We start from the raw sequence: 72089 nt of genomic DNA, 5'->3' as shown, positions 1-72089 counted from the left end.
AATATTTGAATTATTTTTTACCTGGGAGCTTTGGAATTTTTCCATAATATTCCTGCAATTTCATTTTGAGATCTCTTTCAGGAAGTAATGAGTTAATTTATTTTTAACATCTAGTTCTAGGATATTGAGCAATTTTTTTTTCTTGAAAATTTCTTGAAATATGATGTCTAAGCACTTTCTTTGATCATAGCTTTCAGATAATGTAAGAAATTTTAAATTATGTCTCTTCAATCTATTATCCAAGATAGTCATTTTCTCTATATTTTACATTTTCTTTCCCTCCCTCATTCTTTTGGCTTTGTTTTATTCTTTCTTGGTGTCTCCTTAAGTTATTGACTTCTACTCACCATATTCTAATATACTTTTAATTAATTTGATTTTTAAATTTAATTTAATAAATTAATTCAATTCTAATAATACTTTTCTTCAGTAAGTTTTGCATTTCTTTTTTTTTTTTTTTGTCCATTTCTGGTTATGGTGTTATTTTATCCAGTATTTGGGGGGGGGCGGCTTTTCTGATCAGACTATTAATTATATTTTCATAATTTCCTTTCTTTGCTTTAATCTCTTTACCTGTTTTTTCTACTTATTTCATTTGGTTTTTAAAATAATATTTATCTCTTCAAGGCATTCTTATTATACTTGTATCCAATTTCCATTTTTTTTTTTACTTTGTAGGTTTTGCTTGTAGCTGTTTTGATTTCTTTTCCCCTTTCTGACATTATATCTTGACCTCCCTTGTCACCATATTAGCTTTTTATTGTCAGGATCATTTTTGTTAATTGTTCATTTTCCCATCCTCTTATTTTATGTGGAACTTTATATTAATATTGGGCTTTGTTCTAGTGTGGCAGACTAAGAAGGCAGTCTCAAGCTTCAAGTATTTTTCACAATGATGTTTTTAAAGCTAGCTCTATGGGTTTGGAAGTTTTCAATGTTTTCGAGATGGTGTGATCTGAGGAGAGGTATGGTCATTGCTCTCCTGGTCTGCACTTTGGTCTTTACAAAGAAAGGTCATCTGAGTCTTTGGAATTAAAATAGATCCTGCTCATCAGGCCCTCTTTTCCTTGATACCTGAAATATTATTTCTCAGCATATCTGATTCCTTGAGACCAGAAGTAATATTATCCCTCAGAGCTTCCATTCCCTTTTTGAGAATTAAGTGCTTTTCTCTGTCTTTGAATTATGCCTCAGTTACCAGGTCCTCTTTTCATTAGTGACTTGGAAGGCCAAAGTAAGTCCCAATTCTGTTGTTACCCCCTACTTCCACCATCGGCCATCCTCTTGTGTCACAAATCTCTCCTTACTTTCTGAATTGTCTTGGGCTGGGAGAATGGTTTCCCGTGACCTTTTTTGGTTATTACATTCAAGAATTCTGTTTGAAGTATTTTTATTTCTAATTTGTTTGAATGGGGATGTTGGAAGAATTCAGATAAGTTTTTTTTTCTTTGTTTGTTTGTTTTTACTCTGCTGTCTTGGCTTTGCCTCCAGACTTCTAGATCCTTTATTTTAATCTAAAGGCAATCTCAGGATCCATAGAAGCTTCTTTATCAGAGTATTGACATGGCTATACTATGCTTTAGAAATATTAATTTAACAAATATGTAGAAGATAATTTGGAAAAGGGAGATACTAGATAAGGGAGACTAAAAGGGACATTATTATAGTTGTCTAAATGAGAAGTTTGATAACAAACCGAAATAGGGTAAGTATGGTCTGAGAAAGGGATTAATATCAAAGTTGTTGAGGAGGTGGAATTCATAAAACTTGGTAATAAGATACTGTGTTCAATGAAACTCAAGAGTTAAAGGTTAATGCATGGTTTGAACTTGAATGATGGAGAAAAAGGAAAAACCAGAAAGAAATAGGAATTCTAAGATAAAAGGTGAGTTTACTGGAAAAAATAATGAATTATTATTTTTTTAAATTTTTTTCTTTGAAGAGTCTATAGGCCATTCATCAAAATGGAAATGCTGGACCAAATAAAAATAAAAATAAAATGCTATTAAATGTAAGACATGATACCAAAAGATTGTTTATTATATTTAATTAATACTTACTTCAATAAAATAATTAGTGTTGGATATGACAAAAATATTATGATATCAAAAAAATTAGAAACATCTAGAAGAGTAACTCAGTTATTTTGTATCATTTGACCCATTGGGCAAATTGATAAAATCCATAAACGCTTACTCATAGTAATGTTTTTATAATGTACAAAATAAAATAAATGAATTATAAAAAGTAATGTGTCAAAACATAGTTAGCAAAGCATTTTTAAGTATATGTACTCCAGGTTAAAAAATTCTGACAGAGAAGAAGATATGCCATCCCAGTCTGATACTAAGGAGGTATTTATCAGTAGCATCAGTGGTCTTTTCCCATAGATATTGGAAAGTATACCTCTATGATCATATATAAATCAAAATATAAAATTACAATATTGCCTTTGTAAAAATCATCAAATTCAGGTTGATTTGAATCAGATCCAAATTTAAGGCACTGAATTATTTTTTTATTTAAAATATATTTTCTAAATCATTAAATGACTTTAGAAAGAAGAAAGGTGTTAAATTTTTTATAAATGATCCTAGATTGTTATAGAAATATTATGGGTTAAAGCTTGTATTTTTACTTAAATTTAAAGTTAATGAAAAATCTATTAAACTGCAATAATTTCATAATGAGAGCCATTTACTCCCTTTTCAATGGTTTTTATGTCCCTGGATATTGTGAGCAGTAACTAGGGTCCCTATTTTGCTTGGCCACATAGTCCAATGCAATTGTTAAAATGTGCTTTAGAAAATTGACTTCTTTTATTCTCTTCTTTGCCTTAAAATGTGTTGCTTTTTAAAAAGTTTTTCTGTATATTACTATGTTACAAAACACTGACAAACAAAAAGGAGACTGTTGGAATCTACTGGGTTTTAAAATAAAATCTAAGTAATTATAATGTACTAACAAAGCATCTATTAAGTGATTACTATGTCTTAAGCAAAGTCGTTGTGTGGCACAGTGGATAAAGTCAGAATATCATTAGAATAGGAAAAATTAAAGTAGCTACCTAGAAGCAAGGAGTGTCCACACAGTTGTCAATAGTTCTATATCAGAATACTCAGTGATTTCTGTAGAGACTATTTCCATGTTCAGGTAAATAAGCCACAGAAAATCCCACTTTACTGATTTAGGAAAAATACATTATATTTGAATTTGTTGCGGGACTATAAGCATCTGTTATAGGGGGATCTTATATAATGGATCCTTCACAAGCTCCTCTCAGTCTAAATAGTAAAAAATATCTTCTATCAATGTCTCTTTATGTTTTGTATCTAAATGTCTTTGGCATGCAGTAGCATCTCACCAAAGCAGAAAAAATGATGACACACTGTCGGACCATAATGTTAATTTTGTCCTTGAAAAGAGAGAAAGAGGAATAAAGAGAGTATTTGATGTTATCAATAAGGAGGTATTACTTTCAAAATCATTCATGACTAGAATCTTAGAGTCAAGAGACTAGTCTCTCATTCAATTCATGAAAGGGGAAAAGAAAGCCAGAAATAATGAAAGGTGGAATAAGACATCTAAGTGTGAGAAGTACTGAACAAAAGTCCTAAGAGACTCATAACATTTTTAAAATACCTATGCCTCTTCTTCCCCCTCCTCATCCTCTGTTCACATGGGAACTCATACCTCTTACATGCAGATTCTCTGTCCAAAGATATATAACTATTGATCACTTATGCTTCACAAGATATTTTGGTGTTTGGGCCCACATTTTTTTCATATATATATATATATATATGAAAAAAATGTGGGCCCAACTAACTACTGGAGACAAGAGTTGTCTTAGTTTTATATATGTGTGTGTGTGTGTGTGTGTGTATGTCACACACAGACATACATACACACACACACACATACACACATATATAAAACTAAGACAATTCTTGTCTCCAGTAGTTAGTTTTCATTTATGATTTCTTGAAATATAGCTCTGAAAAGTCAGGCTTTGATTAAAAATAAAAAAAAATTTTTTTGGGATTCAAAAGGAGAAATCTGATTATGCCTTTAAACCCAGATCACTCTGAATCTAGCTGACTGGCCAATAATGGGCCCAGGCTAAGCCTCACTTTTTCAATGTCTGTATTTTCTTTTGGAATTTCTGTTCTAGTTGGAAACTCAGATGATCTTCCCCTTCCTGTTAGATTCTTTTATGAAGACAAAGTAGGCCTTTTTTCCCTCAATTTGTCCCTAGTTTTTAACTACTGAATGGAATTTCCTCAGACAAACTAACATATAGGAAACATAAAAAGACCAAAGTCTCCCATTGTGTCTGGAACCATCACCATATGTCCTGATCTATTGTCTTGCCACTGGATTTAGATGACTCTGGAGGAGAGAATGAGGTTTGTGACTTTGCACAGGTCTGCCTCACTTAAATCCAATTCACTTGCAATTTAAGATATCACACTGATCCTTTTTGAGAATGAAGGACAAACAACAGAATACCTATTGTAATATGCAGGTAAGTTTAGAGATTGGTTTACAGGATTTAAAATTTAAGTCCGGTACTTAAACAATGGACAGTGTCACCTCTACATTTGCTTGGTAATTTACTTATTCTCTACATTTTTATCCCATGAGAGGCCTTACTTTCCAGGTTTCCCACTCAAAAAGAGTTATAATTGCATACAGAAGTGCAAAAAATGGCTCAAATTAAACCAGAATCCACTCTCCATTTCCTACTCCCAACACCTCCTTAAAAAAAAATAACAATTGTAATCACCAGAATCTAAATGCAAAATAAGTTTTAAATTAAATAATATAAAATATAATAGGAATAAATGAAATATTTCATGTTGGAATTCAAAATCTCAGCAGGCAGGTATATGAATTTGTTTTTGCCAAAAATATTTAGGCATTTCAATGGCCTACAAATTCATCTGGAGTCAATAGTCAGGTATGACAGTGAGTAAAGATAATGTTATCCTAAATTTCATTAGGACATGCATAGCACTCAGTTAAGAGAAAGAAATGATGTTATTATACTCTCTCTTGATCAAGCCACATTTATTGGTCTAGTTCAGGTCTGGTCACCAATTTAAACTATAGAAAGTATTACACAATGGATAGAGGGCTGGATGCCAAGAAAATCTGTGCTCAATTTTTTTTTTTAATTTTTAAATAGCTTTTTTATTTTCAAGTTATATGCATGGGTAATTTTACAGCATTGACAATTGCCAAACTTTTTGTTCCAATTTTTCCCCTCCATCCCCCCACCCCCTCCCCAGATGGCAGGATGACCAATACATGTTAAATATGTTAAAGTATAAATTAAATACAAAATAAGTATACATGACCAAACCATTATTTTGCTGTACAAAAAGAATCGGACTCTGAAATATTGTACAATTAGCCTGTGAAGGAAATCCAAAATGCACGCAGGCAAAAATGCAGGGATTGGGAATTCAATGTGATGGTTATTATCGTCTCCCAGAGTTCTTTCACTGGGCATAGCTGGTTCAGTTAATTATTGCTCCATTGGAACTGATTTGGTTCATCTCATTGCTGAAGATGGTCAGGTCCATCAGAATTGATCATCATAGAGTATTGTTGTTGAAGTATATAATGTTCTCCCGGCCTTGCTCATTTCACTCAACATCAGTTCGTGTAAGTCTCTCCAGGCCTTTCTGAAATCATCCTGTTGGTCATTTCTTATCAAACAATAATATTCCATAATATTCATATACCACAATTTATTCAGCCATTCTCCAATTGATGGGCATCTACTCAGGTTCCAGTTTCTGGCCACTACAAAGAGGGCTGCCACAAACATTTTGGCACCTACAGGTCCCTTTCCCTTCTTTAAGATCTCTTTGGGATATAAGCCCAGTAATAACACTGCTGGATCAAAGGGTATGCACAGTTTGATAACTTTTTGAGCATAGATCCAATTGCTTTCCAGAATGGTTCGATGTATTCACAATTTCACCAACAATGTATTAATGTCCCTATTTTCCCACAACCCCTCCAACACTCCACATTATCTTTCCCTGTCATTCTAGCCAGTCTGCCACATGTATAGTGGTATCTCAGAGTTGTCTTAATTTTGTGCTCAATTATTGATCAGGACTACATACATATGCAAAAATTCAATACACCACCACATACACAAACACACATACATACATATACACAAACTGGATAGGGTTCAGAAGAGGACAGGCAACATGTTGAAATGACCATACAACATGATTGTGCCATAGAAAAGTAAGTGAAAAGAACTGAAAGGAACAATGGAAGACTTGGGATATAGGGAGGAGCATAATAGCAATTTTTATGCATTTGAGGGGCTAACGTATCAGTGAGATTAGATTTTTCCTGTTTGTCCCCAGAGAGCAGAACTGGGAATGGTGAGTAGAGGTTGTGAATAGCCATCTAAAAAGTTATAAGGAACTACTTAATAATGTAAGCTTTTCAAAAATTGAATGAGCCCCTTTGTTGATGGTTGAAGAAAGTAATCATGTCCCAATTTGAGGTGGAGTAGACCTGGGCCTGAGATTCCTTCTAAATTTTTTAAAGAAATGACTATTTATAAGCTACAATTTGGGCAGATAAAGTTCCATGTTTTGCTAAAATTTTCATTTCCAAACTCAGTTTCTGAAGGACATTGATGATAATGAAAATGAATTAACTTTCTCCTCAATCTTGTTCATTTCCCCAATCATTGTATTCTATACAGGTTTGCATGGAGATAGTATTTTTTTTAATTTAAATTGCCCAAGACTGGGCAATGTAGAAATAAATTACATGATCAAAGTTACATTTCCCTAGTCTCTTATTAGAACAGGTTCATAATGTTCCTTCTCTCACATTATTTGTTAAACAATCATAGTTAATTGTCACTCTTAGGCACACTCACCTTCTAAGGGTTTGTAAGTTTTTGGTGGATTTCATGAGGTGTCATTGGTATTCAAGAATGTCACTGACCCATTTTATTGGTAAAATGTTAACAGTATTAATAAAATGCTTAATTATCCAGAAACTATGTCTCTTGAACTTTTGAAATGTCATCTTCTATAGCCTATGCCTCTGTGATTCTCTCACCTAGATCACTGGCTTTATTGTTCAGTCTTCCTTTTCTCTGTTTAGTGCTCCAAATTCTCCAAGAGCCTAATGTCTATTGAAATTTTTGAACTTTGGTACATCTATGTATCTGTAACTACACAGTGAAAGAGATCAGATCTTTATCATTATTTGTAATGTTTAATCATGTTTTCTCATTTATCTTCCAGAGAAACTATGCAGAAAGTCTTGTTGTTGCACTATTTCAGAAACACTAGTGCAGAGTTTGCTTCTTTTTCTCTCTCTTTGGACCAGCTTACCCTCTAATGATCACAAATATTCTTGATAATGTTTATGGATATTTCCTCTACATTACAAGTCATCATCAGTTACATACTGCATCTTACATCTTCTCATGGCCTTTTGATGATTTGCCACTCTTAAATCTTCCAAAATTGCAATTTGAAACATCACCAGAAGAATGCTCTATCAGTCTGTAATAGGGGATCACCAAAAGCTATATACAATTTCCAAAATGTCTTCATTTCCAATATCCTTCTTGTACTCTAATCAAGACCAGCTCTGTCCATCTGACATAACTGTTTAATATCAATATATATGGATGTGCTAACTTAGCTGCCTTTCTGTCCAGCTGGATAGCATAGTCTGGGCAATGTGTGTTTTTCAAACACTTTTGGGAGGATGCTGAAAATTTCAATGATGAGGCTTTGTAATATCCTCAGATTTATTTAAATGAATGGTACAATACAATCTGCAAATGAAAGTATTTAGGTAAGTTCACTATGAAGAACTTAAGACAATCTCTGACAGTATTTTCCAGTGGCTTTGAACTGATGTTTTATTAAAATAATGGGATCTCTTTTTCCTTATTCTAAGAGAGAGAAAGTTTATCACTAGAATAAATCTTGAGTATAGACATGTTATCATAATAATGTCAGCCAAAGGCATCCCATTTGCAAAAGAAATCATCAGCTCACCAGTGTGTTTTATATTAATAGAAACTTCTTTAATCTAGCACACTTATAGATAATGATGATGTTTTCCTCTCTAGAGCCTTAGAGTAAATATGTTCACTGAGAAAAAAGGTCCTCCTCTGATATAAATTTTGAGATTATTTTTGTCATCTACTAGATTTATATAGGAGAGAATCTGTGTAACACATATGAATTTCTTTCAGTGTTGTCATTTTGTTTTTTAATAAAAGTGCTGAGGATACAAAAATAACGCAAAAACATTCTCTTCTGTCTGGAAGCTTATATTTGAACTCGGAAGCCTACACACATGAATACATATAAATATATGCAAGTACATATCTCTATACATATATAAAAACATGTGTGTATATACATATATATAAGCATATATCAGAAAACACATCAGAAAATATCATCCTGGCTTCCAGGAAAATTTAGGATTAATTACTAATCAGCACACACGCATACACACACACACACACACACACACACACACACCCCTGCAACCACACACAGTTCAGCACACAAATACACAAATGATACAAGTTGCATAGGATTCATTAGATGGCAACCAAAATGGTGAAATGCCTATAGCAAAGAAATATCAGATAAGGAAACTGGAAATATTTAGAAAAGTTCTGACTTAGCATGGGGTAAGAACCCATAGTAGCATTTTTCAGTCATTTGAAAGACTAACTTGTATTAGAGAGTTTAGATTAATTATGTTTGTTCCCAATAGCAATAATTGGGTAGAAGCTATAAAGGGGCAGATACAGAGAGTTACAAGGAGTTACTTTTTAATAATTTGAACTGCTCAGAAATGCAGAATCTTAGATAGGATGATACTAGCAGCTGGAGGCAGAGGAAAAGATCCCCCGATGAAGACTGCAGTTGACTGAGGCTCATGAAACCAGAGATTCTAAAATGGGAGAGATAGAGGTACATTTCTGGCATGAGAAATATTCAAGATTAAGGACCAGATACAGAAGATGGAACATTGTGTGGAATGGCAAAAAACACTTTTACTATAACCCATACAGGTGGGAACCCTACAGGAGTAGTAGGAGATTAAGTTGTGAAATACTTTAAATGATAAACAAAAACCTTCCTATTTGCTATGAAGATAAGAGGGAGCTACTTAATTTATATATTTCTTCATGTTCCAATTTTGTTTGTTTTGTGTGTGTGAGAGAGACAAAGAGGGAGAGACAGAGAGATAGGGAGGGAGAGAAGGAGAGAGAGAGAGAGAGAGGGAGACAGAGAGTGGGTAAGTTAAAAAGTAGTTATACATTTTTTTTATATTTTGGTTGAGTTTATATAATAATTTTTACATAGGAGTTATTTGGTATATCTTCCTGGAAAGTAACTTATCTTACATATATGAATAGTACTTCCTTTTTGTATGGATTGCAATCTATCATCTACTCATGCTATGTAATTCTTGCCTATATAAATTATATAAATCTACCACAGACTAGTTGCTAAAACATTAGACACCTTCCTTAAGTCTTCTAACATTTTGGAAGTTATAAATGTAGTACTTGGGCTTTCTATTATTCATTTTTTCCACCTCTTGCAGGAAAGTCATTGTTGATAATATGTTCCAACCTACTTCAGCCCATTCTGTGGATATCTCTCTCGATCTTTGAGTAGCCTGCAATCTCTTCTACCCCTAAGCTCCCTAAATATGCTCCTTTGCTTTCTCCTTTCCATACCTTTTGTTTATGTTCTTACTTCTGTTTTATATTTTTGTAGTTAAGATAAGCCATAATATGTAGTTGAAATATGCTCCCTTTACTCGCTCTACCTGTTGAATTCCTATACATTTACCATGAATACTTTTTCAATGAAACATTTTTCTCATCCACTCTCCTAAACTGATTTCACTCAAAAGTCACAAAGTACTTTGGGAATCTATATAACATAATTGACTACCTTATATTATGTGTTTTGGTTATTTGTTTAATTTTATATTCTTTATTGGAATATAAACTCCATAAAAGCAGAAACAATGTATTATCTAAATTCCTCCCCATCCCACCACAAGCCAAATGCCAATTCTTAAAACAATAAAGGTTTAATCATCAATTGAATAAATAAGATGGGTGACTTTTGCTGAAATTGTATTTTATATTTCATTTATTTAAGTCATTTGTCTTATTGCTTCATTATGCTAAAATATTTTCATCTGTAAACATGAGTTTTCTCTTATTGTCATATTAATGTGGAACAATCTGATTTCTTTGGGAGAAATGAACAATTTCAGAATCTTCGCTTCCTTTGATAATATTTTAATGTCACTAGAGAAAAAAGTTCTTGTTCATTTCACTATGGCTAATCATTGGTACATTTAAAACCCATCCCCAGTCAGGGCTGGTTTTCCTTCTTGTATTACTCAGGGCTGGCATTTCTTATCATACAGATGGCTTTTTCTGAATGAATGCTCAAGGGAGAAATCTATGGGAGGAGAAGCTGCTACATAGAAAGCTGTGGGATGATAACAGAGAGCTTTAATTTGTAGATTCCTCTGAAATTAGCTCATTAGGAATTCTGACAGTAGTCCAAAATGGAGAGCAACAAATCATGAAAAGTTGCAAAACTTAGTAGATTGTGGCTAAAGGGAGATTAGGAAATTGAATTTACCTTATCCTTGAAATATTTCAATATTAGAATTTACTGTCATATAATCAATTCCCTACTTTGATGAGGGATAAGCATAATGTTGTTTTGGGTTAAAATGAAGTCTTTTTGCAGGAAAGGAAATAGCAGAGCTTGTTACACTATTTCCTACCTTTTTGGAATTTTCCTCAAGAACTTTTTTTGTTGCCTTGACAATTTTGTGTATTTTTAATCTATCTGCACAGGAAATCTTTCATAAAGTTATTGTTAAAGCTCTCTTCTTTTTAACCTTTGGCTTCATTATTAAGCCATTTTGTCCCTCAAATTTATATGTGCCCCTGAAAGCTCCTTATTAGATCTGGCAAATGTCATACTAGGTAGCAAAGGTGTAAGGAAGCAATTGGGTCTGACCTCTGACAATTTTTCTTTGCTTTTCTTTCTGGATCATTGTCAACCAAAATGATTTTTTCTTTCCTTGAACATATCTAGTCAATCTCAGTAATATGAAATTTAATGCCTATTTCTTTTTGTGATTATTTGAACTTACCTATAAGATTATAATAACTCAAAGTAGGAAGGTGTTTTCTTCTATATTGTAATCTAAGATAAAGAGCCTAGTACCTTGCAGAAAGAATATGCTCAATAAATTTCTTAAATAAATGAAAGATATCATGAAGCATTGTGGGACTTTGGTTGAAACCTGAAAGTACAGATGTGGAGATAAAAACAAAAAGAAATTTCCAAGCATGGTGAATAGCCACGAAATTGTCCTGAGTGGGGAAATGGAGTGTCTTTTATGAGGAATAGCAGAATTTGAAAAGAAGAAAGGTGTGTTTTTTTTTCTTTTAGAGAGTAAGACAATTCCAAGTCCCCATGACCAATAAGTTGGAAAGGGATAAGCAAAAGGAAAATCAGTTCTGTAAAGGGTAGCTGGCAAAATGGTCATGAAGATGAATCCATGTCTTAGTTTAAAATGAGAGTTTTTTTTTTCTTTAACCATAATTGGATAGTAATTATTATTATAGTTCCTTTTGATAGCATTTTTACTCTCTTCAAACATAAGGCAGAAGGGAATTTAGATATCACCTCACTCAACAGTTTACCAAAATACAATGCACTCTGCAAGATTTTGAACAAGAGGTCATCATACCTTTGCTTTTATGCTTCTATGATAATGAATTCTCTAATTAATTAGGCAGTTCATTCCTTTTGGGGACAGCTTTAACTGAAACTCTGTTCTTTCTTTTTATACCTGAATTTATTTCCCAATCATTTCTACTTACCTGTTCAAGCATTTTCTTTGCCTATGAATCAACATAGAATAAAATTATTATTTAAAATAATTCTATATAATAACCCTTTAAATATTTTAAAATTTGTATCTTAGATTTTGTATACTGATTTCTTGTTCATACTAGATGTTTCTGTTTCCTTCAACTGTTCCTGCTGTGGCATATTTTCAATTCCCTTTGCCCTGCTTGGTGCTGACCCTGGATGAATTCCAAGTTGCCATTATCTGTCTTATGGTGTGACACCTTCAACTGAGCTCAGTAGTCCATGTGAGGACTGACAAAGGCAGACTATAGTGGAAAGTATGATCTTTCCACATCATGCTAACTTGTGCTTAGTTTGAAGTTAAATGCTTTTGTTGCAGTTTTGTTGCTATTGTTGTTTTCACATTAGTTGTTTTCTATTAAGCCGATCTCCATTCTGCAAATATGCAGTTCATTATAAACAAAATATAAGACTTTCAATTTTCTATTACATTTTATCTTGATAGATTATACTTGTTTCAGCCTGTTGACAGCCTTAGGGTCCTGATCCTGCTATCCAGCATTTTATATCATCATATTTATTGTAACCATAATTATTAATTTATCATCCACAAACTTGATATGCACATTATACTCAGCTACATTGGAGTAACTGTTAAAACAATAACAACAACAACTTGAAAACCAAAAGGCCAAATGAAACATACTTCAATATGGAAATAATTTCTTTAATGCAAGTCTTTAACTAGATCATTCAATTAGCTTTTAATGCCCTTAGCTATTCAATTATTGTTCTCTCAACTTTTTATGTTTTATATAAAAACAGCATAAATGGTTTTATCAGAAAATCTGTTGAATTATATATATGGAAATACATTTAGAAGAAGTGAACATGTTATCAGATTGCTTGAGGAAGGAAGGAGAAACATTCAGAACAGAAGATTTTGCAAAAGTGAATGTTGAAAGCCATCTTTGCATATATTTGGAAAAATAAAATACTATTAAAAATGTAAAGAAAAAATCCTGCTGAAATCTAGATACCTTACATCTATAGAGTCTGACTTATTGACCACCAAAATGATCCTTTACAGAAAGAAAATAAAATTATTTGTATATTAATTTAGTGAAATCATATTGGCTTCTAGTGATTATGATTTTTCTTTCTAAGGACTTGTCGACTATCTTTAATAATGCTTTTAATTTTGTCAGATTTTATAATAAAGTTTATAGTTCTATTCTTCTCAGAATCTCCCTTTAACCTTTCTTCACTGTAGTGTAGTTCAATGGAAAGAATGCTGGTTTTGTAGTCAGAGGACCTGGGTTTACATTCCACCACTGCCATTTACAACTTTGATGCTCAGAAAGTACCTTAAATTCTATGGACCTCTTTTTCCTCATCTGCAAAATGGAGTTAGATGAAGTGACTCTGAAGGTCCCTTCCAGCCCAGATATATGATTTTTATCATTTCCTAGGACACCATTTATCCACCTCTAGCCTCTTTGTATAACTCCTAGCATCAACATTCCTCAAAAATTGACAAAAGACTGAATTTTTCACCTGCAAGTTGTTTTTGTTTTTGTTTTTATTTTGTTGTTATTGTTGTTGTTGTTTTTTAATTTTGGGGATATCATGTAGCTGAGGCAAGAAACAATTGTATTTGTATCACTGATTTCATTTAACTCTCTTATCCCTGTTTTGGCATAGTGGAAAGGACACAGAATGTGAAGACAGGCTACATGTGTTAGCTAAGTCATTTATCTAAATAGATTAAGTAAATAATCCATTTCTTTTCCTCACATTTAAAATGAGAATTCTACACCAAATGATCTCTAGTATTTAAATAATAGGAAAATCAATTAACTAATCTGTGGACTAGTCTAATTATTCACTTACTTTTGGAAACTTCATTTTAGGAAATATGTCAGTGGCAATCATGTTGACTCATTTCCTCTCTGAACTCCATCCTTCCTGACTCGTGAGACTTATTTTTCCATCCTCCCTCAACATGTGTATCATCTCTTCTCATTCTCTCCCTTTCAGCTTCCTTTTAAATGCTCACTCATCCATTCATGACAATGGCTAGCATTTATGCAGTGTTTTTAGATTTGCAAAGCCCTTGACTAGTTATTCCTTTGAATCCTCATAACACATCTCTGAATGAGTAGGTGTTTGGGGGGAGGAGAGAAGACGAGCTAGTGCTATTTTTATTCTCATTTAACAAATGAAAAAACTGAGTTACAGAAAAGTTGTGAATTGTCACTTAAGTATCCCATAGTCAATAAGGGTTTGAGGCCAGATTTGAATTCAGAATTTCTGATTTGAGGTCTGATTTTCTATCCATTTGGTAAATATAGCTGCTTATTATTCCCTTGAGGTCAAGGACTAATTTTCTTTAAGTTTTTATTTATATTTCCAGTCATCAATCTAATTCTTGACACATAATAAGCACTTAATAAGTGATTGTTAACTTGATTTGACATGGAGTGGAAATACTGTAGCTGTAAACAATAACCTTAATGACAGCACTTTTCTCCCTTGTCTTCAAAAGCTTCTTATAAACAAGATTATAAAAGCATAGGTAAAGAGGTATCTAAGAGGTTCCTGATTCTATCTTCATTGAATAGAGCTGTTTGTATTGTTATGATGGAGGTCCAACAATCCAGGTGAGACCAATGTGTCAGTATAAGTCTTATACGACATTTGGTTACCTAGAGCAAAACTTTGCCTTTGTGTCTACATTTATGTTCAGTTATGTTTTATGCAGAACATTGTACAGTGGGATATGAGGTAGGGCATGAGAACTGTTAAAGTAGCCCTTAACAAAGTGAGCAAAATTGACTATTATAAATACAGAAATTAAAAACAAAGGACATAGAAATGCTTTCAGCATCCAGAGAAAGAACTTATAAATAAATGTAAAGAAAAAATGGAAGTATATATTCCTATTTGTGTCTAATGGAAGCCATCTCTAGGGTGAGAGGAAGAGAAAGGACAAAAAAAAAAAAAGAAAAAAGTTTACATGATAATTATTGTATATTTGAAAAGAATGCAAATTGTACACAACACATTTGCAGTTTCATGTAAAATCATTGTTTTTATTCTTTGTTATGAAAATGTTTGTTTTGTTCCACCAACTGAAAATAAAAAAAGAAAAAAGAAAGAAACCATGACAGACAAGGTTTTTAAAGCCCTTTCTCCTTTTGAAAATAAGTACTAAAAAGATGTGTAATTATACAACATAGCTTTTATTTCCTACTCCCAAATGGCCTTCCAGCATTGCCCTGCAGGTATATCTTGCTTTAAGTAAGAATTTTGTTTTCTGTTTGGGTACTATAGAGAAATCCACTTTAAAAAGACATTTTCTCATAACAAACTTATTAGTTAAAACGAGACTCTGTTTAGTGTACCTAAGAGAATTCCTTTGAACACTGGAATCATGAAAATAAAAGTAGCAGTGGTGTGAATCTCATTTCTAACCATAAAATGCTTACTTGTCTGTATCATGTCTTTAAGTTGTCTTGACCAATAGCCGTGGGGGCCTATTCTACAGTGAAATCCCATAGCTGAACCTTAGCTTAAAAAAAAAAAAAAAAAGACTTCAGCATCCTATGTCCTCAGAGCTATCTGAAAATAGAATATGCTGGCAATGTATTTTAAGTTGTCACCATCCTCTCTACTTTCTAGGAAAATGTGTGTGTGTGTGTGTGTGTGTGTGTGTGTGTGTGTGTGTGTGTGTATACATAGAGTATGCACATTCAAACTCCCTTGGAGTGAAACTTGATGTAACATCCAACTTTAGTTTTATTATATTTTGAGCCCCATGGTGGTTCTTTATTGCTTCTTAAATTCAATTGAATCTCTATCCTACAGTCCCATTTCAGGTAACTAAATGGGTAATAGGGGAGATATATAGGTGAAGGAAATAAAGAGAGAAAAGAAATATTTTGAATCACATCACTGTTTTTATTTCCCACTCTTATTATTCCATTCTTTATACCTTCTATTTCTCATTGCTAAGGTTTGAATATCTTTTTAATAGAATATCTAAAAACTTATATGATAACGAAATAAGCATAAGGATAGGAGTGTGTGGCTTAAATAGATCTTTATTATTCAGAATAAAACTTAATTGACTAAATCAAAGTTTGTACTCTGGTTTTTCATTCCTCAGACTAAAAAGTTATAAGAATCTTAGTGTTTTGTTATTCAGTTGTTTCAGGCTTATCCAATTCTTCATATCCTCATTTGGGACATTCCTAACAAAGTTATTGGAATGGTTTGCCATTTCCTTCTCCAATTTATTTTTCTGAGAAGGAATTTGAGGCAAAAAGGGTTAAGTGACTTGCCCTGAGTCACCCACATAGTAATTATGTAAGGCCAGATATGAATTCAGGTTTTCCTAACCCAAATCAGCAGTCTCTCCTGTGTATCATCTAACTGCCCCTTCTTGGAACATTAGGTTTTTATTAAGACTCACTTCAATGTCCACTCTCTGGATTTTTCTGAGGCCCCACCCCACTTCACTCCAATTCCTAAGCTCATGTTTTTGTATATTTTGTACATACCTGGACTGAATATTTTCATTCATTTTGTAAATACTTTGCTTTTCTCATGAGGGAAGTATAGTTACATTCTTCCTGGATTCCCTTCTCTGATAATTCCATTTTGCCTACACAGCTGCCAGTCAAGATTGTTAGAAAATAAGCACCATCTCAAAATTTTCTTAGGGTTATAAGGGTAACATTGTTTTGGGAAAATATACTCCTTCTATTCACTGCTTTAGCTCTTTAGATGCCATCAAGGCTCTATTTACACAAAACCAACCACTCTCAAAGTCACTTTAATATCATAAATATGCCATTTACTTAGTAATGAGTCTAAATAAATAATACCATAGATAGTCATTTATTATATCAACTCTACAAACAATATATTATAATCCACACACAAACTTTGGTCACATTATATTCAATTTTCTCAGGATCTGTGGGATAGAATGACTATATAAAGAGACTAATCAAGGAGATTTACAAATGAAGCCAACAAATAGGATAAAGATAGTATTCTGGAACTGGAACTTTTGATGTCTTTTTCTTTCTTTCTTTCTTTCTTTCTTTCTTTCTTTCTTTCTTTTTTTCTTTCTTTCTTTCTTTCTTTCTTTCTTTCTTCTCTTTTTATTTTATTATTCAGAAATGGTCCAGGAAAGTTCTTGATGAATCTAACTCCTGTATTGAACAGAAATAAATAACCCAGCATGGCAACGGGAATATCTGTTCAATATATTCCTGTTGCCAAACTGGGTTATTTATTCAATGCTTGATTAACAAATCATTAGGCATGCAATTTCACCCAAAGTATTCGATCTGCTTTTTGACTACTTTGATTTCTTAGTTACAGTCTGTTTTTCTGTTTAACTAGATTTTCTTCAAAATAACAGATGTAGTATCCATCATGTCTGGCTTAGCTGATGCAGGTCTGAAATTTCTCATTTTATCTAGCTCTCTCTGCTTTTTTCTCTCCCTTTCAACTCTGAGTCCTCCCTGAAAATCTTAGGTTATAGTTAGTAACAAAATTCCCATTTTTGTTCTTTAATTTGTCTCATAATTACATGATAGTTTTGAAGATCATATTTGTTTTGCCATGTGACAATTTGTCACATTAAAAATAAGAGCAACAACTATCTCTAGACTGAGTAAGAATAACTATTTCTCTTAGAAATCTTATTAGATCTATGACAGACAAAAAAAAATAGCTATGGTAGACTTGAACTACCAACTATTACTTTTCTCAGTAACAGCTTTATGCCCTCTGGAAGTGAACTGTCCCTCCCTTTAAAGGAACATTCCCATCAGCTTAAAGATGTTAATATTTCCTCATAAGAAAATATGCTCCTCCAGGGAAGGGGTATTTTATTCCTTTGACAATATACTCCTAGCATCTAGTAAAATGCCTCCCCCACTCAAACATTGCTCTTTTAGTAGGTTTCTTCCATTATCCCCTCTCTCTACTCTTTACCTCTAAAGCACTATATTGTAGAAGCCCCCTAATTGGTTTTACAGCTTCTAGCTTCTTCTTTTTCCCATTAAGCTGTCATAATTTTCCATATTTATATTTTTGAGTACTTAGAACTAATATTACTCAACTCAATATTGCAGTTGTTCCTTATCTGTTCCATAAGAAAATATAAACTCCATTGTTCAGTATTTTAGGTACTTCCCAAGCTGGCTCCAACCCACATTAGCAACCTTATTTCATGGAAGTATTCATATACTATGTATTCAAGAAAACATTAGTAAATAATTCATATACTGTCTGTCTTTTAAGACCTCTGTAAATCCAGAGAGGTAGTCTCATGCCTGGAATGCATCCAGATTTTGTCTTGTCTGGTTCAACTGAATACTCTTCAGTACTTGTGATAAAAATTAAAATGGCAATTCTTTCCCATTAATGTTTCAAGAATAAGGATTCATTTAAGTAGCATAAAATGAAGGAAATAATGATAAGGGCAAAAAATAGAACTACATAACTACTCTAAGAAATACTTATAGTGGTGGGAAATCATGGAACACTATACAACTGGCTTGAGCAAATTTAGCCTTGAAGAAAAATGAGTATTCAGAAAGATAAGGATTATAGTATATCTCAGACATTGGGAATAGAAGAATCCTGTGTTAATAGAGAGATGGAATGTCACTTTTAGAGAATTGTTTGTTGAAATTCTTCTATAATACCCAATTTATTCATCATCTACTGAAAAGTCTTCCTACCACTTCTACTTACCTACTTACTCATTCCAACCTGTTGGGAGTAATCTAGCATCTATTTTTTCTGGATTTTACCTTCATCTTTAAAAAAAAAATTCCCAATGACGAAAAAGAAGAGTAAAATCTTGGTAAGCTTTGTCATCCAAGGGGAAGAGGATTGCACCAGATAAATTATAAATCTAGAAAGGAAATTTATCTGGTGCAATCCTCTTCCCCTTGGATGACAAAGCTAAAGTACAAGGAAGTATAGTGATTTGTGATGTAAATAATAGGGGTGTTTTTTGAAACCAAGTCATCTTACCACAGAGTCAATATTCTCCAACATACGTCATCAAACATATTGAATACTTTTGTACAGTTAGCTGAAAATTAATTCAGCACAGATAATCAGTGAAAGATCACTGAAACTACTCATTCTATAACTCATATGTGTCTGAACAGTATTGTTGCTGAACCAGAAATGGCCTGTCTTTTTCTAATAACTCTAATAAATCATTTGGACATGGTCCCATTGACCTTGACATCATATGTGAGAAGCACTTGCCACATCAATGTATCTCCCTAGACTTCAGCTTTCCTGCTAACAATAAACGTACAAGATAAAATAAATGTCTATCCAAGTGATTTTTATTTTAATTACATCTGTCATAGTAGAATAATTCCCGTTTTATTTTAAATTGCAATTATTAGATAACTAGGAAACACATGGAAATTAAGTTTTTTATTGTTTTTATTATTATCAAAGTCTTGTGAAATTCAGATTTCCTAAGAAGACAGGAAAAGAGTAATGAATGTTGGAGGGGATGTGGGGAAACTGGAACACTAATGCATTGTTGGTGGAGTTGTGAGCTAATCCAGCCATTTTGGAAATCAGTTTGGACCTATACCCAAAAGGCTATGAAACTACAAATCTTTTGAAAAGTGTGTGATTACTAGTAGTGTGATTACTGGATCTGTATCCCAAAGAAATCATAAAAGAAAAGTAAGGACCCACATGTGCAAAATATTTGTAGCAGCTCTTTCTGTGGTAACAAAAAATTGGAAAATGAATGGATACCCATCAACTGGGGAATGACTGAATAAGTTTTGGTATGGCTGATGCATTCAAATATTTGCTATAAATTGTCTTAAATTTTCCTTCTTTGGTAAATCATAAGTATGGATTCTAAAATGTTGCATTACTAGTTAAATGGAAATAAGAGATTAACTTATTTCTCACCAATATAATTTATAGAATACTAGATTTGTTTGATTATTGGCTAACCATTTTTCTTGAATGTTGTAAAATTGCTTAGAAGTAAACAGTTGGGTAAATATTGTCAGTTTTCAGAAAAGTTGTGGATTTTTATCAACTAAGAGAACTTTATCAAGTAAGGGAACTTTCCTCACTGGAAGCTTTCTACAGTCATGCAGCCACAAATCCCGCTGGAGGAAACAAAAATAATAATAATAAAGTAGAATTGGATGTTAAGCCTTGAAACAATCACAGTCCTTATCCAATCACAGCATGACAGGCCAATCAAAATGGAGGAGACCTCAGAAATCTTCTAGGCCTTGCAAGGCTTAACCTATTTTGTGTAATGGTCCCTTTTGCCACTCTGATAAAGTCTAAGGGTCCTTCTTAGGGTAATATTTTAAATGCATCAAATAAAATATACATGAGAACAAAAGAAACTAATTATATCAAAATATAATGAAGAAAAACAAGTCCAGGGAACCCCAGACAAAACCCCAGATTGATCATAATCTAACCCTTTAACTTTTTAATATAAAAGATGGATTTATGAATATAGAGGTATGAAAAATTCCTGGGAAAAGATGCTACTAACAATGTAACTTTAATTTTAGAGAGTTGCCTTCATTCATGACCTCTTTTCACTCAAGGTATGTTGGTATATAAAATGCGTGTGCAAATTAAACATTTACTTATTATAGTCATAATTTTGTGATTCCACAATCAGTTATGATTAGATATGTGATCCCACAATTAGACATATGTAGTTGTTACTGGCAATTTAAGAAACTGAGACCAAGAAAGAGAGTAAATTATTTTCTAAGGATCACATAACCTGTATATGCTAGATACCTTCTTTTTGTCCTAAGGTCTAAGTAACTTGAACAATGTAATACACCTAGTTAACAGTAGAGTTACTAGGACTCTGTGGCTTTTGACTTGAAATGTAATGAATCCTGCATGTCAAATATGTATCTGAAACTCTGCCTCTTTACTCCAGGCATTTTCATCTGTTGTCCACCATATTTTGAATGCACTCAGTTCTTACTTTTATCTGCTTTTTCCTTTGGCTTCCTTCAGGACTCAGCTAAAGACCCACTTTCTGCAGAAAATGTTCCCAATATTCTTTATTTTTAGTCCCTCCTTTTGTTAAATAGTTCCAATATATCCTGTTCACAGGTTGTTTGTGTTTCATTGTTTTCATATTTTTTCCCTCATTAGACAGTGAGCTCCTTGAGAGCAGAGTCTTAGCTTTCTGTGTATCTCCAGTGTGTCATACATTGTAAGTAATCGTTTATTGTTTATTGATTGATTCTGCATGCCATCAAGTCCTCTAATTGACTACTGTGTATTTTGACCTATTGTCAGTTTTTTCTTGTTTCTCTCTTTGTTCTCTACCCCATAGGAAAAAAAAAATGGCAAAAGAAAAAAAAAAAAGCTGCACAGATAATTTCCTTTATTCTTTCATTTGAAAGCACTAAATTTCCGAGGGCATTTCATTTCTCTCTCAAAAAATTTCTGAAAAGAAACCACAAAAATGTGAAAGCAAAAAATAGATGGGGACTATAAGATAACTCTTAAGAATGGAAGAGCAGTACAATGTACTGATAAGAAAATAAGTGTTGGCGTCAGAAGACCTAGGTTCAAGCCTCAGCTCTTCCATTTACTTTCTGTCTGAACTTGGGCAAATTACTTAATCCTTCAAAGTTTTAGTGCCTTCAGTCACAAAACTTTCTGAGGTCTTGAAAAGAATACCTGAGATACTTTGTAAACTAACTAGACAATGATGAGGAGTGAATTCCTCTTTAGAGTATAACTTTTGTTGGTATGTTCTATCAGGAAATATATGTGCTTATAGTCGTATTTGAATGCTAGGAAATTCCACTCCACTTTCTTGGTAAATCAACTTCTATTCTGTTACAGTAAAGACTCAAAGCATATAGTAGAAAAATAGCCCAGAGGGGAGCAAAATCTTTCAAATCTTGCCTAGGGCTCAGGAAAGCTTTTAGTTCTGTCAAAGTGTTTTGGGAAAGACTCACAAATTGTGGCAAATGATTCCTCTTAAATTATGTTCTGGGGTGGAATTACTGACTTTTTGAGGTGATAAAAGAAACTATGCAGGAAAAAAAATGTTACTAATATCGGAATACATTCTAAGCACCATATACTACTCTAAAGAGATTATGACCAATGTCTACTTTCTAGAACTGTGTATATGATATTGTGTTTTGAATGGAAGGTACTTGTTTTCACTCATATTAACCTTCTTTTTCCCTAGGATTTTTTTCTCTTTTTGATGATATGTGAATGTTGAGATAGAGGAAGAATAGCCCATATGCTTCAATCCCAATTAATTTAACTTAGAAGATGCTTTATGCAGTGATAACTTTAACAGGTGAAAATGTCTTAGAGTTTCTGATTCAATAAAAAGTATAAAATCTAGGTGTGAATTGAATGAAAGCAGATGGTTACACATAGGAAATATCTTGCGATTGGTTAGAGAGAATCAGTAACAACTTGGATAAAATAGTAAACCAGTTTGGAATAAAATATGCTAGTATCAGTCAACCTTGTTATGTAGATGCTCTAGGCCAGAGCTTCTTAAACTTTTTTCCATTTGTGGTCCCTTTTTGTCCCTGAAAATTTTACATGATCTTGGGTGTATAGGTATATAAAATAGGTACATAAATCAAACATTTACTGATAAGTCATAATTTTGCACATTCGGTTGCAAGACTCCATATGGGGTCGTGAAACACAGTTAAAGAGCCTGGGCTCTAGCCAACCCTCTCCAAATTGTTTTGTTAGATTTGGAGCTGGATAGAAAGAGAAGAAAATTCCACTTTCCCCCTGCCTTTTCCTTGACCAAAGAATAGTCTAGTACACTTCAAAGCCAAAATACTTGAACTTTTCACTGGTATTAGTAGCAAGGCCCATGGAAAAACTGGCAATGATACTGTATTTGTAAACTAGACACATCAAAGAAAAGTGGATTAAGGCTTCTGCAAGCATAGTGATTTTCAGAACTTACCATAGACAAAATATGATAAAGGAGGAACTTCACGAGGACTCCACAAACAACAACAACCAAGGAACTTGGAGAAACCAGGCCTGAATTATCTTGCTTTTTACAATGTGTGCTCTCTAAACTTGAACCAATTCTCCCCTAAGACCTTGCATGTTCAAAGGTAAAATGTGCCTAAGATTTGAGGAAGGTTGTTTCTACAACAATTATATTCCTTATAGGTATTTAGCAATTATATATATATATAGGTATTATTCTATTTAGCAAATATTCCTTTCTAACAATAATAAATTGTGGCTGGCTATTTAACAAGCAATGGAGAGAGAGGAAACAACCTGGATTTGGGGCACATGAGCATCCCTTATAACCCCTAGGAAAAAAAATAGTCCGCTAACATCTGGAAACTCTTCTTGCTAGTGTTTCCTAGCAGTTGGGAGAATTATCCTAGAAGGAATTTTATAAAGATAAATGCTTTTCTTTCAAAATAAACAACTAGAAGTATAATGCCTGTCAGTAAGAAAAATTATTCATTCAGACCCTCCCCAAATGAAAAACAAGCAAACATTATAGCTCTACTGTACATACGAATGAGGGAGAAGAATATGAAAGAGTAATGGCACTTTTATGTAGAGGGAAAGAGGACAATCAAGTCAAAGTCAGATAATTTCTAAATGATCCAAGTTCATGAGATACTAATTGCCTAAAAGGCTTTGTTGCTTAAATTTAGCTTTTTGTAGCTAAAAGTAGCTTTTTGTAGATTGTTGGAATACACGGGAGAGCTGTTGGAAAACAGAGGAGCCACTTGACAGTGACTGGTTCTCTTCTTGTGAAAGGATGATACAAGGAGACTGAGAGGCAGTTGCTGTTCTCTGACCTCTCTGATTGAGAAGCTGTTGCATTGTCTGATCTCTCACCTCTTCCCTCTGCCTCCAATTTATCTCATTCCCAGTCCCCAACACCTGTGTCAGCAAAGGCTGCCTTGCAACTCCTTCAGATGTTATGATCCACAGCTGTGGAGGCTCTTGGAGAATTGACCTGTCCCTTAACTGTACATGTTGCCAAATATTAATAGAATATCAAATTTTCAAGACATAATGTTGCTATTATTACTTCAATAGATGCCATCCTTAGGCATAACTACATAAATCTCTACTTTCTGTTTTCCCTGAGGCTCACTATAACCCACATTTCTAGGATTCTCATATTCTAACCTCCCCCTCCTTTTTATATGAAAACTGTAATTAAATCACTGCTGTCATTAAAACATTTGGAAAAGTACTTATGGACCATTCTATAATTCAACTGGCCATCTTTGGTATTCCCAGACTTTAACTTTTTTCCCTGCTATTAATCCCTTATATGTATTATCTCCCCCTAATTAGAATATAAGATTTATGAGTTTCAGAAACAGCTCACTTTTCTATTGATATGCTCAGTGCCTAAGCAACTGAATGGCATGTAGTAAATTTTTTAAATGGGTCTACTTTTCTTACAAGATGGATGTGCAATAGTTTCTGGTGGACTGAATCTCAGTACTTTCAAGCATGAGAATTTTGACCTGCTCATTTCTAACCTTGGCCAATTTATTCTTTCTTAGGCATCCTGATTATTTCCTCCATTCTTTCCAAGAGACTTGTTATATTGATGTCAAACTTAGTACTTACTTTGGATACCCATTCGGGTTTAGTCTACTGTATCACAGAACTTTTGAGCTCAATATATCCACCAACCTCAGTTTCCCCTCATATTAGAAAGTGTTCATTATGCTCAATCACATAGAAAACTCTTAAAATGCTGTTGCATTTATTCACTAGGTATTATACATGTGTACAAAAAAGAAAGCATCACTTATGTAACGAATGTCAAGTCATGTTTTAGCAATAATGTATTTGTTGGCAGTCTAGAACTTGCCCTAAATTTCTGTTGACTAATGAGAGCTTCAGCCTAATTTTTTTCTGTCTTCTTATATCACATTAGCTGTCCACCCCCTATCTTTTCATTTTTTCATTTAACAGTAAACAAATTAATATACTTACTGTTTCTAGAAAAAGTTGCCAAGAATCACACTATGGCTCTACTCACTGTCTTCATGATTTCGCCCTTTTGTGGTCACTTCTCTCTATATATATTTTTTTCTATAGGAATGTAAACTTCTTCTGGGTATAAAGTATCTTTTTTTTGTGTGTGATGAATGCCTGTAGGTACTAAAAGCTTAATAGATTCTTTTTGATGACTTGATGAAATATGGCACTAACCATGAAAGATTCAAATGCATTAAAACTTAGAAATATATTTGCTGCATCAAACATTTTTTATGTAGGAAAGAACTACTAGCATGAATTATCTATTATTGATTTCCTTTATGAAGGAAAAAAATAAAAAAATGGTAGCCAAACAAAAGACTACAATACAAAAAGGAAGATAAGTCAATCAAATTAGAAACACATATTTTATAATAATTCACAATTTTAAGTACTCAATTTCTTGACCTTCATTTAATATTAAATACCATACACATAACAAAAAACCTGCTTATGCCATGTCTCTGCAAACCTGAATATGAAAAATTGAATATATTTCTGCTACTGTCACTGAATAATTTGTGTTAGCTGTTTTTATAATGGATTCAGCTGATCTCTCATTGAGTAGTTCAATAAGAATACTCAGTCATCACTAGTTGTTTTTACAATGTAAAACAGGAATATCCAGGGTCTTTAGGATATCTTTTAGGAACTGAAATTTAATCTGAAGATATCCATATTATAATTCAATGATTAAATTCCTATGTAACAAAAAAAACCCAACATCTATGGGTTATTCTACTTAGTTTGCTCATCATCTACAAGCAAAAGGGTTTCAAGCAGTAAAAGAAATTTCTTGTGGATTATTCATTGATCATTCACTATATTGCCCTAATACCTATATAACAACAGCAGCAAGATCATCTAGATTTAATAGTAAAACTTATTCCTTCCCAGATACCTTCCAAAACAGAAGAGGGAAAGCATTACACTTTAAAATAGCAGGAGAACACTAACTATTTGCCAACATTAGTATTATCTTTGTTTTTGTTTGATAGAAGCAAGTAGATCAAAGACTAATTTAGCTTTTTCATGTCGATCATTGTTATCAAACTAACATATTTTTATCAATTAGCATAAAATAATTCTAATTCATGGATCAATCAAAAAGCAGTATTTAAAGAACTATGGTAGATTTTGGAGGAGGGGAAATAAAATGCAGTAAGAGATAGAAATTGTTTTTTTTTTTTTAATTTGGGAAGAAAATTAGGTAAAAGATAGAAAATAACTAGTAGAAAGTATGACCTTACCTGTCATTACCAATGAGGAGACAACTGAAAATATTTAAATGAGATCAAAAAGTGATTCTGATCCAGGGATGCCATCTGGGAAAAACTCTAAGCAACCAAATAGTTCTGATTTTATTCTAGCTTCAAATTAAGTTTTCTAAGGTGCTAATCACAGCCTAGCTCATTTGCCCTAAACTTCTTTCCTCCATTCCCCCATCAGTCTTCAAGAAAGACAAAAAGAAAGATTTAGGCCTTAGTGTATTCATCTAGGAAGGAAAACAGAAAATAAAGAATTTGCCTACCCAGATATGTAACTAACATCTGTATGGAAACCCTAATTTACTTTCCTCAAGCTAATATTCTTAGGTAGAGATCAAGGGATTTAGTTGTAATAAGGAGCTTTGACAAAAATTCAAGAGAAAAAAAAGAAGCTATATAATTACAAAGAGCCCAAGGAATCATTTTGTATTTTTGTCTTTGAACTGGTGAATAAATGCAAATCTGCTGTATCTAGGCAGCACAGACTAAACCAAATCACACCCACTACCACAGCCATCATGTAATCTATTTGTGTGTTGAGACCACCCCTCTTTTTTCTTCCAATACTTCCATGTCTTGTTCTAGAGGTCTCCATCTCTCTTTTTGGAAAGGACATTATCTATGGCTTTACTTGCCATCTCTATGTCTTGGCAAACCAAAACACATTTTCTTGCCTATATATTCTCTGGATTCACTGTCTTCCTTTTCTCTTGTATTTTCCTGCAACCCCAACCCCATGCCCACCCTATTGGACTGTCAATCTCTTGAGCATAGGCATACTCCCCCCTTTACATTTCTAATTCCTGGCAATTAGTACAGTTCCTACCTTATAAGAAGTAATTACTAAATTCTCATGTATGTGTGTGTGTGTGTGTGTGTGTGTGTGTGTGTGTGTGTATAAGAATAAATCTGGAGGAGAAAATCCTAAAACATGATTTAAAAAAGTGTTCTCTATGATCAATACTTTTGCTGTACAGGTTTATAGTTTATTTTATAGATATATCTCAGTTGATCTGCTTATCTTCATGTTCTGAAATGTGACAGATATACACAATTATTATTGCATTCACTCTACTTTTCTAACTTATGATAGGATAAAACAAGATTGTTTAATGGTAAAATAACAGAAACAACTAAGCAGCTGCAGATGAGAAATGATTTGGAAAAGTCTGATAGAGACTGGACCTTTTAGAACAGGTAGGATTTTGCTGGATAGAAAGAAGATCATTTCAATAAAAAAAAACCCATAAAAGTTCAAAATGGAAATGATCTTAGAAAATATTATTTAGTAGTTTCAGTCATATCTGACTGTGAGATGACATGCGAAGTCTAGGGATCATTTGACACTGATGAAAGTACCATTTCTTTTAAAGATTCAACCAAAAATAATATTCTGGATAAAATGGGGAAACAATGATTCTACATAGAATAAACTTTAACTTATACTTAAAAAGGAGAAATGGAGCATAGAAATACTTGATAGATAGATATTAGAATGATTTTTATATGGTGGTGGTGCTAGGCTGCAGTGGTTTTGTTTAATATTTTTCTCTAAAATATAATCTTCTCTGGGAGCAGGTTTCTTGGGAGGCTTGTGTCATTTATTTATTTTTAGCATTCCTTTTTAAGTAAAAATATTAAATTCCTCCCTTCTGCTCTCCCCCCTACTCATTGAGAAGGCAGGAAATGTTATATCAATTGTGTATGTGAAATCATGAAAAACATTTCTTCATTAGCATCTTAGAAAGAAAGAAAGAAAGAAAATAGGCCTCAATTTTCATTGTAAATTGTTTAGAATTGCCTTGATTATTTTATCAATTACAGTAGTGGTTATCATTTTCAGCTGATCATCATATAATATTGCTGTTACTGTACACAATGTTTCTGTTCACTTCATTTTGCATCAGTTCATATAAGTCTTTCTATCAGTTCTTAAATGAATCTGCTTGTCATTTCTCATGGCATAATAGCATTCCATCACAATCTTATACCACAATTTGTTCAGCTAGTCAAATTGATGCTTTATAATGAATCCTCAGGAATTGTGGTTACTCATTGTGTTTATCAGATATCCAAAGTGTGTGTGTGTGTGTGTGTGTGTGTGTGTGTGTGTGTGTATGTAAACATAGAGAAAAAATAGAGAATTAAAGCTAGATATATAATTTTAATCAGTCAAGTTTACCTTCTAACCCATCCATCTTCATTATACGCAAATATAGTCAATTAAAATGAATTGCCGTGTTAGCCATATCCTAAAACAAATTTGTCCCCCAGAAGGATATGTGTGTATGTGTGTAATATATGTGTATATACACACAGAGACATAAATATAAATAGATAACTATAATCATTCATACAACACAAAAATTCTTTTAATATCTTTCCAAGTCTTTCCATATTTTTTCTAAATCCATAAAATTATCATGTTCTACATCATGGCAATGTTTCATCCTTATACTATTTAGCTAGTTTAAATAGTCTAAAACATTGTTCAATATGGCTGACATATAGTGTAGTTTCTCTATTTTTTCTATTGATTAAATGTATTTGAGCTTTAATTTTCAGATTGATGATTACTAACCCCTGATTTTTTAACATAATAAATTCTACTCCTGATCTTTATTATTATTGTTGTATGTATTTCTTTTTTTCTTATCCCTCCTGACTTTTCTGCTTTACCTGCTACATTGCCTTCCTTTTACTTAACCTACCTTCCCTCCAAGGACTCCTCCTTTTTCTCCCTTGCCACTCTTTCCCTTCCTCTTTATCCCATTCCCCATTCATTCATTTATTCTTTAATATAAGGCCTATATTCTATTCTCTTTACTCTTATTTCTTTCTAAATTTAGAAGACTTTTATTCCCTTATATATGATATATATACTATTCTCTCTTTAACCCAGATCTGATATATATAAGGAGACCTCTAAAAATCCCTTCTTTATCCTCTTCCCCGTCCCTGTCACCTTGCTGTCTTATTACTTTCTGAATTTAGACTTTTTATAACCTTCCATATGTGTGTGTGTATAATATATATATATGCATACACTTATATACATACATAATGTTTATGAATGAATATATGTATAGACATACATATATATACATAATAGTGTATGATTGTATGTTTGTATACACACCATGCATGCATTATGTATGTATTTTACCCCATTACCTCTTTACCCTATTCCCAAGGAGAATAGGGATCCAGAAGTATTAGCCCTCTTCCTCTATTTAATTCCTTTGTGTCAGTTCTTCCTCTCATTAATCATTTATTTAAGATAATTACTATTTTACCTTTTCCTACACAGTTTTGATTTTTAGAATCACATCATACTGATCTCTTTCTCCATTTTGCCAATTTTATTTTTTAGAGAGCTATTTTCTTTTTCCAATTCACTAATTATGTTTTCCTTGGAATTGTTTACCTTTTCCAATTCAACTAATTCTGTTTTTTAAGGATTTGATTTCTATATATATATAAAATATTTTATATTTTATATATATATATATATTTGATAGGGGCATTTCCTTATTTTTTAAATAACTTTTTATTGATAGAACCCATGCCAGGGTAATTTTTTACAGCATTATCCCTTGCACTCACTTCTATTCCGATTTTTTTCCCTCCCTCCCTCCATCCTCTCCCTCAGATGGCAAGCAGTCCTTTACATGTTAAATAGGTTACCGTATATCCTAAATACAATATATGTGTGCAAAACCGAACAGTTCTCTTGTTGCACAGGGAGAATTGGATTCAGAAGGTAAAAATAACCCGGGAAGAAAAACAAAAATGCAAGCAGTTTATATTCATTTCCCAGTGATCTTTCTTTGGGTGTAGCTGCTTCTGTCCATCCTTGATCAATTGAAACTGAATTAGCTCTGTTTATTGAAGAGATCCACTTCCATCAGAATACATCCTCATAAGTATCGTTGTTGAGTATATAATGATCTCCTGGTTCTGCTCATTTCACTTAGCATCAGTTCATGTAAGTCTCGCCACTCCTCTGTGTATTCATCCTGCTGGTCATTTCTTACAGAACAATAATATTCCATAACGTTCATATACCACAATTTACTCAACCATTCTCCAGTGGATGGGCATCCATTCATTTTCCAGCTTCTAGCCACTACAAACAGGGCTGCCACAAACATTTTGGCACATACAGATCCCTTTCCCTTCTTTAGTATCTCTTTGGGGTATAAGCCCAGTAGAAACACTGCTGGATCAAAGGGTATGCACAGTTTGATAACTTTTTGAACATAGCTCCAAATTGCTCTCTAGAATGTCCAGATGTGTTCACAATTTCACCAACAATGTATCAGTGTCCCTGTTTTCCCACATCCCCTCCAACATTCCGTATTACCTTTCCCTGTCATTCTGGCCAATCTGACAGATGTGTAGTGGTATCTCAGAGTTGTCTTAATTTGCATTTCTCTGATTAATAATGATTTGGAGGATATTTTCGTATGGCTATAAATAGTTTTAATTTTTTTGTCTGAGAATTGTCTGTTCATATCCTTTGACCATTTATCAATTGGAGAATGGCTTGATTTCTTATAAATTAGAGTCAATTCTCTATATATTTTGGAAATGAGGCTTTTATCAGAACCTTTGACCGTAAAAATGTTTCCCAGTTTATTGTTTCCCTTCTAATCTTGTCTGCATTAGTTTTGTTTGTACAAAAACTTTTCAATTTGATACAATCAAAATTTTCTATTTTGTGGTCAATAGTGATCTCTAGTTCTTCTTTGATCATAAATTCCTCCCTCTTCCACAGGTCTGAGAGGTAAACTATCCTATGCTCTTCCAATTTATTTATAATCTCAGTCTTTATGCCTAGGTCATGAACCCATTTTGACCTTATCTTGGTGTATGGTGTTAAGTGTGGGTCAATGCCTAGTTTCTGCCATACTAATGTCTAATTTTTTTTAGCAATTTTTGTCAAATAATGCTTATCCCAAAAACTGGGGTCTTTGGGTTTGTCAAACACTAGATTATTAAAGTTATTGGCTGTTTTGTCCTTTGAATCTAACCTATTCCATTGATCAACTAGTCTATTTCTTAGCCAATACCAGATGGTTTTAGTAACTGCTGCTTTATAATATAATTTTAGATCTGGTATAGCTAGGCCACCTTAATTTGACTTTTTTTTTCATTAATTCCCTTGATATTCTTGACCTTTTGTTTTTCCATATGAACTTTGTTGTTATTTTTTCTAGGTCATCAAAATAGTTTTTTGGGAGTCTGATTGGTATAGCACTAATAAATAGATTAGGTAGTATTGTCATCTTTATTATATTTGCTCACCCAATCCAAGAGCATTTAATATTTTTCCAGTTGGTTAGATCAGACTTAATTTGTGTGGAAAGTGTTTTGTTGTTTTGCTCATAAAGTTTCTGATTTTCCCTAGGCAGATAGATTCCTAAATATTTTATACAATCAGTAGTTACTTTAAATGGAATTTCTCTTTGTAACTCTAACTGTTGGGTTTTGTTAATGATATATAAGAATGATGATGACTTATGTGGGTTTATTTTGTATCCTACAACTTTGCTAAAGGTGTGGATTATTTCTTATAACTTTTAGTGGACTCTCTGAGGTTCTCTAAGTATACCATCATAACATCAGCAAAGAGTGATAATTTGGTTCCTCATTGCCTATTCTTATTCCTTTAATCTCTTTCTCAACTCTTATTGCCAAAGCTAGCAATTCTAATATAATATTAAATAGTAACGGTGATAGTGGGCAACCTTGTTTTACTCCTGATCTTATTGGGAATGGTTGAAGTTTGTCCTCATTACATATGATGCTTACTGCTAGTTTTAAATAGATGCTACTGATTATTTTAAGGAAAAGACCATTTATTCCTATACTCTCAAAAGTTTTTAATAGGAATGGATGTTGGATTTTATCAAATGCTTTTTCTGCATCTATTGAGATGATCATATGGCTGTTGTTAATTTGATTATTAATATGGCCAATTATACTTATAGTTTTCCTAATATTGAACTGGCCCTGCATTCCTGGTATAAATCCTACTTGATTGTGGTGTATTATCCTGGGGATGATTTTCTGTAGTCTTTTTGCTAATAGTGAAGGTTTTGGCATTTCTTTAGAGTACCCTCTGTTTTAGGCTTTACTTTTTCTGCCAGTTTACTACTTTGTAGTCAAGGCAGGGCAGTTAGCCTATAGCAGAGTCATCTCTATAACTTCTCTAGTCATAGAGATCACCCCTGCCCCTGGCCTGCTCAGGACACTAGCCTCTTGCTGCCTGTGCTAGTTTGTTCCTGGTCCCTCAGGACAAACCTTTCCTGGTAATCTTCCAGACAGACATCTGCTGGTAAGTTGTAGTGCTTCCTATCTTCATGAATTTAAGCAGTGAAGAGCTATTTTTGAGGCTGAATTAAATAGTTGGTTATGAGGGGAATGAGAGGAGCTTAGAGTGTTGTGTGTGCCTTCTCTGCCACCTTGGCTCTGCCCCCAGAAGTCCAAGGATTTGATTTCTTTATTCACTCTATCTTTAAATGAGTGTGATGACTTATCCAGACCCTTTTGCCAAGGTTCTCTTAACTTTCCCCATTTTTCCTTCTAGCTCTCTTGTGAGAGCCTTTTTAATTTCTTCTATGAGTGTCTTGTGTGTTGGGGACCAGATCAAATCCCACTTTGGGGATTCATCTGAGGACAATCTGTTTTTAGTCTCCTCAGGGTTTAAAGTCTGCTCTCTATCCGTATAGAAGCTCTCTATTGTTAGAGTCAGCTTTAATATTTTGCTTATTTTGTCAAAGAAAAATCAAAGAAAACAAACTAACAAAAAAGCAAATGCAGTCTGCTGGATGGTATTACCAAGCTTCCTCTACAAACTGCAGGAGGTGGTAGTGAGGCACCAGCAGGGCAGCAATGGCTGTCCTGCATCTATTCTCTGAGACTCTGAGGGTGTGCTGAGTCATTCCTGGTGTTAGGTGGGTATGGCCAGGTCCCAAGAGACCCTAGCTTTTTGAGGTTATAGTCTTTACCCCCTGTAGTTATAGCTTCTCTGCTGATCTACTGGCTTGTTGCCAGGGTAATGTAGCCCCACTGTGGTAAAGTTCTCCCCGTAGAAACGGCTAAGATCACACCCCACCCCACTCTAGTCTGCTCAGTGTGAGCTGCCTTCCATGCTCTCACTGCCTGCCTACAGTCTGTACCTGATCTAACCATCCCCACCCAAAAACAAAAACAGGCCTTTTCTGGCGAATTTTGAGGATATCTTCTGTTGGTAATGTATTCGTGTTTTTCTTCAGTCAAGCACTAATTCTGAGGCCTAGTCATGAGAAAAAAGTATTTTGAGGGCAAGAAGGAGCTTAGATAAATGTATGTGTCCTCTCTGCTATCTTGACCAAAGTCTCCTGATTTCTTTCTCAATCTTTATTTTGAACTATCCAATTACCAATGACAATTTTAGAAATACAATTTACATGGTCATATTTGGACAAATTGTTTATCTTTACTGAGTCCTGTGAAATTAATTTTTAATGTTCATTTTATATTTCTCTTAGATTTTATAGGTCAAATTTTCTATTAAGCTGAAGTCTTTTGCAACAAAATCCTGAAGTCTGGCAATTCATTAAATATCCATTTGGGGGCTATTCAAGATTATGCTTAACTTTGCTGGATATGATATTTTTAGCCACACTCCATTTCTTTCACTCTGCTATATATAGTGTTGCAAGATCTGTGGTCTTTTAATGTAGTGGCTGCTAGGTCTTGTGGAATTCTAATTCTGGCTCTGGAATATTTTAATTATTATTTTTTTTATTGTTAATAATATTTCCGACATGACCTTAGGGTTTGGATATTTGACTATGATGTTCCTGGAAATTTTCCTCATAGAATTTCTTTATTTAGTAGATTTTTTCTATTTCAATTTTGCCCCTTTGTTCTAATTCTTTAGAATAATGTTCTTTAACTATTTCTTGTATTAATATGTCAAAATTCAGGTACTCCAATTAATTTTTCTGTTTTGTGTTCTTGATCTGTTCTTCAGATGTCTCACATTCTATTGTTTTCATTCTTTATATTTAGTTTTATTATTTCTTGATCTCATAACTTGCTGGCTTCCCCTTGTTTTTTCAAAGATTCATTTTTTTCCTTAAGACTCCAGATTTACTTTTCTATTTCTTAATTATGCACAGAAACAATAAGATAATTGATCTGTTGTCATTGAACTTTGGAAACTCATTAATTACTGGAGTACTAATGGGATGATAGTAAATATTTTATTTTAAAAGGGAGGAAAGAATGAACTTTTTGAAACCTTGATTCTATGAGCTTAACTTTAATTCTTGGCAATAATTGTATGAAACTTCATTAAAAGAGTGTTTTATGTTTTTTTTTTTTATTTTTAAGAAAGGAATAAAATCATAAAGAATGAACTTTGACTTGTTTGCGGGCAAGTGATTTCTTTTTTTTCTCTCTTTCTTTTTTCTTTCTTTCTTTCTTTCTTTCTTTCTTTCTTTCTTTCTTTCTTTCTTTCTTTCTTTCTTTCTTTCTTTTTTTTTTTTTTTGAGGCAATTGGGGTTAAGTGACTTGCCTGCGGTCACATAGCTAGGAACTAGGAAGTAGTAAGTATCTGAGGCTAGATTTGAACTCCTGACTTTAGGACTGGTTCTCTATCCACTGCATCATCAAGTTGCTCCAAGTGCAAGTAATTTCAAGGTAAATTAATCACACTTTTTTATAGAATTATGACACATGGATATATGCTCATTTTGAAGAAGGATCTAAAAGTCCCTCTGCATTGATAGCTCAGCTGACTTTCTATCATTTGCCAAAATGTCTCTCACAGATACTTATACCTTACCTGTTCCTTTTTAGTTCTTTTATATACTGTCTTCCCCTGTGAGAATGTAATTCCTTATGATGGTATACCTAGAGAACCCCAGAGATTCTACTAAAAAGCTACTAGAAATAATTCATAATTTTAGCAAAGTAGCAGGATACAAAATAAATCCCCATAAATCCTCAGCATTTTTATACATCACCAACAAAATCCAACAGCAAGAGATACAAATATAGAAATTCCATTCAAAATAGCTGTTGATAGCATAAAATATTTGGGAATCTATCTACCAAAGGAAAGTCAGGAATTATATGAGCAAAATTACAAAAAAGTTTCCACACAAATAAAGTCAGACTTAAATAATTGGAAAAATATTAAGTGCTCTTGGATAGGCCAAGTGAATATAATAAAGATGACAATACTCCCTAAACTAATCTATTTATTTAGTGCTATACCAATCAGACTTCCAAGAAAATATTTTAATGATCTAGAAAAAATAACAACAAAATTCATATGGAACAATAAAAAGTCGAGAATCTCAAGGGAATTAATGACAAAAAAATCAAATGAAGGCGGCCTAGCTGTACCTGATCTAAAATTATATTATAAAGCAGCAGTCACCAAAACCATTTGGTATTGGCTAAGAAATAGATTAGTGGATCAGTGGAAAAGGTTAGGTTCACAAGACAGAATAGTCAACTATAGCAATCTAGTGTTTGACAAACCCAAAGATCCTAACTTTTGGAATAAGAATTCATTATTTGATAAAAATTGCTGGGATAACTGGAAATTAGTATGGCAGAAATTAGGCAGAAACCCACACTTAACACCATATACCAAAATAAGATCAAAATGGGTCCATGACCTAGGCATAAAGAACAAGATTATAAATAAATTGGAGGAACATAGGATAATTTATCTCTCAGACTTGTGGAGGAGAAAGAAATTTGTGACCAAAGATGAACTAGAGACCATTACTGATCACAAAATAGAAAATTTTGATTACATCAAAATAAAAAGCCTTTGTACAAACAAAACTAATGCAAACAAGATTACAAGGTAAACAACAAACTGGGAAAACATCTTCACAGTTAAAGGTTCTGATAAAAGCGTCATTTCCAAAATATATAGAGAACTGATTCTAATTTATAAGAAATCAAGCCATTCTCCAATTGATAAATGGTCAAAGGATATGAACAGACAATTTTCAGATGATGAAATTGAAACTATTACCACTCATATGAAAGAGTGTTCCAAATCACTATTGATCAGAGAAATGCAAATTAAGACAACTCTGAGATACCACTATACACCTGTCAGATTGGTTAAGATGATAAGAAAAAATAATGATGAATGTTGGAGGGGATGCGGGAAAACTGGGACACTGATGCATTGTTGGTGGAGTTGAGAATGAATCCAACCATTCTGGAGAGCAATCTGGAATTATACTCAAAAAGTTATCAAACTGTGCATACCCTTTGATCCAGCAGTGCTACTACTGGGCTTATACCCCAAAGAGATACTAAGAAGGGAAAGGGGCCTGTATGTGCCAAAATGTTTGTGGCAGCCCTTTTTGTAGTGGCTAGAAACTGGAAATTGAATGGATGCTCATCAATTGGAAAATGGCTGGGTAAATTGTGGTATATGAATGTTATGGAATATTATTGTTCTGTAAGGAATGACCAGCAGGATGAATACAGAGAGGCTTGGAGAGACTTACATGAACTGATGCTAAGTGAAATGAGCAGAACCAGGAGATCATTATCACACTTTGACAACGATATTGTATGAGGATGTATTCTGATGGAAGTGGATTTCTTTGACAAAGAGACCTAACTCAGTTTCAATTGATAAATGATGGACAGAAGCAGCTACACCCAAAGAAAGAACATTGGGAAACGAATGTGAACTATTTGCATTTTTGTTTTTCTTCCTGGGTTATTTTTACCTTCTGAATCCAATTCTCCCTGTCCAAGAAGAGAACTGTTCAGTTCTGCAAACATATATTGTATCTAGGATATACTGCAACATATCTAACATATATAGGATTGCTTGCCATCTAAGGAAGGGGGTGGAGGGAGGGAGGGGAAAAATTGGAACAGAAGCGAGTGCAAGGGATAATGTTGTAAAAAAATTACCCTGGCATGGATTCTGTCAATATAAAATTATTATAAAATAAAATAAAATAAAACATATAAAAAAAAGAATGTAATTCTTTGAGGGAAGTAACTGTCTTTGATTTTACTTTTTCTTTGTATTGCCTAGATAGCACAATACCTGACACACTCTGAAATTTTATTATTTTATATTATTAATCAATCAGACCACTTTCCCATACAGGGAAAAGAAAAAAAAGCGATTTAACAAATATCTACTATGTGTCAGGCAATGGGCTAAACATTTTATAAAAGGTTCTAATAAATTATGTAAGCTAATTCATATAGAGAGATGATGGAATCAAGGTACAACTTTACACATTTTTTTATATGAGCAGGGTATGAAGTCAATTGACTCACTGTCTTTTACTTGAAGTAAAGTGATTATGTAATGGGCTGAGGCTCGAGTTGATGCACTGAGATCCCAAGCATGTGAGGCTAAATAGTAATTGGACCGTACTCTATTAATATATATGCTTGGAGAAAGAATGGCCCCCGCCCACTCTTTGTGCAAGTCCTGATGTGTCGTATAAGAAATGACGATTTTGGTGGGTGGAGGCAGGGGGGCGGGGAAGGAAGCAGAAGGAGAGACTGCTGGCTGGCGTCTTGTCACAGCTGCTCACATTGCTAATCCCTCTGCCCCTTTGATCCCCCTTCACCTCTGATTCCCCTTCACCTTTGATCCTTCTTCACCTCTACTAAGAATAAAGATCGACAATTTTCCCCTAACTGAATTCCTGACTCCGGCTGATTTTAAACTATGTGGTCATCACATGATTGTAGCAATGTATCCAAAGAATTATATACTATGACCAGGTAGAATTTAAGTTGGTTCAATATTAGGAAAACTATCAACATAATTTACTGTATTAATAAAAAATAATAGATTCTGAAAAAATTTTTGACAAAATACAGCACCCATTTCTATTGAAAATCATTAGACAAGATAGTAAGAAATTGAATTGTTTTTAAAATGATAAGCAGTACCCATCTAAAATGATCAGCAGATATTTTAAATAATGAAGATAAGCTAGAAGTCTTCTCAGTATGATCAAGGGTGAAGCAAATGTGCCCATTTTTATCTCTATTATTCAATAATAGTATAAGAAATTTTAACTTTAGCAATGAGAAATCAAAGGAATTATAGTAAATGAGGAAACAAAACTATCACTCTTTGCAGATGATATGATGATATATTTAGAGAACCCATGAGAATCAACTAATAACTTACTTGAAAAGTTGCAAGATATAACATAAAATCCACACGAATATTCAGCATTCCTATATATGAAGCCCAACAACAAGTGATAGAGAAATTCCATTTAAAATAACTGTGAATATAAAATATTTGGGAATCTGTCTGCCAAGACAAACCCAGAAACTATATGAACCCAAATACAAAATACTGCTTTTTCCTTCAGATTTTTTTTATTATATAGCTTTTAATTTACAAGATATATGCATGGGTAATTTTTCAGTGTTGACAGTTGCAAAACCTTTTGTTCCAACTTTCCCCCTCCTTCCCCCTCTCCTCTCCCCCAATGGTGGGTTGACCAATACATACATATTAACTATGTTAAAGTATAAGTCAAATACAATATATGTATACATGTCCATACAGTTATTTTGGTGTACAAAAAGAATTGTACTTTGAAATAGTGTACAATTAGCTTGTGAAGGAGATCAAAAATGCAGGCAGACAAAAATAGAGGGATTGGGAATTCTATGTAGTGGTTCATAGTCATCTCCCAGAGTTCTTTCGCTGGGTGAAGCTAGTTCAATTCATTACTGCTCTATTGTAACTGATATACAAAATAATTTTTACAAGAATAAAATCAGATCTAAACAATGGGATAATATCAATTGCTCAGGCATAGACCAAGTCAATATAATAAAAATAACAATTCTGCCAAACTGTATCCTCTTTGATTCAGCAATAATATTATTAGGATTGTATCCCAAAGAAATCCTAAAAAAGAAGAAAGGATCTACATGTGAAAAAAAATATTTTTTCCTGGTGGCAAATCATTAGAAATGAGGGGATACCTATCAATGGAATGGGAAATAACTAAAAAAGACATGGCATATTAATGTAATGGAATACTACCAGGCAATAAGAAATGATGAAAAGATTTCAGAAAAACCTGAACCAAGGCAAAGTGAAATGATCAGAACCAGAAAACATTGTGTACCATAGCAGCAATATTATGTCATGATTAATTATGATTGACTCAGCTCTTCTCAGGATCACACTGACCCAAGACAAGTACAGAGAAATCATGAAGGAAAATGTTATCCACATGCAGATTAAAAAGAAAAGAAAAGACTAGAAACTGATGGATTCGAAATATACTTTTTTTTTTACTTTCTTGATTTTTGGGAGCTTTCCCTCTTATTGATCTGTTTTCCCCACATCTATAACTAATATGGAAATACACATTTTAGCACGTGTATAAATTATATCAAATTGCCCACCATTTTTGGAAAAGGGGAGAGGAGGGGAATTGAGAGATGGAAGGGACAAAAAAATTTAACTAAATAAAAAATTAAAACCATTTTTTTCTTTTCACAGTTTAGCAAAAACCAGAAAAGGAAATGTGCTGGTACCATACATTTTGATAGAATCCTACTTTATAGTCCCTTTCCAATTGGCAGAGAATGTTTCCTCTCTCAAAGGAAATGATAACTCTCCTGCTTTCAAGTATTTAAATGCTAGGTAATTTTGTTTTTTAATCATTTTCAGTTAAGTCTGACTCTTTGTGACCCTTTTGGGAGTTTTCTTGGGAAAAATACCAGAATGATTTGCCCTTTCCTTCTCTGGTCTGTTTTACAAAGAGCATTAAGTGACTTAAGTTCATACAGCTAGTAAGTGTCTGAAATAGGATTTGAAGTCGGGACTCCAGGCAAAGTGCTCTATATTCTGCAGTCTGTAACTTCCACTTCAACTAAATGTGATAGATTACCTTTTAGCAAAATGCTTCCAAAGTGCCAGGATAGACAAATGCATTAATTTGTTCATCTATAAAACTTTCACTACCAAAGATATCTATTTCTTAAAACATATGCTTATGCCCACTCTTCTTTGTCTCTCTTTTCTGCCAATCCCTATATGCACATTGGCCTTTCTGTATGACTTCTATTCTTCACCATTTTATCCTATGAGATTTAGGGTTTGGGCTGCTGACTGTAGTACTGAAAATAGATAATTTACTATTCTGGTTGGCTGCCAAATATCATCTGATTTTTAAATGGTCCATTTTCCTATTTTAGAACATTGAAAAACACATTTGAACAAAACAGGATTCAGATAACTTTGAATTAGCAATCATTCTTGACAAGCTTACTCACCTTTTGCGTCTCTACCTCAAAACAACCTTTTTTTTTCATTCCCTCCTGATCAACTCATACTTTTAAAAAATTTATCCATTCTCCCCTTCTTGCATCTCAAAAGAAGAGATATCCTTCCTCTTTTTAAATCAGTGCACATTTGTTAAAGGCTTATTATGTCAAAAAAAAAATTGTACTAGTTATGGGGATACGAACAATATGTCCTGAAGAAACTTTTAGTCTATTTCTGTACTATACCACGAAAACATATAAGTAACTGTTAAGGACCATGCCTAAGTGAAGGGGCAGGTCAATTCTCTGAGAGCCTCCACAGCTGTGGATCATAACATCTGAAGGAGTTGCAAAGCAACCTTTACTGACACAGGTGTTGCTTACGGACTGGGAATGAAATAAATTGGAGACAGAGGGAGAAGGAAGGAGGTCAGATAATGCAACTGCCTCTCTGTCAAGAGATCAGAGAATAGCAATTGCCTCTCAATCTTTTTGTATCATTGTCATCATTCTGTTACATTAAGAGATCCATTCTACAGGTCTGAGTTAGACCTCCAGCAGCCACTGGCAGGTAGCATCCGTATCACAACAAGTAATTATAAGAATATTTGAGAAGTAGATAGCATTAACAGATTATGGAATCAAAGATGAATTTTCAAAATGGATAAAGCTGAACCTTAAAGAAGATAAGAATTGAGACTCCAACATGAGGAAGAGGAAAAAGAAGGAATCCTAAAAGAATGATCCAGGAGATAGCAAGAACTCAACTTTGAAGTTTTGTTTTGATTCTAAATAGGGAAACACTATGTTCATACTAATAGTTTAAGCATATCATTTGAAATACATGTGTAGGATGCATTATATAGAAGAAAGACTTGAAGAAGAAAGACTAATTGGAAGTATTATACTTTTAAGGAGAGGAGATAAAGACCTAGACTAGAGTAGTATATTTGTGAGTAGAGAGAAAAGAAGATTTAATAGAGATTGATGTGATTTCTGTAAGACTTTACAACTAATTAAATATTAGGAGTTTAGTAGAGGTATCAGTTAAAAGTTCCTAGACTGGTTGAGTAGAATGCTATTTGTACTGTCCACAAATATAAGGAAAATTTGAGGAAAGAATGTAGGGATGTGTGTGTGTGTGTGTGTGTGTGTGTGTGTGTGTGTGTAGATATTAGAAATAACTTTAAATTGTTCATAGTGAATTTGATATATGTATTCATGGTGGCAATGTATAGTAGGAAGCCTACAATTCTTATCTGAAGGTCAGGGGTAAAGGGATATCACATCTATAGATATAAATTCAGGAATTATTTGAAGATGTGATAAGGACTAGGTGAACTGAATACAGTGCCATAGAAGAGAGAAAACAACTATAGGGGAAGGACTAAACTAGATTTTTGAGGCATCCATATTTCTTGGGCAGAAAATTGATGATATTCTAGTTAATGAAGTTGAGTTGAAATGGTCACACAAGTAAGAAGCTAAGGGAAAAAAGATTATATTGCAGGAGAGATTATTTGAAAGTATTAAAAAGATTCAGTGAGAAGTAAATATTAGCAGTGAGGAAAATTTCATAATACTTGTCAGTTAATATAATTTTAGTAAATTTTGAGAAAGCAGTTAGCACAAAAGTAAAACTGGAAGCCATATTGTTGTGTTGAAAAATTATTGGAAAATGAGGAAGTAGAATCAATTGATAAACATTTTTAAGCACCTATTATATGGGAGTTATAAATTTGTTTGTGAAAAGGAGAAGAGATGGAATGACAAGATCAATTGAATGTTTTTGTATTTTAAGGATAAGGGAGGCCTGAGCATTTTTATTGGAAGTTAAGAGACTAATAGGGGAGACATTGAAAATGAGAGAGAGAGAGAGAGAGAGAGAGAGAGAGAGAGAGAGAGAGAGAGAGAGAGAGAGAGAGAGAGAGATGTTGAATAGATGTAGAATAGCTAAAGACAACAGGAAGGGAGAAAATGGGGAAGGGTAGAATAGAACTTATCTTAGCAAAATGAAGAACTCAGAGACTAAATCAAGGAAGGATAAAAATAAGGCAAATTGTGGTTAATATTTAAAGTAGAGCAAAGAATAGGTGGGAACTTGTAATTTGATAATCTGACTTGTAATAAAGTCATAATGCTCTGGCTAATGGACTACAAGACGCATGAATCAACAATATGACATAGCAGACAAAAATGTAATGATTTCCCAGGTTATATTAAGAGAAAAGTGAAGGAAGTAATAATTTTGCTGCATATTATTCAAATGAATTTGCATCCATGGTATTTGTTTTGCTCTGAGCATCACATTTTAAGGAAAATATAAATTAACTAGAGTTTCCAGAAAATAGAGATGGATCATTAGAGAACAAGAAGACATGGTATATAAAAAAGAAATCAAAAAGTTTATTGTGAAGGGAAGAAATTTTAAAAGAAAACTTGAATTCTGTCTTTAATATTTGAAAGCCTTCCATATAGAAAATTTGCAACATAGGGTTTTGCAAAACTAAATGTGAAAACTCTCTTTGCGTGTATTTGTAAAAAAAATAAAAGAGATTTTAAAATCTCTTTAAATCATTAAAAGAGTTTCAAGAAAGGCATTATGGACCATAGGCATGTTATGTGAATTAAATTTTAATAATTTCCTCTTCAAAAGATAGGGATATTTAAAAAGTGAGTATATTAGAAAAAAAAAAGTCGTGTCAGTAAATGGTATTTGGATTTCTGGTAAAAGGCTTAAAATAAAGGCATAACAATTTCCTATCTACAAATGGAATGCTCTTTATGAGACTGACTGATGGAATATATATTTATTTTGAGTTCAACAAATATATCCCAAAGACCTTCAAACTGTTCAGAAAACATGAGTGAGAAAATTGTCCAGCAAGCTAAATACTTCAAAAAAGGTAAAATACAAGAAGATAAATAGCAGATACAGAATTTCTAAGGGACTCAAGAGTTCATAAAAAGACATTAAAAAAATAAAACTTATAACACTAAAATACCTGGCCTTCAAAATTATGAACAAATGCATAAAGTAGAAGCAAAATAAACTAGAACTATTTAATGGACCAAAGAAAAGAAAATGATCTTTCATATATCACTAATATTTAGTAGGACGATATCCAAGAACTGAATATGACATTTAAAAAAGGATACCTTATTCACCTGGAGTAAAATAAGTAAAAATTGGGCTGAAAGACTAAAATATATATTAAGAATATACATGTGAGTGAATCCTGAAAGCAGAAGAGGAAACATGGCGAATATGTTATTGCTTCCTGAAAGAAAAAGTAATTAAGAAAATTTTAGATATAAATGTCTAATTTCCAATCACTATACAATCTCTTTATAGATAATTTAAACATAGAACAAGGCCATTTTTGATGAAAATATGAGAAAAGACTAAGCACATATTCACAAATAAATCTGTACTGTAACACTATTCTATAAAACTTACAGAATACAAAATGCTATGTATTCAAACTCTGCTTCTCCAAGAATTTATAATTTATTCATAATTTATAAAATTGATATTTCTAAAAATTTCTTCTGATCATCCTATACTCTATGGCAAAAACTCCAGTGGATCCCCATAATCCCTCAAATGAAATATAAAATATTAATTTAAATTCTCTTATACTATGGCTCAAGTCTTTCTTTAGCATCCCTGCCCCCCCCATAATAACTAAATAAATTAGACTTCTTTTTTGTTTTTCAGACTTCCAATCTACTTGTTTACTTTAGATCTGATATTAAGGCTGTACTCTGCCACAATTCTGGTGAAAGAGTTTGGGCTGGTCCAATTTTTACTTTCTTTGGATATTAAGTGTTCTGTTATTTAAAGTTGTCAGGACAGGCTGAAGAAAGACAAGCTTTTATTTTTCCCAGAGTGGTCCTATCCAGTTCAAAGTCTGCATCTTGCCCTATACTTATTTTCTTCAGAGCTCTGTAAGAGCTTTGTGTAAGAGCAGAATGATGCTGAACTCCATCCCTCCTAGCCAGCTGAAAAGCTTTTTTGGTTCAGAGTGACAAAATTGAGGCCCGCTTTGGTCTGCAATTGTGCCTTAGTTATTATTCCTCTGTAGGCTGGGCTGGATGTTTGAAGTGAAACTCTGCTCTGAGCTTAAAGTTGAGTCACATCACTGCTGCTCCTTTCTTTTCCTCTATACATATCCCAAAGCCACCCTCACTCCATATACAGGTCTTTCTTACACTCTGCCCTGTATTTGTGACATAATTCTGAGAGACTAAATTACCAGTCTATATCTATCACTGTTGCGGTGCCTTGGTATGGCTCTTAGGATGCTTCCGAAAAGGTCTGGAATCTTTTCTTGGTCAGGTGCATATTCTATCCCTGGATTCTAAAGTGCTTTTTTAGAGCATTTCCCTGGTGTAATCAAGTCCTCAATATCCACAAATTTTCTTGTCTATCTCCCTATGTCAAGTTGGGCTGGACAGATGATCCCATGGGGCATTTTCTGAGTTTCCCCATTATGGTACAACACTCTCTAGATCTATTTGGAAGGGATTGTGGAAGAGAGATTACCTCACTGCTTCTTACATTCCCCCTCTTTGCTATCTAACCTTTGCAAGATTATATTCATAATTCTCTTTCCTACTCATTCTCTATTTTAGTCAAATGGGACAATTTGTTGTTTGTTACACATACTTACCATTTCTCACCTCTATGTCTTTTCACAGGCCATATACTATGCCTAAATTACTCCCTCCTCAACTCTGACCAATAGAATCTCTGAATTCTCTCAATACCTGAAAGAGGTAGACTTGTCTTTGTGATGATTTTTGCCAAAAAGGAGGGATTCTATGAGGCCACAATGAAAAAGATGTATTCCAGGCATCCATTGAAATGAAAGATACATAGCACAAAATTCAAATTGTAGAGGGTTTTCCTGGAGATGGAAATGTCCTCCCAAGGTTCTTATCTGTCTATATGATTATACTAGTACGAAGCCCTGAAATATTGCAGATAATTGTTTATTCAAAGATTTAATTTTACTATCTATATAGGAAAAAATCAAAACTATAAAACATTTCTATTGTTCAAACCATAATATTCAATTGGATGAGCAACCCAAATATCTATTGTATAAGCATATATATTTTTGGCATTAATGAAATGGACTAGAATTAAATGAGTGTTTTTATTGCACAGTTTTTTTTATTGAAACCCAAATTCTTTAAAACAAGTGTTTTAAACACAAATAATCTTCTAGTAATAGAATATAGCTGCCAAACCTGGAATATTATAGACTTCAAAGCATTAGTGATGAAGAATACCCAAAGGACTATGAAGAAATGCATTGTGAGGACAGCTAGGTGACAAAGTGGATAGAGCACCAGTCCTGAAGTCAGGAGGACCTGAGTTCAAATTTGGTCTCAGACACTTAACAAGTTCTTGCTGTGTGACCCTTGGCAAGTCTCTTAACCCCAGTTGTCTCAGAAAAAAAAAAGAAAGAAAAGAAAAGAAAAGAAAAGAAAAGAAAAGAAAAGAAAAGAAAAGAAAAGAAAAGAAAAGAAAAGAAAAGAAAAGAAAAGAAAAGAAAGGAAAGGAAAAGAAAAGAAAAGAAAAGAAAAAGAAATGCATTGTGAGTGCAATTAGGCAAAAAAGCACCTTATCTGTGAAAAAATAGCCCAAAAAAAGCCATTACAAAAGAAATATGTGACTGAAAAGGGGGATTGGATCAGTATATAGCTAGAGCAAAAAATATGCTGTCTTGGTTATCAACATGTTGTTAAAAGATGTATAGGATGGTTGCTGGTCTATTATCAGACCTTTCTTTATAGGGAAAAACAGATAGGTGGCTTGTGATCTATATGTTTGGAAGAAGAGCCCACATTGATGAGATCATAGATTCATTCAATCACTCAAAGGAGAGGTCAGATAACATAGAGTCAATTCTATGGTTAGAGTTAGCTCAAAAGTAATAAAATTGTACATGGAAAAGGCTAAAACAGTTCTTGTATAAATGAAAACAGTCATCTATAGATATCAATGAACAGGAAATATATTAAATAATACAGATTTTTAAAGCACATGTACATATGAAGTAAATAGGGTTAGGTAAGGTAATAGAAAAAGAAGTCTGGTATACTATTTGAAAAATAATTTTAAGGAATCAGAAAGTTATAATTAATTCAAGTTTTCCTGAAAGTTATGGTCAATAAATTCTACCTCCATAATGAGTGAAAAATGTCAAAGTGATATGGTAGCCAGAAAAAAAAAATGGAGGAATAGTATGAATTAACCATCTATTTCTCCAGTTCATTTTGCAGATGTGTTACTATCACCATGGAGCTAACATTCTTTGTTTGTTTGTTTTCATTTATATAATAAAACAATCATTTCATTAAAAAGCCAATTGCACATGAAATTGTAAACCCTCCATGCACAACTTGTCATTCATTTCAAATATTCAAAATATGACATAAATACCCCTTTTTTCTATCTTTCCTCCACTCTAAAGATGGGAATCATTAGACATAAATAGGGTGTTTGTGTGTGTGTATGTGTGTATACACATCCAGGTATGTGTAAAATTGTTCTTTACATACTTCCTATCAGTTTTCTCTAGTTGCTGATAGCTTTCTTCATATGTCTTCTTTAGTTAATGAATATTTGTAATAGTGAAAATGACTTATTTGCTCAAAATCATTCTTCTATATATTATTTTCTTCAGTTTTCTTTTTAAGCTCCTTTTGTATTTGGCCAATTGAATTGTTTTGTTCATTGCATTTTTTTTCCCATTTAACAAATTCTGTTTTTCAATGAATTGTTATCTTTTTCACATTTATTTTGTAAAGAATTATATGCTTTTTTCCATTTCATCAAATCTATTTTATAAGGTGTTATATGCTTTTCCCCATCCCTTCTTGCAAAAATTTCATTTCCTTTCCCCATTTTTAAGGGGACTTCTAAGTCTTTTAAGATCCTTTATGCAATCTTCTAAGAGAGCCTTGTGAAATGGGTCACCCCTTTTTACTAGCCCCAACTGTCATGGGGATTCACATATAATACATAATCTAATGGGAGAGAAAATCCCCAAACACAAATCACTATGATGTGATTACTGGCACTCTAGATGTACAACAAAATTCTATTCAAGTTTAGAAAAGAAAAAGAATTCCAAATTGGGACAATCAAGAAAAGAAGCCAGGAGTAGACAACAAGAGTGAAGCATTCAAAGTAAAAGGAACAAGTACAAGGAATCCTTGTAAATGGGTACTCAATTCAGGATTGTCTTACTGTATTGAATTTTTGTCAGTATTTTTATGTAAAAACCCTTCACCTTACCCTGCAATATAAGAAAATGAATACTTTCAATATTTAGTCAACCTTCTTCAATCTTGGGAATCTGTATGCATAAATTATTATTTTTTTTTTATTTTTTCCTCAAGCAGGGGCTGGGTGATCCTTTGTTTGTGAGGAGGTAGAGGGGATTCTTGTCTGATAAGAAGTGGAAAGGATAACATTCATTAAAAGTTCTCTATTGTACTGAGCAGGAATGGCACATCTAACCTGCTAAATTGTTATAGGCTTGAAACAAGGTACTAAGTGGAATTGAGGAGACAATGGTTAAATCTAGTTTAGCATTGATTTAATCCTACAACAAATTATGGTTTCCTAGTGATATAATAATTGGTTTGTACCCAATGTGTAGCATATAAGCTAGAAGCCTCAGCCAGGGAGATTCAGAGATTCAGAGACAACCAGACAGAAGGCTGGAGACTGAAGGCTGGAGCACAAACCCTTGGACTCAGATTATTAGGGAATTATATAAGTTATAGAATAAAGGAAAGGAAGAAAGAGTAAGAGATGGAGGGTCCAGATTAACTAGGTGAAAAGGATGAGGAATCAGATAAGAATGGACAATTCTGAGCATGGTGCTTCACAGCAGGAGCAAATCCCCTGATCTCCCTCCCTTAATTAACCCTTCATGGATGGAGGAAGAAAGAGGAGGGGGAGAAGCAGTAACACAATCAGCACCACCTATGAAGCAGCCTATGACAAGATTATAAAAGGCACTGGTTAAAGCTAAAAAAGAAGGACAGGATATATCTGATTTAATAAATGCATACCCTGTGATTGAAGAGCTTGACTCTTCAGATCAACAAAGGAGAAGATACACTCCTTTTGATCTGGGAAAAAATTAAGGATTTGAAAAAAGGATTGCACTCTTTATGGGGCTACGTTGTCTTATGTTAAGATATTACTAAAGAATTTGGATTATGAAATTTTAACCCCTAGTGATTGGAAATCTATAGCAAGGACATGTTTAGAACCTGGACAAAACCTGTTGTGGCTTTCTCAATATAGTGAATTATTCAGGCTACAAGCCCAATGCAATGAGCAAACTGGAGTTAATATACAGATCACCTTTGACCAACTAGAAGGTGAAGGTCAGTATGCAGACAATTCAGCACAAATTAATTATCCCATAGCAGTGTATGATCAAATTGCTGCTGCTGCAATAAAAGCATGGGGTTCCCTCCCAGGAAAAGATCGAGGGGAAGCCTTCACGAAAATAGAGCAAGATCCCAGTGAACCTTTTTGCTGATTTTGTGGGATGTCTGCAAATAACTGTCACAAGAACCATTGGAGAAAGTGCAACTACAAGAATTATAAGATAACTTGCTAAGGAAAATGCTAATGAGGTTTACAGAAGAATTATATGGGGACTACACAAACATGCTCCTTTAGAGGAGATCATAAGACACTGTGCCACTGTGGGCTCATATGCTTATTATACCCAGACTATGATGAACATGGGAAGACAGGGTCCCTCTTGGCAAGGGACTTCTAGAGAGACATACCCATGCTTTCAATGTGGAAAAATTTGGCATCTGAGAATTCAATGTAGGCAAAGGGATAGAGTGAAAGGACAGGGTGAGAGAACAAGACCCAAAACCCCATGTATAAAATACAACTGAGGTTTCCACTGGGCTTCAGAATGTAGATTGACCTAGGGAAATGAGAGGCAGGGCCCAGCTCCAAGATATCAAGCAAAAGACTGGTGGGGTATGATGTCAGCCAAGGTTACACCTTTAGAAGTTAAGAACTCTGATGTGATCAGTCAGCAAAAAAAGCAATCATATGGGAGAAAGGGATTACATGCTCAATCAGCAGAGAAGCAATCAGATAGCAGAAATGGATTGCAATTGGGGAAAATATAGGGTTTTTTTTTAACCCAGAAGAAAGGCAGTGTCCAGTGCAAGCAGCTCCAACATAATTGCTACATGATGAGGAGAGATTTAGAAGTGGTAAAATAGAAAGGACTAGATAGGTTAACTGCTTGAGAGAAAAGGTTTGTTTGTATTTGTTCAGATGGAGAAGGAATCAGATGGGTACCAACAGAAGACCTAAGAAACATCTGACACTGAAAGAACATGGCTGATAATGAGACTGTTACAGAACTTTAAAACCTGCAGGAATCATTGCATTTCCTGAGATGAAAAACTTTTGATAAGACTGTTGCAGAACTTCAAAATCTGCAAGAATCATTGGATTCTCTACACATGTGAAGTAATGTATAATAGATTGGTTTTGGATTATTTCTAGGACTTATGGACATGTGTAAATCCTCATGTTGATTCATGTTATATGTTACATCACTACTAGTCTGTGTTAATATGTGCTTATGTAAATTATGTAATTATGTATAATACCTCCCATGTTGATGTTATGTATACCTGTTTTAAGAGTGAGATCTTCAGAAACCCGCTAATATGATTTGATTTCCCATTTCCTTTTCATCTCCCTTCCTGAGACGTCAGGGAGGGTGTGATCAACTCCTTTCATGGTGTTTTCACCCCTTTTTTGAGCAATCAGGGAAGGCATGATCACCTTCTTTTTGGGGGTTCTCACCTCCTTTAGAAGTCAGGTAGAACATGACCCCCTATGTTCTAAAAACAAAAGAAAGCAGGAAATGTTATAGGCCAAAACTTGAAACAAGGTACTAAGTGGAATTGAGGAGAATAGTTAAATCTAGTTTAGCATTGATTTAATCCTACAACAAATAATGGTTTCCTAGTGATATAATGATTCTTGTATAGTCAGTGGGGAGCATTTAAACTGAGACAGATTCATTCCATTGTCCACCTTTGTGGTGGCTGAAGGCTGAAGCACAAATCTTTGAATTCAGAGAGATTCAGAGGGCAGAGAAGGAGGCAGGAGCTCAAGCTAATAGAACTAGAACAAAAGAACATTGCACTAAGTGATAAAGCAAAAACTAAATCCAAGTTTCACTACTCTAGCTCTAATACTCTTTTTTTTTTAAATCCAATGTGCCTTTTTATCTTTAAGAATCTTCTGGGTGGTAAGAGAGATAGTCAAGTAAGCAATTCAACCCATATTTATTATTATATACTAAGTACAGGGAATACAAAAAAAGACAAAAACATCCCTTGCTTTCAAGGAATTCATGATAAAATGGTTAGAAAAGTATACCTGTATATTCACAAGTTATCTTTTAAAAATAGAACATAAAAGAACTATGAATTCTTATGGACCTCATGATTCAATGACAGGAAATTGTATAACCTATGCATACACAAATTATTATTATTTTTAAAAAGAATATACTAAATCCTATGAGCTCTCTGAGAAACAGTTGATTTTAAAGTAGGAAAGCTAGAAAATTTGAAATTTACAGTGAATCTTGAAGAATGAATAGGATTCCAATAGGTAGAAGCAATAAATATTCATAGTTGGTTTTACTAATGAAAGTAAATAACACATGACCTTAATTTGCATAACTTCTCTCAGGATTAAAAAAAAAAGAAATACTACAAAATTAGCTAAAAGGCTAATAGTCTTTTAAAATATCCATACTTGGTACCTCATTTGTGCTGTACGGACTTGTCCTTATTTAACAATTGACTAAAAAATTAATAAATGAGAAACAGCATATGACCTTAAACCTCCAGCATGCACAAATATATCAAACAATCAAAATACTGTTAAATGATCTCAGTTTTGTTATTTCCCCAATGTGTTTCACTAATTAATACACGATGTCATGTCCAAATTGTAAACTGAAGGAGAAAATGTGAATTGATTCTTAAGAGACTGAAGAAAAATGTGGCTATGCATATGGCCAATTCCCTAACTAAAGAAATATCTTCTCTTACATTCAAAATGTCTGTAAAATTTGCCCTATTATATGTTGTTAATCTTCTAGTAGAATAATTCTGTAATACTGAGAAAATGGCTAGCCTTTTCCATGGCCCCAAGTAAATAAGAATCTAAGTTTTAGAACAGTTATTGATCTGCCTTGGTAGAAGGAGCTTTCTTGAAAACAAAATCAAGTCTGATTAGGAAAAAAACATCCAGTAATTTGCTTAGGAAGTTATATATTCTTGTGTTGACATATAATAAGACTCTAGAATTTAGCACAGAGAGAACTTTTTTTTCCCTCTTATTTTTAATGGTCATCCCTCACTTCAGACATACATGTCTTGTACCTTAATAGAAAGACAGGTAACATTCCAGCAGACAGATGAGAACATAGCAGCAGCAAGTTACAAGGAGTTCATTTTGATAGTCCTCTATTCCTTGTACAAAGAGCTATTTTTGAAAGGCTTTCATGTATATTTCTTCTACATTTCTGTTGGTCAGTTACATCCAGCTACTAGCCAATTAATTCACTTACAAAGCCCAGGAGTTTATGTGAGAGAGAAACACACACACACACACACACACACACACACACACATACACACACATACATTCAATCATGTCTCTTGAAAAAAATAGAAGATTAGAACAATCAAGACTAATAGTGAAATATCAAACCATTCAGCTGGTTGAGGAGAAGCAGCAGCAGAGGTAAGAACAAATGTAGTTGAAAACAAATCCCATTTTATGAAAGAGAGAGAGAGAGAGAGAGAGAGAGAAGAAACACTATTCTTGCAAAAATCAATTTAACTTAGAACTTGGATTGTAATTGGGTTCTTCTACTAATTTATTATGTAGTTTTGGCTATTTACTTCACTTCTTAGGGACTCACTTTCCTCATCTGTAAATGTGACTAAATGATCCTAAATGCTCCTTTGATTTTGCATCTACAAATTTATGACAGTATCTAATGGTTATAAAACCAGCAAATGTTCTTGCACTGGTTTCAATTCTTTTACTCTAAACTGCTCTGCCCTCCTACATGTCATTTAATTAAGGATCCTACAGAATTCTCTGTTCTTTTTTTTTTTAGCACCACCATCTTTAAAATCACTCAGGAATTATCTTATATTCTTCTCTTTTTCTTCACTTTAATGACCATATGTTATATATTGGAAAATCATGTTCACTTTTGCAGTTTTATGTTAATTATGTTCATATCTTTCCTTGCTCCAAAAATGCTAGCCTACTGGCTGTCCTCTATATTTGTCATTTCATTTTCTTCATAACCCTTGTACAAGTAATTCCACATGTATCACACATTCTTTTCTTTCCTTCTCCATGTTATTGTAATGCCAGAGAAATTGAAGCAAGATAGAGATTAGAGAGTTATAATATTTTATTTGAAATGGAGAGATTATACTGGGGGCATGCTGCCCCCAGGACTAATGTCCAAACCATCTAGCAACCAATGTTTGTTCTCAATGACATATATATGCAGGTGACTCAGCTACTGGGGTAGACTGAAGCAGGGGTGGAGTCAGAGTGCTGAGAGAGAGAACGGGATTATCAATCTGGTTCTGACACAGTAGGGGGAGGCATGGGACATTCTGATAAATTGGGATTCAGAATGGGGAGAGGCACCAGACATTCTGATGATGTCTAAGATAGGTCTTTCTCCTTGTCTGGATCATGTGATTAGGAGAGAGGGATTGTACGATTGAACAGAACAATTAAGAACTGAGGCAGAACAATTCAGGGAAACTGAGTCAGGACAATAAAAGGGAACTGTGGCACAACATTATAATGCCCAGCTTCCAGTAAAATATAAGTCAAGTGGCACATTCTAAATGAGAATTTGCCTGTTTTCCTCAGCGACATTTTTACTCTTAAAATTAATTTGTATTGTTTATATGTATATACATAAATATTTGTTATGAATATGTTTTGTATTATAATTATTTATGACATGATTTAATATAACATACAATACTAAATAATGTATAATATAATAAATTAATGATGATATATTAACCTAATATTATTTAGTTTTATTTTGTTCTATGTATGCGAGAAAAAGATAATAATTAGAGGTTAACAGATGCTTGTTTACTTTGAATTCCTTACACCTGGCATGGTGGTATCATACACAGTAGAAAGAAATATTTTCTGGTGAAATTTTTTATATTTTGATCATTGTATTTTAATATAATTAGTTTCCTTTATAATCAATATATTTTGTTTAAATCTAAAACATTAAATTTAATGCTAAATGTGTTAAATTTAACATTAAAATTTAAAAGTATGAAACATTCTGAGAAGGGTTCTATGAGAAATATCTCCATTGGACTTGGGTGGGGTGAAGTTAAAAGTTCATTTTAATATGCAATTACAAAAGCAGGTCTCTTATAGAACAGGCACACTTGGGATCAATTGACATGTCTTTCTATACCCTGAAACACAAGTCCTTCCCCTGATTCCCCATTTAATGGGTACTACAGAAGTCACAGTCCATGCAGAGCCCCTTATCCCTCCACATGAGTGTGATTCTCTACGCCTAATGTTCATCTTATTTGGACATCGTTCAGTCCTACTGATTTGCTATTGGCTGGATATTACAAAGGTTACAGCCTAATTGGAGAGTCTAATTTCCCTGAGTTTTCATCTCTAATATCATTATATCTTCCCCAGATATGAGTGTGTTTTCCACTCTTTTTACATTTCCTCTCCATTTGCAAATATGAGGCCCCACCCCAATTATATTTTATAACATTTCTTATTCTAACATAGATTTTCTCTATAACTTTTGCTTCCTTCTCCACATTAGCCTAACCTTCATTTGTTATGTATCAATACCATTTTTCTTATTTCGGTGTCATAATTCTGTGGAAACTAGATCCTCATCCAATTCTCATAGTTACATAGACTTCACAAGGTTACCAAAGGGACCTAGAATGCAAAAAGGTGAAGAACTCAGTTTCTAAATTGTTCAATCACTTTTCTGTTGCTGAAGAAATCTAATGTTGCATTCGACTTACAAAAAAAATTAGAAATAAGGACAAAGTCAAAAACTATATAACTTTTAAAATACTTTACCTTGCAAGTTATTAAGAGCATCTACCAAAAGAAATGTATTAATGGTCATAGCCAAGAAGTTTTCCAAGATTACATTGGTTTTAGTATAAATTCACAGGCTCATTCTCCTAAACAAGGTAACTAGTTTTATTTTTTTCTTAGAAGGTACTGGTTATATTTCTCTTTCTGTGCACCTATGATTGAAGAAAATCCATTACCACAATTATGGGAGAAGAAATTTCAAATCATATTCTCTGTGCACTGGTGATGTTGTCAGACATTTTTTTTCCTTTACAAATGATGGTATTTCAATGAAATATGATACATGATCCAAGTGCTGAAGAACTATAAAGCCTAAAGCTTTAAAAAATAAAAAAGGAAGGATCATTCTGACATCTGTATCCAATGGCAAGGTGATTAGAGAGAATGAAATCATAGCATAAAAGGAATATGTTTTAAACAAATCCTGAGATGTCTGTGTACAAAATCACCAATTCTGGTGCATGCATTCATTAGTGTAGGCACTACTTCTAGTAGAATAGACAAGTTTTCTTCCTTTAAGATTCAACATTTAGTTATTGTTGTTGTTGTTGTTGTTTGGGAGGGGGGATTATGACATCTTACTTTCTTTACATTTTACATTCTTATGCATTGAGGATACAAAGAGTTTTTTTTTTTTTTTTTTTGGTTTGTTTTAATTTTGGTTTTACCTATCAATATTTTCAATAGTTATATATCGATATATATTACATTAAAAGTGAAAACATCTTAATATTATTATATTTTGACCTCATAAGACCTTATGTAATTTGTCATCTGCTTCATTAGCTTGTGACTTCCTTGAGGGCAAGGACTCCCTTTTGTCTTTTTTTGTGTCCCTACCCTTTACCACAGTGCCTGGAATATAGTTGTCATTTAGCAAATGTTGACTGATTCATTAATTGTAAGATCTTAGACCTCTTCTCCCACCCACAATCGGGCCTTTCTGAACCAGGTTTTTATAACACTACCTTAGCAGAGGGTTTCTTAAAGATATTATTTCCAAAACAAATCAGTCTTTTTTTTTAAATGAGAATTTATACATTTAGCTTTACTGAATCCTAGGGATAGGCATAAAAGGTTGTCACCAGTCCTGTATTCAGAGCCTTGATTTATATGTTTTAATGAACTTTTTTTAACTTTTAATGAACATCATCAAGGAATAAATTATGTTCAGTAGAAGTTATCATGATCAGCATTTCAGAGGACTTGTGTAGGCAATCATAGGATAGAAATTTTAAGCTAAGAAAAGAAAGGCAGGTGATTATAATAGAGGTCTGCCATAAAGAAAGCATTATGTAAATACATAAATTGTCACTATATGAATGTGTTATTTGTTATGAATAATAGTGAAAATTAATTCAAAAGCAAATATTTAGGGATGTATTTTTTTTTTCTGATTGCAATGAGCAGATTAGTTAGAACATGTCTCTATTTTAGTATCGAACTATCTGAAGGTATGGTACTTATTTGATTTCCAGCACCTTCAAAGTGATATGCCACATTGCTCTCCCAATGGGAATGAAACTCTCACATCCAAACTGGAAAGCCCACTAATCTCCCTAGCAGATAATAATAATAGCAATAATAATAAATAATAATGCTATTTACATCACTTTAAGATTTGCAAAATTATTTATAAATGTTATCAAATAGATAATAGAAATTATTTAAAGAATTAATGAAATATATGCTATTACTATCACCATTTTACAGATAAGGAAACTAAGATTGGCAGAGGGTAAGTACTGACTTGCCTAGCATCACATGTTACTAAATGCCTGAAATTGGACTTTAATCTGATTTTCCTGAATCCAAGTCCACCAATCTATCAATTACACCATCTAGCTGCTACTTGAGCTAGGATCTTAGATTGGCACTATGAAGAAATATAGAAGAACAACATCAGGGATGTCAACATATTGCCCCTAGCACAATGGTTTCAGATCATGTTAAGAAGTATAATTCACGATGATCTGGCATTTATAAATCTATTAAGTCATATGGTTTTCCATTTAAAAGTACTGAATAACAGAGATTACTACATTCAGCATTAACCAGCTCATCCATTTCTCATACCAAGCCCATTTTTATCTCAGCAATAGACTCTGACAGATATACAAAGAGAAGAGATCTGTGATGAACCCAGAAATATGGCCTGAAAACTTACTGGTGTCTCAGAAGCTGTCACCAAGGCTATTTCCAAAGAATATTATGTTTCCTTTAACATGAACAAAGCAAAAGGGAAATCAAAATTGGAACATTTAATAATTGGAATAGTTTTAGATGATTGTAATTTTGAGAAATGATGCTTACTGACAGAACAATATGGGATCTATTTTTTACAATAGCATAGATATAATTTAGTTGCTAGACTAGAATATACACTAGCTTTATTTGGATTACATAGTGTAGTTTGATGTCAGTAGAAAGCATCCTCCCTTTTCAGCAAGCAGATTCTTTTTCATTCCTCTTTTTTCATACATCTTTCTTGTTTAGTGCCTCTTCCTCACTAATCTCTCAAAACACTTTGTCTGGAGGCATAATTATTTGTATACTGGTACTCGTTTTAATATAGTGCCACTGACACAATATAGACTTAATAATTGTGAATTGACTCTTAAAAGCAGGCCTTGTGTATACATGATACATAGCACATAGGAGTCTCCTGGTAGGTGGATTATTATTAAACTGAATTTACTGTAATAGCTTTGTAATGTTTTTTTCATTGTTTGACTATATTCCCATTCTTGAGGAAAAAATACAATACTGTGAATATTTATAGGTCAGCTGGATTCTAGCCTGTTTGTCATTTTCCAGCAAATCTTTGTGAAAATAGTCTAATCCATCTTCTAGGTTGGTATCAATACTGCAATTGGGGGATATATAAAGCAATCTGCCCTTTGAAGGCATTTCAGATATCCTTTGCTGTTTGTTGGGATAACTCAAGTTCATCAAATATAATTTTACTGACAACTGAAGCTGAAGATGATTTTCATTCCAATTTAAAGTATATTTAAGATAAGATACTCAAGATAAGTATATTTAATCCTTTTCTGAGTAGAGGCCTAGACACTCATATTTTTTCAAATGAATTTAAGTGATATTAGAGAAGTTGTTGATTTACTTGTATGTGCTTAGTAAACACAAAACTGTGGCTAATTTAAATATATTAAATTACTGTTTTCTTTTTTTATTAAAACTTTTAATTTTCAAAACATATTTAGATAATTTCCTTTTTTCTTTCCTTTTTCTTTAATTTACTATATGCTCACTATCCCTTACTCTCCCTTTCCCAAAGAGCCATCTGATATAACAACTAGAACTTTCCAAAACAAATCAGAAGAAAAAAAGGATGAGGGGGGAAAATCGGAATAGCTCACCAGCACATCAGAACAGTCAGAAAATATGTTCAATTTACAACACTTACAGACAACCCACCTCTGCAAAAGGGTAATAGTGGGAGTATCTTTTTAGATCTCTTCTTTGGAGTTATGCTTGATTTTCCCCTTTTTCAATATTCAAGATTTTTATTTTTTATTCAAGATTTTTATTTTCAAAACCCATGAACAGATAATTTTCAACATTTGCCCTTGAAAAGCCTTGTATTCCAAAAATTTCCCCCTCCTTTCCCCTCACTTCCTCCCCAGATGGCAAATAAACCAATATATGTTAAATATGTGAAATTCTTCAATATATATTCCCACAATTATCATGCTGCACAAGAAAAATCAGATCAAAAAGGCAAAAAATGAAAAAGAAAACAAAATGCAAACAAACAACAACAAAAAGAGTGATATAATATTATTAACCATACTCAGTCTCCAGAGTCCTTTTTCTGAGTGACGATGACTCTCTTCATCACAAGACAAGGAACTGGCTTCAATCATCTCATTGCTGAAAAGAGTCACATGCATCAGAATAGATCATCATATGATCTTGTTGTTGCTGTTTACAATGTTATCCTGGTTCTACTCACTTCACTTAGCATCAATTCATGTAAGCTTCTCCAGGCTTCTCTGAAATCATCCTATTTCTTATAAAATAATAATATTCTATTACATTCATATACCATAACTTATTCAGCCATTCTTTAAATGATGGGAATCCACTCAGTTGTTACAAACATTTTTTTCACATATGGGTCCTTTTGCCTTGTTTATTATCTCGTTAGGATACATGCCCAGTTGAGATACTGCTCGATCAAAGAGTATGCCCTTTGGGCATGGTTCCAAATTGCTCTACAGAATGATTGTTTCAGTTTACAACTCCACCAAAAATGTATTACATCTAAATCATGAACCAATTCAACTTTATCTTGATATATGATGTTAGGTGTGGGTCGATACCTAGTTTCTGCCATACTAATCTCCAATTTTCCCAGCAATTTTTGTCCAATAGTGAGTTCGTATTCCAGAGACTAAGATCTTTGGGTTTATCAAACACGAGATTACTGTAGTCATCGACTATTGTGTCTTGTGAATCTAATCTATTCCATTGATTAACTGCTCTATTTCTTACTCAATACCAAATGCTTTCAATAAACACTGCTGTATAATATAGTTTTAGGTCTGGTACAGCTTCTTCATTTATTTATTTTTTCATTAATTTCCTTGCAATTCTTAACCTTTTGTTCTTCAAATGAATTTTGTTATTTTTTCTAACTGTAAAATAATTTCTTGGGAATCTAGTTGATATGACAATGAATAAGTAGATTAATTTAGGTAGAATTGTCAGCCTACCCATGAGCAATCGATATTTTTCCAATTGTTTATAATTGATTTTATTTGTGTGAAAAATATTTTGTAATTGTGTTTATATAGTTCATGTGTTTGTCTTGGCAGGTAGACCATCAAATATTTTATTTTGTCTGCAGTAACTTTAAATGGAATTTCTCTTTCTATCTCTTGCTGATGGACTTTGCCAGAAATATATAGAAATACTGATGATTTATGAGGGGTTATTTCATATCCAGCAGGTTTTCTTATTGCAAAAGCCAAGATTTCTAGTATAATGTTGAATAATAGTAGTGACAATGGGTATCCTTTTTTCACCCTTGTTCTTATTGGGAATGTTTCTAACCTGTCTCCATTACAAATAAGGCTTGTTGTTGGTTTCAAATAGATACTACTTATTATTTTAAGAAAAGTGCCTTTTATCCCAATGTTCTCTAGTTTTTAATAGAAAGGAGTGCTGTATTTTTTTCCAAAGGTTTTTCTGTATCTATTGAGATTGTCATAGGATTTCTGTTGGTTTTGTTATTAGTATGGTTGATTATGCTAATAGTTTTCCTAATATTGCACCAGTCCTTCATTCCTGGTATAAATCATAGAATTTTATCATAGGATATTATCTTGCTTGTAAATTGCTATAATCTCTTTGCTAATATGTTATTTAAATTTTTTGCATCAATATTCATTAAGGAGATAATTTTCTTTCTCTGTTTTAGCTTTTCCTGATTTAGGTATCAGTACCATATTTGTGTCATCGAAGGAATGTGGCAAAACTCCTTTACCTATTTTTTCCAAATAGTTTGTATATTATTGTAATTAATGTTCTTTAAATGTTTGGTAGAATTCACTTGTGAATCCATCTGACCCTGGTGATTTTTTTGTAGGGAGTCCATTAATGGGTTTTTCACTTTTTTTTTCTAAAATGGGACTGTTTAAGTAATTTATTTCCTCTTCTGTTGATCTGGGCAATTTATATTTTTCTAAGTAATCATCCATTTTATTTAGATTGTCAGATTTGTTGCCATATAGTTGGGCAAAGTAGCTCATAATTATTGCTTTAAATTCTTTTTCATTGTTTAGTTAAATATTTTCATTTTTTATGCTGCTGATTTGCTTTTTTTTCTTTCTTTTTTAAATCAAATTAAAGGTTTACCTATTTTATTATTTTTTTTCATAAAATCAACTCAATTTCATTTTTTAGTTCAATAGTTTTCTTAGTTTTATTTTTTTAATTTCAGCTTTTAATTTCAGAATTTCTAATTTGATATTTAATTGGGTTTTTTAATTTGTTATTTTTCTAGCTTTTTTAATTGCATGCCCAATTCATTGATCTCTTCTTTCTCTATTTTATTCACATAGCTATTTAGAAATATAAAAATTTTCCCTAAGCACTGCTTTGGTTGCATCTTATAGGTCTTGGTTGTTGTCTCATTATTGTCATTTTCTTGGATGGAATTACAAATTGTTTCTGTGATTTGTTGTTTGACCAACTCATTTTTTAAAATTATATTATTTAATTTTCAATTGCTTTTTAGTCTGTCTTTCCCTGATCCTTTATTGAATATATTTTTTTTATTGCAATGTAATCTGAAAAGGAAGCATTTATTCTTTCTGCCTGTCTGCATTTGATTGTGAGGTTTTTATGCCCTAATTAAAACATGGTCAGTTTTTGTGTAGATGCCATGTACTGCCAAGAAAAAGATGTCTTCCTTTCTGTCCCCAATCAATTTTCTCCAGAAGTCTATCTTATCTAAGTTTTCTAGGATTCTATTAACCTCCCTACTTTCTTTCTTGTTTATTTTGTGGTTAGATTTGTCTGATTCTAAGAGGGGAAAGTTGAGGTCCTTCCTGTCTTTATGCTTCTGTAATTGTCTTAAATTGTTCTCTAGGAATTTGTCTGCTCTACCACTTGGTGTATACAAAGTTAATATCATTACTACTTCATTGTTTATGGTACCTTTTATCAAAATGCACTTTCCTTTCTTATCTCTCTTAATAAGATCTATTTTTACTTTTGCTTTATCTAAGTTTAGAATTGCTACCCCTCCTTTTTTTTTTTTTTTTTTTTTTACTTTAGCTGAAGCATAATAAATTCTGTTCCAGCCTTTTACCTTTACTCTATATGTGGCTCTATAAGGTAAATGTGTTTCTTGTAAAAAACATATTGTAGGATTCTGTTTTTTAATCCACTCTGCTATTTGCTTCCATTTTATGGGAGAGTTTATCCCATTCACATTCACATTTATAATGACTAGCTAATTATCTCTGAATCTCTCCATCCTATTTTCTCCCCTGTATATACTTCCATTCTCTTTCCATCCCATCCTTAGTAGTGCTTTTTTATCCACTCCACCCATTACCATATCTCCTATCACCCCTCTCTTCTTCTTTGACTTTTTCTCCTAGTGTTTCTCTCTTCCATCCTGCCCATTCCTTTTATTTCCTCTTTCACTTCTTATTTCTTTAAAGAGTTAGATAGATTTCAATATCCAACTCAATGATTAAGTTATTCTTGCTTAAAGCTAAAACTATGAGATCAAGCTTCAGACAATGCTCATCCCCCTCTCTTCTTCCCCTCAATTATAATAGGCTTTCTGTGCCTTTCCATGTGATCTATTTATCCCATTGTACCCCCCTTTCCTCTTTTTCCACTTGTTAATGTCTTTTCCTTTGATATTGCACATCAGAGACCATTCAAAACCACACCCTTGGTCTATATCATGCCCCCTCTGTCTTCCTCAGTGACAGATACAGTTCTCAAGAGTTACAGATACCATTTTCCCATTTAGAAATATAAACACTTTAACCTTTAAATAATATATATATGTATGTATATGTATATATATTTTCCCCTGTTTAATTTTTCTTTTAAGTCCTATGTCTGTAAATTAAAATTTCTGTTTAGTTCTGTTTTATTCAATAGAAATTATTGAAAAATCTCTATTTCATTGAAAATCCATGACCTAAAAGATGATGTTGAGTCTCACTGGATAGTTAATTCTTGGTTGTAACCTTAGGTCCTTTGCCTTCCAGAATATGATATTCCAGACCCTCCAATTCTTTATTGTAGAAGCTGCCAGAATCTAGTCCTTGATACTTGAATTGTTTATAGTCTGACAGATTATCGTATTTTTTCCCCTTGAGATTGTAGTTCTAGTGTTTCACAACAGTGTTCCTTGGTGTTTTCCTTGTGTGTGATCTCTTCCTGAAGGTGATGGATACATTCTCTTTCTAGAATACTGGGGCAGTTTTCCTTAATGATCTCTGGGATAATGCTATCCAAGCTCTTATTGGGGGTGGTCATGGCCTTCAGGTAGGCTACTTATTTTTAAATTGTCTCTTTTGGATCTTTTTTCCATTGGTCTTTTTCACATTTTCCCATATTTTCTCTCTTTCTAGTTTGCTTGACCAATTCTTGATCTTTCAAAAAATCCTTAGTTTCCAATTGCTCTGTTCTAGTGTTTAATGTGTGATTTTCTTCGGTTAGTTTTTATATCTCTTTTGCCATTTGGTTAATTCTATTTTTGAAGGTATTGTTTTCTTCAGTGATTCTTTTCTTTTTACATTTGGCCAGTTTTACTTTTTATGAAATTATTTTCTTCACTCAGTTTTTCCCTTCCATTTCCAAGCTGTTGACTCTGCCATGCATACCTCTCATTTCCTTTCTCATTTTTTTCTTCTACCTCACTTATTTGCCTTTTAAAGTCTTTTATAAGCACTTCCAAGAAGCCTCTTTGAACCTGATCCCAATTCATATCACTTTTTGAGGTTTTTTGTTGTAAATATGTTGTCCTCATCTGAGTTTGCTTTAGCCTTCACTACCACCATAGCATAGAGAACTGCAGCAGATATCAAGGAACACTGAAGAAAGACATATAGAAGCAAAGATACTTACAGCAGAATGTTAACTCAGTGTGATTAAAGAGATGATGGTTCTCTAGTTCACATATACTTAGTACTTAGTATGGTGATGTAATGGTTCTCTAGTTCAAACAGTGTGCTGTAATGATGTAATCATACTGAAGTATTTAAGAGCTGAGAGGACTAGAAATAAAAACATTCTACCTTTGTCCATCCTTCTGGGGGCTCTCCTGCCTACTTCACTCCTACACTAAGACCAATGCATTCTTAGAACCACTTAGAAGAAGCGTTCTAAGATCCTCCAGAGAGCTAGCTGGACATCATACCATAGTAGCTTTCTATGATCAAGGTTCTTTTCTGGTTTTTACTCATTTTCTTTCCTTTTCTTTTGGTATTTCCTCTTTTTTTTTAACTTTTATGTTTGAACTCTGCTCCTAAGATTAAAGGGAGGTACTTTCCCAAGTAGCTCTGAGCATTGGATTTGAGCACAGAAGTCCCTTGCTTTTGCAGGGGATAGCTTTGCCTACTCTCTTCAGGAAACTGCCTGATTTTCCAAAATTTGCCTTTTGAGCTGGGATTTGAGACTGCTCCCCCCAATCTGCTTCTCTACTGAGCCAGCAATGAGGGCTTTAGTTTCTGATTTGCTATGATTAAGACCCTCTCATTGGCTTTTTTCAAAATTTGTCTGAGCTGGGCTAAACAATCTTTTTACCCCTGTGAGACTGACCTTTTCTTGAGTTTTTTCTAGTCTATCTTGAGCTGGTTTCTTTCCATCAGACTTTATTCAAAGGCTTAATTCATATGGTTTTCAAGGGAAATTGGAAGAGCTTGAGCAGCATTTTGGCTTTATTCTGCCATCTTAGCTCCACTCTTGAAAAGACCTGGTTATGAGACATTTATCAGAACATGATTACAAAGTTCCCACATTTTTACAGGAATATGATAGATTCAAGATGAAGAATGAAATAGGCATTTTTGATCATGATCACTGTGGGAATGTTTCCTTGGTTTATATGTATATGTATGTGGGTGGTTGTGTGCGTACACACGCACACACATGTACATATAGATATGTTACAAAGATGGTATTTTTCTTGTTCCCCTCATTTCAGAGGTAGGTAGGAGGAAGATTAACAAGAAAACCTACCATTTAAATAATAAATCTACAAAAAAAATGAAAATGAATATTTGTATTACCAGCTACAGTAAAGGAGGTCTATGGGGGCAAAGTTTACCAAATAATCTTACTTACAAAATTACTTAGTATAAAAAAGTCTAAATATGGAAGTTCCCTATCCCAGTGTTAATCTGCTACTTTTTAATAACTTTTATGGTTGAAGAGTTGCTAAAAACAGCAAAAAGTTGTCTAAAATTTTCTCTGAAACAAGGAACTTGACTCCAAAGTCATTTCTCTCTCTTCTAATCTATTGCACATTTCTGAGATTAAAAGCTGTCATAAAAATCCTGGCAGCAAGAACCATGTCGTCTTAGTCTTTTGAGCATAGCAAGTGCTTAATGTGTTTGTCAAATGAATAAGTACAATAATACATCACATTCTTATTATTAAGTAAGCTGTAGGAATATGAAAATATACCACAGCTAAGTATCAGAATTCTATTCTTCCAAATACCATTATATAAAACTGCAAGGTAGGAACACTACAGCAGCTGTTATCAATGATCAAATCTGATCTGTCTTTCTTCTTCACACTATCAGTACATTTAGTTTTTTTTTTTTTAATCTTATTTTATTTTCTTAAATTTCAAAAGCAAAATCCATTCATTATGCGTCTGATTCAATTATGCTATGAGTCTAATTATATAGAAGGTAGTATCTATCTCCTTAGTAACAAGACAGAAACCAGTAAGATGAATCTTAACACTGTCTCTCAATATGCAAACAACTTTATTTGGCTTTTAGAGTCCTCCCACTTAATTTTCCAGCCATAATATATATTTTTCCCCTTCACACACTTTTCAGTCTACTCAAATTAGCCCTTTTCTTTTTCTCATACATATTGTTCTAACTCCTACCTCTGTGCCCCCCTTTTTGAAATGTACTTCCTCCTAATATCCACCTTTTACAATCCTTATTTTCTATCAAAATCCAATTTATGTATCAACTCCTATATAAGATCTTTGCTTACTTTCTTAGTTGCTAGTGAGTCCCCATCAAAGTTTTCTCTCTCTCTCTGTGTGTGTGTGTGTGTGTGTGTGTGTGTGTATAAATAAATGTTTGTGTATACATATATTTATGTATAATATGTATAGGTGTGTATAAATGTTTTTTTGCACACACAAAAAAAGTAAATTCCCTGAAGACAGACTTCACTTCATTTTTTGTTCTTTTATTCCCATTGCCAGGTACAAAGGCATCATTTTATACAACTAATGAATGAATAAAGACCTAGAATTTAAGACTACCTTGAAAGACTTATCTGTATCAATTGATACAGTGTGTTTATACCCAATAAAGTTAGTAGGATGAAAAATTTTATTTTAAAGTAAAATAATAATATATGTTTGTAATTGTTTTCATTTAAAATACATTTGTACAGATAAGATAAATAATAAGAAAATTATAAGCATATTGTATCAATTACCTAATTGATGTGCCTGGTCCCTTTAGTCTTAATTGAATATTAGCACTGGTAAGTAGTTTTACTAAAACTAATTAAATATCTTTCCACCACTAGAATAAACTGTCTTCATAGTGTCTCAATTTTTTTTTCCACCTAGTTATGAGTTTATGTTTCCATAGTTAAAAACTCATTACCTAATGGGCAAACTAGAGGTGAATGATTTTCTTTTTAAGATTACAGATATTGAGAAAGAAATTATGCTAGAGTCCTGTTTCTCATTTTAGAGGGAAAACAAAACAGAAAAGTCAGGTGATCAAAATTAGTTAAAGCCCCATTTGAATGCAGAGCTGAGTCCCATCTCAAATATTCTACTTCAGTGGGGTGTCCTTTTGATTGGCTGATACTCAGAGAATAGACATAGTTTGACACCAAGACCATAATCAAAATCTTCCAGATTGGTAAATATCAATTTTATTTCCATTTTATTTATTTATCTATTTAAGAATAGTTATAACTTTTTATTGACAGTACATATGCATGGGTAATTCCTTTATAGGGGAGTTTACTCCATTCACATTTATGGTTAAAATTATCAATTCTGTATTAGTTGCCATCTTGTTAACTCCCATTTATTCTTTTCTCCTTTCCTTCTCCCTTACCCTCTTCCCAGTATTAAACTTGTGATCACCACTTGCTTCTCACAGCCCTCCTGTTTTAGTATCCCTCCCCCAACCTTAGACTTCCTCCCCCATCTTACCACCTTTCCTCACAATTTCTGTATTCCCTTCCACTTTGCTTACTCCTTCCCTTTTCACTTTTCCCCTCCCACTTTTCAATGAGATGGAAGAAGTTTCACCATAAAGTGAATATGTCTAATGTTTTTCTCTTTAAGCCAATTCTGATAATAGTATGATACACACTATGTTCATCTCCTTTGATTCTTTCTCTCGGATATACCAGGTTTCCTTTCCTTCTTCTTGAGGTGTAGAACCCCCACTTTACTCTTTTTCTGGTACATTTTCCTTTCCATCTCTAGTTTCTAGAACAAATTATACATGTGTTCTTTATATATCTTTATAGCAGAAATATAGTTCCCAAGATTTCTTTTTACCTTTTTAGGTATCTTTTGAGTTTTATAATTGTAGATCAAATTTTTTTCTTTAGTTCAGGTTTTTTCATCAGAAATAGATAAAATTCACTTATTTCATTGAATGTCTATCTTCTTCCCTGGAAAAAAAATGCTCATTTTGGCTGGGTAAGTTATTTTTGTCTGCATACCAAGTTCTTTAGCTTTTTGGAATATCAGATTCCAGGCCCTTTGTTCCTTTAATATGAATGCTGCTAGAACCTGTTTAATTCATAATATGGCTTCTCTATGTTTGAATTGATTTTTTCTAGCAGTTTGTAATATTTTTTCTTTGGTTTGACAATTCTGGAATTTAGGCATTATATTTATTGGAGTTTTGATTTTAGGGTTCCTTTCAGTAGGTGATCGATGAGTTCTTTCAATTTCTATTTTACCTTCTGTTTCTATAATTTCTAGGCAGTTCTTTGATAATTTCCTGGAAAACAGTGTCCAGGCTCTTTTTCTCATCATATTTTTCAGAGAGTCCAATAATTCTCAGATTGTTTCTCCTAGATTTATTTTCTAGATCTGTTGTTTTCCCAAGAGATTATTGGACATTTTTTCCCATTGTTTCACTTTTTTTTTTTTTTTTTGGTTTTGCTTAACGGATTCTTGGTGTCTCCTCAAATCATTCAATTCCATTTGTTTGAGTCTGATTTTCAATGAATTATTTTCTTCACTCACTTTTTAAGTATCTTTTTCTAATTGTCCAATTGAGTTTTTAAGTGAGTTGTTTTGTTATGTGGAATTTTTTTCCATTTTGCCAATTTTATTTTTTAGAGAGATATTTTCTTTTTCCAATTCACTAATTCTGTTTTTCAAGGTTTTGATTTCTTTATCCACTCTATTTATAAATGAGTGGGATGACTTATCCAGACTCTCTTGCCAAGCTTCCATTTCCTTTTCCCATTTTTCTTCTAGCTCTCTTGTGAGAGCCTTTTTAATTTCTTCTATGAGAGTCTTGTGTGTTGAGGATCAGATCATATCCCCTTTTGGGGATTCATCTGGAGACAGTCTGTTCTGAGTCTCCTCAGGATTTAAAGTCTGCTCTTTATCCACATAGAAGCTATCAATAGTTAGAGTCCATTTAATTTTTTTTTTTTTGCTCATTTTATCAGAGAAGAATCAAAGAAAACAAACTAGCAAAAAAAAAAAATGCAGTCCACTTTTTTTTTTTTTTTTTGGGAGGGAGGGGTGTATGGTACTACAGACTGCAGGGAGGGGGGGCAGCAGTGAGACACTAGCAGGGCTGCAATGGCTATACTGCATCTGTACTCTTAGACTCTGAGACTCTGAGAATGTGCTGAGACACTCTGGGTGGATGTGGCCAGGTCCCAAGAGACCCTAGCTTTTCGGGGTTATAGTCTTTACCTCCTGTGTTTACAGCTGCTATGCTGGCCTACTGGCTTGCTGCCAAGGCAAAATAGCCACACTGTGGTAAAGTTCTTTTCACAGAAACAGTTGAGATCACACCCCACCCTTCTCTATTCTCTTCAATGTGAGCTGCCTGTTGTACTCTCACGGCCTGCCATGCTCTCATTTCACTGCCTGCCCTCAGCCTGTTCCCGATCTAGCTATTCCCACCCTTGAGCAAAAACAGACCTTTTCTGGGGAGTTTCTAGGATGTCTTCTGTGGTAATTATTTGTGGGTCTTTTTTTCCAGTCAAGCAATAATTCCAAGGCTTGTCATGAAATAAATTCTGAGAGCAGAGACAGAGATTAAGTAGATGTATGTGTCCTCTCTGCCATCTTGGCTGGAAGTCCTGGTAAATCTTACCATTACTTGATGAATTGAAGTCCATACCAACAGAGAAGGTAATCATGATTGTGAGATCATGAATCTATTAAAAATTGAACATAGGCATGCATGTAAGTCAACATGCTCGTTAGTTTCCAAGAAGTTTATATTATTTTTGACCATCATGAGACTGCACATATTATATTTTTGTTTCTAGATCTTAGATACTAGCCGAGAATATCTTGAAATATTATATGAATATTGAATTCCTTATCAAATCAGATTTTCAGTAAAAATTCCCTCCCATTCCATGGGAAATCCAATGGGATTCCCAATTAAAGATTCCCAATTCTTCTTCAAGATACAAAACTGATACACATAGCCATTCTTGACCCTTTCTGTTGTTTGTGTCTGACATCTGTACTTCCTTCATTTTTATTTTGTCTTTCTTCTCTGTATACTGATGTATTTATATATTATTTTCCCTGATAGAATCCTTATTTCTTTAGTTTTTTTGTTTTGTTTTGTTTTGTTTTTGTTTTTGTTTTGTTTTCATTTTTTCATAGTTCTATCCCCAGACCCAAAGAACAATGCCTGGCATATAGTAAGCAGCTAATATTTATTAGGATTAATTTTATTAGCCTAATTAATTAATTAAAGATAAATACTTTATTTTATTTAGTACAATAAATTGAAACATTTCTAGAAGTCACAGTAGATTTTATCTAAGCACAAAGATAGAAGGGAGTCATTATATAATAAAATGAGCACCAAAGAATCAGAAAACTTGGGTTTGGACTTTGGCTCTGATATTTATTATTAAGCATATGACTTTTGAGCAAATTATCCAATTTCTCTGAGTCTCAGTTTCCTAAATTATAAATATCAAAGTTTTGCACTGAATGATGTCTAATTCCCATTTTAGGTATCTTATTCTTTGAACTACTTCAAAGACTAGCTAATGCAATGAGCTCTCATAGTCAATTACTTTGTTGAAGTTTTACAACATTGGTCTTTTTCAGTGCTATTAGGGAAGTGGATGTTGATTATCTCAAAAGTCTACAAAACAAAAATTAAAATAAAAAAAAAATTGTTCTTTGCTACAGACATTTATTTTGACTTGTGGTTTTTCTCAATATTATCATGATCTCTATTAACCTCAGCTCCAAACTCTGGATTTTCATTTTCATTTTAACAAGTTGTTCATGAATAAAGTTATAACGTTTTAAGATTTAAACTGTACTTAGAGTTTTGGGATGCCCTATGTAAAAGAGTATCATGTTTTATATCTATAATAATCAGTGTTTACATGTATTTTATCCATTAAATATTTATAAATGTGTACTGTCTAATAATATTCATTGATTCTATGAAAACAGGATGACAGATGAAATAATATTGCAGGGGACAGTCAGTATCTTTGCAAATGAAGTTAACAATGCATTAATGATAATCCAGCTGACGTGGCCATTCATATCTCTGAGAATTCAGTGCTGGTGAACATCATTTCTATACATCAAGTGAAAAATGTTTATCTGAGTGTCAGAGATTTTGATGAGATTTGATCATGGTCTATTAATAACATTGTGAGATGACATTGGTTATGGGCAATTGGAGCTAGATGGATCAATCTAGAGAGCACTGGACCTGATGTCAAGAAAATCTGACTTCATATTTTACCTCAGACCATGTTCTGAGCTGCTAGGTAAGTAATATAATCTTTGGTTGTCTCAATCCACTGGAGAAGGACATGACAAACCTTTGCTAATTTTTTGCACTGAATGATGACTAAAAAACTTTACTAAAACACAAACTTTGCTAAAAAAAAAAAAACAAACAATCAAACAACAACAAAAAAAATGGACAGTATGTGAAGGTTGTGAAGAGATAGACATCACTCATCAATTGAACAACAAGAGCTATTTCATTGTAGGTGTGGCAGTCATTCGTTATCTTACCCAGAAATCTATTAGAAGATTAATAAAGTAACTTTGATAAGATAAAAGAGAGAGAATAAAGTTTTAGAGCATTAGGAAAATATGATGCACATTTGCAAGCACATATAGACATAATTTTTTCTTAGAATTTCTGATATTAGAAAAAAGTACAGAAAGTGGAATTTTAATTGCTTGTTACATGCTAAGATAACAAAATCCTATAATAATAATAATAATAAATATGTAATTTAATAAAAAATAAATTTAATTTTAATGAAACAGAATTATATTAAAATTATCTAAATGTTATGTTTATATATTTTGCATATTTATATATAATTTTTATGAAATTTATAATTATATGAATATAATTATATAAACACAAAATAAATTATTTTAATAAATTTTTTTTAAAATAATTTAATAAAAATAACAGTGAAGTCTTAAAAAAAATCTTGTCTAATATCTGAGTTAGGAAGACTGGACAAAGAAAAATATTATCAAGACCAACCCCATTTTCTATTTGAAAGTTTATTCTAACTAAAAGAAAATACTTGGTAAGCTATATTAAGCATTGGCTGATATTTTATACTGATTTTTTTTTTTTTTGTATCAACATGTGTAGAGTGTTGCAGATAGTGGGGGAACTCTAAGTAAGGTATATTTGAAGCAAGGGATACTTACAGCAGAGTGCTTCTCAGATACTTAGTGTGCTGTAATGATGTAATCACTCTATTTGGCACATATTTAGTGTGATGTAATGATGCAATCATACTAAAATATTTAAGTGCTGAGAGAACTGGAAATGAGACACAGATTCCATTCTTACACCATCCTGGTGGCTCTGCTGCCTCCTTCACTCTTCCACCAATATCAAGACTGGTCCTGAGATCCTCCAGAGAGCTAGTCCGGACGTTATATTTGGCACCTGAATAGGGACCTCCAGAAGGACACTACAATTTGCTGCCCAATGTGGGGCACTAAACATGGGGCATTAGATGTGAGGCTCTAGATTCGAGGCCCTACACTCAGCAGCTTGACTGATAGGATCATAAGCTCAGTGGAGAAGTCCCTGTAACCAGGAAATAGGGCGAGTACAAATATAGACAAGCAGGAAACTTTGGTAAGGGCTAAACTAGTCACTTTCATTTTTTTTCAGCTGAAATGGGATAAATACTAAGAAAACAGCCTCTCCCCACCCCAAGGTGAGTATGTAA

The sequence above is a fragment of the Antechinus flavipes genome, chromosome 6, assembly GCF_016432865.1.
Source record: "Antechinus flavipes isolate AdamAnt ecotype Samford, QLD, Australia chromosome 6, AdamAnt_v2, whole genome shotgun sequence".
NCBI lineage: Eukaryota > Metazoa > Chordata > Mammalia > Dasyuromorphia > Dasyuridae > Antechinus > Antechinus flavipes.
The sequence above is the reverse complement of the archived record's forward strand: the minus strand, read 5'-3'. Positions refer to the sequence as shown.